Consider the following 72,089-nt stretch of genomic DNA (forward strand, 5'->3'; position numbering starts at 1 on the left):
GCGCCCTCTTCATCACCGCTGCCATGCCTCTGCCCATCTCCAACTCCATGTTGGATTGTAACTTGTCCCACATCTCTATGTACTCCATCACCATGTTTGAGTAATTTATTAGTTCTTGGGGGAATAAGATGAACTCTCGTTTGTGCTAGTACCGATTGTCTTGCGCGATATGATATCCTTTGTACATGTTTATGTTAGTAGTCTTCTTGATGTTGGGTGAAGTCGACCATCCAATGTATGCCAATTTTGGACGGAAAGTTATTACTGTTGGCGAACTATGTGGTTGCGGAGGTGGGTGACGTGACAGGCCCCATCTCCCTTCGTAGTGGATCGTTGCAGCAGGGGTAAAACGAAGACCACTTTGGCTGCGTCAACAGGGACATGTTTCCCCTTAATCACCATTTGATATCCGGAGTGAGCAAGAACGATGGTGGCGTATGTGGTACGGTGCTGCCGCGCGTATGCACGTATCTGTACCGGCTCCGCCCACAAAGAGAAACATGTAAAGTGGCTTAGTATTCGTAGAACGAACATGTAGTGATGATTCTGAATACCTCGAGAACGCCCTTATTACTCAAGCACCGCCCCCTTTTATTTTACCTGTTGTTTTATTTCTGTTTTTACCTTCGTGTAGTTGTTTAGTTAAAACAACCCTTATTATCGTTTCCGCTAGCAACTGACGAATAGACTATTTTCATATAACAATCTGGGTGTGAATGTAGCCACGTAAGTGACGGCGTAGCGGCGGGATTGGCAGTTACCTGTGCACCACCGCTCCCTGTGGGATCAAGATGCTCTACTTACCGCGAATTGCAATAGCCATGTGTCCTTGCAGGTTATCAAGCTTTCCCAGCGTCGTTGCCAGGGAGTAAAAGCGCTCGGTTACCTTCCCGTGAAGTTTCGCTGACTGATGATCATGGTTTTTTACCCTTCTCATTGGAGGGGGTTTTCCACGATAAAATCTTATGTCCTTTGTGTTGATTTGATCTCCCTTGTTTTCTATTGCCTGTTGTATCTCTAGCATTGGTGTTCGGACGAGTGGTTTTGTTGCAACTTGGCGACACAGAAAATTTGATATAACAAGGTAACAAGAATTTGCTGGAATTTTTGAAAAAAAAAAAACTGGCAACGGGGTTTCTAACGAAGAGACTTTTTTTGAGGGAAAGCAAAGCTTTATAACTTAACGGTGTTCAGGTAAATCACCCTGAACACAAGCAGCCACCTGGGCTGGTACATCGGACCTCCACTCCTCGTAGTGGTTTGGTTCAAACAAGCGGCCAATATTGATAAGTTCATGTGCAACAGAATTGGCAGAACGCCTACACACCGAAATAACAAACTTAGAAAACCACAACTTAAGCTGATATTTGGTGTCCTCTATCACCGCTGCGTACGTCGAGTAATCCACCTTCTGTATGTCCAACGCTCCATGAAACCACTGCTGGATGCCATCCGTTCAAACGTATTGTTGTGTGATCTATGCCAGACAGAAGAAACAATCTGCAGTGTTCTGCAAGTAGGTAAACAGTACTTCGCGGCACTGTGTCTGTCATGGCTCCTACCTCGAGGTGGAAATGAACAATATACTCCGTATGTGGGTGGAACGGCAGCTCCATGGTGAGGTAAACTATTTTTTCAGCATTCCAGAGTCCAACTCGAGAGCAAGCATTACACTTCGTCACTGCGCCCCCCTGGCTTGATCACCTCGACCAGAGATCAACAATTGACATGCGAATCAAAGGCATGCTTGTCCACGATAGCTGCTGCCGTGACACCAACACACAAATTCATTTCCTGGCCCCCCGCAAAAATAAAAATAAATAAAAATCCTTGCCGACGGTGCCGCCGTACAGCAACGGAACACGGATCGGAGGACCTGGGCGGCGGGCGCACACACACGTACTGGTCTCCTGGATCAACCGTGGAAAAAGAATGTCTCGCGGCACCATATGACAACCACCACCAACCCAGATCTCGGCCGCGCGCAAACGTGGAACCCTAGCTTGCACAATCCGTAGCGACGCTTTAATCAGCCGGAAATCCGTGCCGCCGCTGATCGCTGAAGTCAAATCCAGCAGCAAGTACAGCCCCAAGCATACGGCGATCACGCATGAAAAATGAAAATAATGTGCGAAGGCTGCAGTTTTGCTCCAGGGAACAAAGTACGTCGGGACTACATATATCCACCTAAACACATACAAACACGCTAAACAAACAGTTCCACCTGTTCAACTCAAGAAGTCGGGATTACATCTCTGACTCTGGAAGCAAAAGCGCGGATTAGCTACGCCTTTGGCGTCTTCTTGCTAGGCCGTAGTACGAGTAAATACAATCTACAGTTAGATCTTTCTAGTGGAGTAAACTGTACAGGAGAGTAAGCACCCGGCAGGTTAACATCGGGGCAACTGAACTATATTTTGCCTCCCCTTTTTCTTGATAACACAGGCGAAGGATGGCTGTTCGAAGTGCCCTGATCTGGTCTTGTAAGTCTTAATGCAATAGAATTCACATGCTTCGACTGTAGCAGCAATATACCGTGTGAATAAACAGCAGCCGACAAACATGAGATATGGCCGCAAGACTCAGCTTGAACAAGCAGGCCTGCTATAGCACCTGCTTTGCCATCTGTAAACTACAAGCGGTAAGTAGGGGGGAGATAGGTGCTGTACTTACAAGCACCCAAAATCTACAGGTATGAAATTAAGCCTTCTCTCTCAGATGTGCTCAACTGCAAGACTGTAGCAACTGGCAGGAAGTTCAGAAAATTAAGTAGAAATGAGATAACGTACCTTTTCTTGGCAAATCCTCGACAGTGCTTCCACATGAAAATTTTGTAGCTCCTCAAGGACTTTAACCTCCAAGCCTCTGATATCTTCACCCTGAAAAGGTCCAATACGTGCATCAGAAGAATAGAAGGACATCACACGAGTCATCTCTGTATATTGTGTTATGTGGTTCAAGGTAAGCTTCTAGCAGAAAGAAATACTGTGCATAAAATAAAGATGAGATGTATCCAGCTTTCAGAGAGGACACTTGTTACAACGGTAAAAATATAATAGGATCACCTTCAATCTAGACATTGCGTTTTCCAACTCTTTGCAGCGCCTTCTTTCAAAATTGTATGCAGCTTTGGCTTCTTCCAAAGTACTGATGCCATCCCATTTCCAATTATCTGAAGCTTCCATATCACTTAGGATTCTACCAGTATCAGTCTTCGATGAATGAAAGCCGTTTTGCTTTGATTTAAATTCGAACAAATCATCCTGAGAGCTTTCTTTCTTTATCTTTGAAACAAGGGCCCACATGTTTTCCAGTTCATTTTCCAAATCATGCTCATGGCACTTTGCATCATCAATTATCTTCAGAAGCTCATTTTCCCTTCGGGCCTTTTGCGATAATGTGTCTTCTAAGGCAGCCTCTCGCTGGCAACTAGCAACCAACTCTTTCTGCATCTCCTCAACCAAAATTCCATTATCTTGATCACGGCGTTTTGTGTCATTGCCCCTTGTGACTGATGCAGTAAGCTCTTTGGCTGCAGTAAAGTCTGCAGCCAGCTTTGCATTTTCGTAAGAAAGCCTGGTAACTTCTTCTGCCAGATTTTTTAGTTCGACTGCAGCGGCAGCTGCCAATTCTTTAGCATAGTACGATTCTTCAGCCAGCTTTTGACTCTGAATTTCTAGCCCATCTTTCTCTTCCGTCAGCCTCAGCTTGTCTTGCTTCAAATTCTCAATTTCTGCAGCCTGCAGCGCTGGTTTTTAGGTTTGAAGTGACAGACTAACTGGATGCAGGTAAATTTAGGGGGATGTGATGCTTACCTGCATGAGCACTTGAGATTTTAATGGCGACACCTTATTTTCTTCCGCTGTTCTAGAGGGAATGTTCTCATGACTTGAGAATTCATCTGCCTGATCCTTAGGATAACTTCTTGACGTTGATGGTTCACTAAACTGCGTATCGGCCACATTATTCTCACTCTTAGAGGCCTTCAACAAATTACTGATTTGTCGCTTCAATTGTGCAACTGTTTCTTGGAGTTCTGCATTTTCTGATACCTACTTGAACAAGAACATTAGACTGATATGTGGGAGATGAAAAATAACTGTTCTCCCGCCCTTTCTCACCTTTGTTTGTAGCTGATCTTGAAGAATTTTATTATCTGCAGACATGATCTGCAGAGACAACACATCCAAAGCAGTAATTAGTATAGGATAAATATCAACCAAAGAAACAAAGATTAGCTGACAAAGTGGCATTGAACAAACCTCCAGTTCACATGTCATCTCACTCAATTGCGTGCTCAACCTTGAAAAGGTCTGAAAAAATCACATTACACAAACATTTCAATCATTAACATAGGAATCCAAAACACTATAGCATATGACTCATTGACCAAATAAGTAACGCGACCAAGAAAGTTAAGGTAGACCTAATTAACGAAAACAAAAGAAGAATGCTCAAATGAAAATTTGTAGAAATTTGCATGTAAGGCAACATAAGACAAATTCAAACTTTCCAGTTTAGCATTACTTGAGAACTATTACCTGGGTCATTTCAGTCCTAATAGCTGGGTCATCAGTAGTTTCCAGTGATTGCATTATGCGCTGTTCTAACACATGTATATGTGATTTCTTTTCACTGATTTCATTTTTCAATCTCTCAATTTGGTCCTGCAGAAAAAGAGGAATGGGAATGCTCAGATAAGTATATCTTTTAAATAAATAGCTGAGCTAAAGAAGATATCACATAAATATGCCCAGCTAGCTCAGAAAGGATTATAGATATATTTACCTGAAATTGTGAATCATCAGGGCTGTTGGCTGCTTGCTCTAATAACCTTTTGAGTGAGCTTGTAGAAAATGCGACTTCCCCAGCCAGCATCTTGACCTGCTCTTGGAGAAGATCTATTTGATCCACAATAGTTGTTCCACTCTATACATGTAATGTGTCAGTTGATTCAGTTCGAGTCCAAACCACTGAATATAGCAAAAACACGATAAAACAAAAGACAATATGAGTCAATCTGCCATATTAGCTAAGCCATGGGATGTGTGCTGCTCTAGCCAGAAGAGGTAGCCAGGCAAGGAACATAGGCCACAGACGACCCTCGCAGTTCAGAGCCAAAAGTACACTTTTTTTAACTAAAATCCGTTATAGCTGAGTCCACTTGTCAACAGCTTTAATCTGGAATCACATTACCCTATATATGTAACAACCATCTTTGTGTGAATGCTCTCCGCAAGCCACTGTTCTTCAGCAAGCAGCAATCCAGAACTAGAAGGTTTTGTTATTAATTAACATGGAAGGTTTCCAGCATATTTCACAGCATAGTTTGTGCCAACCAAGAGAAGGGAAGGCATGAATTTGGAAGTGTGCATCATGGTAGAATGAGAGCAACAGGTGAAAATGTAAAAAGTTGGAAAACAGACTCACCGGCAGAGGGTGCCGTACTATGGGTGCGGCACTAAACAAATCACCAGCTTGAGTCCTCTCCAGAAAAGAATCACCGAGTGCTGAATCGTCTGCTTTCCTAGTCACAGATTTCCTTCGACCATCCTTCAGGTCAAGCAATAGGTGCTTTTGTTGTGATGATCTGGAGAAGGAAGGCGAGCCGCTAGCAGTGCTATCACTATCGGCACTAGGTGATAGCCCAGATAATTGCTCTGACTTCTGCATAAGTAACATATATCAATGGGTAATTCAGATAACTTATATTACTAACTCAAATAGCTTGTAAAACTAAGCTACTACTCCCTCCGTTCCATATTAGTTGTCGCTCAAACGGATGTATCTAGCACTGAAATATGTCTACATACATCCATTTCAGCGACAACTAATATGGAACGGAGGGAGTACAAGCTACAAAAACAAAATAACTCACAAAGCTATATGAAACACCAACGAAGATAGCTGAACAATTAGAGAGCATCAAACAAATGGTGACAGACGAGGCCTGAGTGTTCCATGTGTATATAAAAAAGAGGGGCGCATAAGTGGAACTACACGTCTTAAAAATCAGGTAGAAGATGGGGCTGATATTTATGATCTCAACCACCAAAACCAAGTACTTTGTTGGAAGTGTATATGCGGATTGCGTAGCCCTTTGCATCAGTTCGTACTTTTAATTGCGTTGACTAGTGCATGAAGCTTAACATGGTATCAGAGGCTAAGGTCTTCAGTTCAAGTCCCGCCTTTCGTGATTTATCCAAGAAATTGTTCTTGCCCCCCCCCCCCCTGTGTCCACGTGTAGGCCTCTTGAGCCATACCTCTGAGTCTATTCACGTGTTGAGTTCCCGCGTCACACATGAGGGGGGGTGTTGAAGTGTGTATGTGTTGGCTGGTGCATGAAGCTTAACATACTTTACTACCAATGTATAGAAGCCTGCAAGCAAGCAACTCCTAGCTGTACTTCATTCCTTCTTTATTTGAACTGAAACTATTGTACTGCATTCCTATCTTGCAAGAGATATTTAGAAGAAAAAAAAAGTAAATGCAATTGGAGGAGAGCACATTTAGAATAAAATGAACTACAAGACTCCAGTAAAACCACCTAATGTGTTCCTTAAATTATATCCTTTTTGAATGACCAGGAAAGCTAAATTGCCTACTGTAAGCATGCAACCCTTTACCAGGAGAGAACAAAAAAATAAAAATCGGTGGTGCCAATACAAAATTTAACATAGAAACTGAGAAACACAAACTACATAATCCATAGCACGAAATCACCTTTAGTTTGAACCAACCAAGCATTCCACGTTTGCGATTCCTTCTATCAAATCTAGCAGGCTCGTCAGAATTGTTAGAATCAAGTTTTGCTTCAATCGAAAACTCTGAATCAAGGCTAATATCATCATCCTCTATGGAGTACTCCCGCTTACGATCAGGTAAATAAGCAAGCTGCAAAAAGAAACCGAATAAGAACAATAGGCATACTCCAATGCACGAAACAGGGTAAATCATCAGGAAAAATAATGCATTTTTAACTACAAGAAACAATGTTTTATTCTAAAAAATACAACCATAATATGCTGTTGAAAACGTAATGCAGAGCAATTTTCATGTTCCATTCGATTTTTACTTGAGCATTTCAGCTACATATAGCTACTTAGTCATTCAGTTAGATATACTGCCCAGAAGAGTATGTTTTGATTGCATATTGCCGGGATCCAATGCACTAAGCTCTCGTACAAAATGGGATTAGTAGGTGTACCCACATCTGTAGAAGTGAAAAACTTTTAGAAAAAGAACTCCTTAATATAAAACAGTATTGAAGAACCCTATCAACAAGTAGGTTACATAAAAATTACAAAGGTTTCACATGAACAAAGGCACAGCCGAAAAGTAGAAGCTGCAAACAAAGTAAGAATTTTGTATGATAGGTAAAAAATTTCAAGATGAACAACTCCATTTGTCCTTTCTTAATCAAATTAATCCAGATAGGTAAAACATCATCCATCTGTTGGAGAACTCTAGAGCACTTGTAATTTTATGCCATGCCAACAATTGCATCATCACAGAGTAACCTCACATGATACACATAAGTGTGAACAAAAGCTGCAACCATGTAGCAATTTAACTGCAACGTCGAGGAAAGTGAGATAAAATAACATCCTAGAAAAAATGGAAGCTTCAACATCCTCCTCCTTAATTCGATCCACAAAAACAACAAAATAGAGGAAGTACCTACCCTCCTCTTCCACACTTGCACTATCGGCTAAATACACTTGCATTATTACTCTCAGTTTATGTCTTAACTTTTGTTATAAGGCTCTTTACAAAATTTATGTTAAGTTAGATTAATAGACTAAGATGTTGCAACCAAACAAAGAAGAAAGAGAGCTTGAGCTTTAGAAACCTCATCTTCCCCAAATGAATGCCGTCGGCGGAGGCTAGCCTGTCCTGAAACTTTTGAGGATATTGAACTTTTGGTTGATACCAGTATCAGTTTTGTTAACCTCTGAATTCTACCCATCAATGCTGCTTTTGCTTCCTCTTCCTGTTCTAACCTTGACTGGAGTTTGACTTGGCCAGCCTCAAGCTATCACACAAAGAGAATATCAGTAATAAATTAATCATCATGGATAAAAATATGGCCCAAGTAATCATGTTCGGAAGGAACAGGTCGGGTTTAATCTACAGTTATGCCATCTGAAAGAAAAGTATCTCAATATGCATGGAGTACAGGCACACTTAGTGGAAGAAAAGTTAGTCTTGCAGTGACGATTTTGTTCGTGTTAAGAAGGGAAACAGAACAAATGGACAATAGTTAAGTACGTACCTTATTAGGTGCTGAAAAACATGTTAAAAAATACCTGAAGTTTTAGATTAACAAGATCCTCCTGATCCGTGGGAAGAATGTACCCATTTCCCATCATTCCACGTCTCAGTTGTTGCAGCTCTTCTTTCAAGCATGTTATCTCCTTTTGATACTTCTTTATCAAGGACTTCTCATCAATTATCTGGAAAGAAAATTTATCATCAGTAACAAGCATCTTCCTTACAATATGGATTCAAGACTGATTGATTCTTACCTTATTTTGAGAAGCTTTCAACTCGACATGCTTGCTCCTGTGGGCAAATTTTAATGTATTATGTGTTTCTTCGGTGTTGCTGGAAGCAGGGGTAACTGTGCAAATAAGCTGTGACGAAGATAAGGGTGAGAATATATCAACATAAGTTACTTGCACTTATGAGTCCACATATATACATGGAAAGGTTCCCAAAGCCAAGGTGAAAAATAAGTAAATAAATAAAGGATCTTCTTAAGATAGAAAGCACAAGTGTACTGTACAAAGAAACACTCACAGAAATGCGCCCATGCCCACTCAGAGAGTACTGAAGTAAGCGTGTGAGCTTTGAATCTCTATAGGGAATATGGGTGGCCTTACCATCTGTAAGTTTAGCAATAACCTGCGAGAAAATGTCATCGACAATTTACCATGGGAAGAACTAAATAAACGTACAAAAATGTGATCGTTTCCCTAGTATCCCTTCATACTAGTAATTCATATTTGGGGTTAAGCACCATGAGGATCCAGGTTAGTATCAGCTATGGAGACATGCATGTAAAAATTGTCTTATTAGTGCTACAAGCAACTACCACAAGTTAAACCTAGCAGATTTGGCACACCATGAGAAGAACTAAATAAGCGAATAAAATGTGATCATTTCCCTAGTACCCCTTCCAACTAGTCATTTATATTTGAGGTTAAGCGTCATGTGATCCAGGTTGTAGCGATCAGCTATGAGCAACTACAGCAAGTTAATCCTAGCATATATGGGACAACTCGATGAAATGTGTTACAGAGTTAATATTGTACTCCCTCCGTTCCTAAATATTTGTCTTTCTAGAGATTTCAACAAGTGACTACATACAGAGCAAAATGAGTGAATCTGCACCCTAAAATATGTCTACATACATCCGTATGTGGTAGTCCATTTGAAATCTCTAAAAAGACATATTTAGGAACGGAGGGACTATATATTTGTCCATAATATCACAAAGGAAGACAAATCAGCAGCAGCGCAGGTTGCAGGATACTTACAGTTCCAAGAGTGAGCAGGCTTTTGTTTATGTATGAACCTTCTTTACGACGTAATCCAGTTGTTTCAGTCTTGGAACTCTCAGAGCCAGCCAGATCAATTAAGTTCTGACAAAATTATAAGGATTAAAACAATAAGAGCATGTAGGAATAAATTCTACCAAGATGACAATCAGTAAGGTGCTTGAAATGGTATGAAAACTATAAGCATACTCGAGGAGAGGAATTACCAATTGGCACAATCTGACTTCTTCCTCTTCAGTTTCACCAGAGGGGCTGCTCTCAATGGTCTGCAGGTGTGTAACACTGTAAGTTTAACAATTCTACCTGAGCTGAAACTATATTAACTGACTACATCAAACAACTTCCCAATGGAAGAAACAGCAGAGTTTACGATTCAGTGAACATGGAACAGTTAACATAATTTTGCAGACTCAGCAAGCACTAAATATTTGGCAGTACACTGGATGCAAACACTGTCAGAGTGTCCGCCAACAGATGTGTGCATGAGAGATAGAGAGACAGAGAGAGAGAGAGGTGGGAGGGATGAGAGAGAATACCAATGTGAAGATAGTATGGCTCCGACTACTGACAAGATTGAAGTTGTTGGATCCAACATGTCTGTGCTCTGCAGACGCAACGGCATCAGTAATTCAGTGCAAGGTTAATGTAATTCTTTTTTTTCAAAAAGGTTAATGTAATTCAATTTCAAGGTGTAAATAAAAATAATGAATTGCCAAAGCATCGCATGCACCCACACACAGAAGTTACAGAAGGTCAAAGACGGAGATACACACATAGTACACGGATTCACCAGCAAAGCCAGTTATACTGTAGGTTTAAATTTTAGCACAAGAAATCACAAAGACAAACATGGAGATGAAGCAGTCTCCACGGAACTGAGGAAATCTTCCTTGGATACGATTGGTGATAATCTGGGAAAAGGAGTGGATGTTATCTAGATAAAACAAATACCTTCTCCAGATGCTATCAGAGAGAGTGCGTGTGCAGGTGATAAAACGACCTCTTCTTTAATCCCTTCCACATAGGTTCCCTAAATGAATAGAAAGAACGAGGGTACAATTATTAGTGGCTAATAAGGAAGTATAATCTAGTATAGATCAACATTTATTGACAGGAGACTCGTCAGAGAAATGAGAAAAGGGAACAAAATAGATCAACACACAATGTGAAATAAGAACTCATAAGTGATAAGTATGCAACAATTCATATTGAGAAACGAATATAAGATTCCATCTAGTTTAGATTGTCGTGCTGTATAGTATTAACGGACATTATCCAATGACCAGGTACCTGTGCATCTTCTCGAATTCTGAGATTCTGTCCTGTCGGATCAAGTAAATCATTTATAACCTGCAAATGACAAAATCAAAAGCATGAACAACTACTAAACATATTAATGAGTGATTTTGGAAAAAGTTTACTCCAGATTACTATTTTGCCACCATTTTAAGCTTGTTTTCTAAGTAAGCCTTACTGCATCAGGTTTATCATAATCAGGAGTGCATGGCATGGGACTCCTGGTCTTATATCTTGACATATACAGATAAGAAACAAACTGGTTCCTATGAGGTAGCAAATCTATGTATTTAAATCTCCAATGCATAGTGGATAATTCATCTTTGTGTTGCAAATCAGCAGCAAACAAATGCATTGCTTGAAAGATATGTCACCTCATTGTAAATTTCGAGATATGACACTCGCAGAAGAAACTCTCGTCCAGGTGTCTGAGGTCAAGAAAATAAATAATGATGTCATTCGAGCCCGATCTTTTTTACAGTTTACAGACAGAAACATATAAATAAATTACATCTTGAATAATGCTGAACACATCCTTCACTGCCAATGGGATAATTCCAGGCGATTTTTGCTCTCCCTGCAATAAAGGTAATCCAAGTGTACCGTGAAAAAGAATTCAGTATTGCTGCTGATAAAAACAAATTCCACATGCTTATGTGTGTAGGTCAAGTAAACTGTGGTAGGCATTACTCATAGGAGAGAAAAGAGGACAATACACAATAGCTATATATGTTAAACCGTAAAGCTATGTCTTCTGCTGAAGAAACATGTACGTAGAAGCACACCGCTAGACGTGTTAGAAAAATTAAGATAACAAATGCACACACATAACAATTAGAGGATGCACAAACTTACATGCATTGTATGAGTTTTCCCGCTACTAGTGACACCATATGCAAAAACAGTTCCTGAAAGAAACAGAGCAATATTTTGGTAATTGAACAAATCTCAGAAGGTAAAAGTACAACACTATATACAAGAGAAAGAAGGCAAGACTAGCAATGACCAATTATTTAAGTGAGTACGTCCTAATTAAAGGTAGAGGAACGGTTGGCTTCTTTTTCAGGGGAAAGAGAGTAGAGGTACCACTGGAAATCCGAGATTCTGACAATTATGTAATATTGATTGTAACAAAGAAGCATGTGAGACCCGAGACCAGATATGTCCGATCACAACAAAGTTGGCACTGCAAAGGTGGATATAAACGTGGTATGGAGGTTCCCTCAAAGGCATTATGAAAAGTAATGCAGATCCATCCAGTATGCATCCCTGTGTCAGATTTTTTATTGTATGTTGCCCAAATCTACCTTACTACCAAATATTTATCCTACTAAAGATATTAATAGGGGTATAACGGTGGTTCCTGGTCCACTAAATTTACATTTAGTATTGAACATAATTCACTCTAAAAATTAGAAACAATAAGAGTTGAAATATACCATTGATTCCTTCCATGGCACCACTTACAACATGCTGAGCAGCAACATCATATACACGGCGAGTTGTAGTAGCTGGACCAAAAACTTTATCTGCAAAATTGAACAAATTGAACAAATGGAAACAAAGAAGATGTAGATTTCAGCAAACTACGCAAACCTGGCAGATGTCACAAATTGTAAAGTATGAAGTTATGATCACTGATATTAGCTTTGTTTTTAAGGGTGTGCTTGGTTCATGCCATAGTATGCCCTACCAAAATTTGCCACCCATTGGCAAGCCAAAATATTGGCTAGAGATTCCTTGACCCTTTGTTGGCCAAAAGATTGGCAAGATTTGTGAAGAGAATGCGAGGAGAGTTGGTAAGATTTCATAGGCAACCAACCAAATAAGAGCCAAAATATCATAGGCTGCCAAAATTTTGGTACGGCATGTTTTGGCACCAACCACCAACCAAGCATAACCCTACGATACGAGCTTGCTCGGATGGCTAGCTCTGGAGTTGTGTAGGCAACCCAGCTGTTTCGGCCCTTGGGTCAAGAACTAGGCATCGCACATTTTCCAGGTACTTTCACACATGCACATTTAGTGCGATAATGCCTACCTGCGGTCTGGAGGCTACGTGGCATCTATAAATTTCCTGGTGCGGATAGCAGAGCGGCATGTGGATGTGTGTGTGTGTGCTGTGTACGAGTGGTGTGCCTTGTACCTCTCAGAAAAATGTTAACTGTCCTTTTGGTGTAACAGCACCTCAGATTCAAAACAATAGCACATTAATCTTTACCATGTGTTTGCTACTTCACTAACAAGCACACATTCTCATCACAATCTTGAGCTTGCATGATATAAAGCAAGCTTGACAAAGGTGAGACATCCCATAGAGCTGGAACTGACTTCAACGGTCTATTACTAGAATATATCAACATTCTCACCACAAAAGTGGCATATCCATTACATTTACACCTCGATGGCCCAACAGAGCATTTAGTCATCAAACAATTTTACCCTCATTTCACAAAGAAAACCCCGAATATGGTAATCCCTTCTGTTTCATGTGAGGACATTTCCTTAACATCACCGATTCCACAATCTACATTGTAATACAGTATGTAATATTAACTGAAATGGGCTGAAAATCACTCACCAAAAGCATAGGCGATACTCGGGTTGTACTCATTACGCACCATGTTGTCACCATCAGCATACCAAGCCACCTCGTCCCCCTTGTTGATCTCTCTAGGACTACACACCAACAAATACAAACAATTTTGAAACACATAAGCACAAAACCCAGAACCTCACGTCCTCAGGAGCAGAAAGCTAGCAAATCAGCAGCGCACCTGAGGGGGCGGAAGCGGACGGTGACCATGATGTTCTCTTTGGCATTGGACGCGTCCACCGCCGCGGCGGACGGCGCCCTCCCGGTCGCTCGCGAGGAAACCGACGAAGGCGTGGTTGGCCGCGCGGAGGCGGTAGAGGAAGGCGTGGTGGGCCGCGCGGAGGTAGGGGTGGCGGGGCGCGCGAAGGCGGCGGAGGGAGTGGTGGGGCGGCCACCGGAGGAAGACGACGGGGTGGTGGGCCGCGCGGAGGAGGCTGGGGTGGACGCGCGGCCTCCCGACGAGGTCCTCGTCGCTGGAGGCGCCGCGGGCGCCGCCACCGCGGACGAGCGGCGGGATCGGAAAGGGGAAATGCTGGAGCGCGTCGATTTCGACGACGACGACATTGTCGCAGAGCTCAGGTTGGAGCGGGGGCCCAGGGTGGGGGGCTTAGGGTTTTGGTGGGGAGCAGGCGAGCACGAGCGCGACCTCGTGGGGATGGAGGGGAGGCTCGTGGGCTTTGCTTTGGTGTGTCGTCGCCGTCTTCCTCAGGGGAGCTTTGCCAGCTTGGGTCGCCGTGGCCTCGTTTGTCGATTTGGTCGTGCCGCCTTTTTGGCACTTTGGTCTAAAGCTCCGAAATTTTCTGGGGGCTTTGGGGTTAAGACCACCGATGGTGTGCTTACCGGCGGCTATTATCTGGATCACACAGTCTAGACACTATTTTCTTTCTCTTGTGGTCCTAAATGTTTTCTTTAATAACAGAAAGACTTTGTTCATTACATCGTCTATAAGGAGGGTTACAATATCATTCAAAGGCTCCTCAAACCAATCATAGGTTGTAAACAATCTAGCCAATCTAGCAAGCTTATGAGTGACCTTGTCCACTTTTCTATTACAATGTTCAAAAGTAATGAGTGGGAAGTCACAAAACATATAATAATGAATTATAAAAACCGATTGTCACCGTTCCCGCATAACATCTTTTGTTTCTTCATGGTGTTAATGACATCCAAAATATCTAACTTGATAACAAGGCATTTACAATCTAGCCTTTGCACAAGGGATAATTTGAACCTCAGTGCCAATGCTTCATCTATCAGGACATCCGTGCACACATTTATTCTCATATTTCCCTGGCAAAAAAATTTACCTTTCTTATCTCTCAATATTGCACACTAGTCGAACCCCTTAGAAGGTCTTGATTGAACGATGCATCAGCGTTAAGTTTTACAAAACCCATGAAATTGATAAGAGCGACTCAGCATAGTCAACAACTCCCCCCCCCCCCCGGTTGTCTTCTTCTCTTCTCCTTCCCTTACATATGAACCTTGTTTGATAGCAGGGTTCACCCTGCCCCCACGATGAGAGAGGTTGAGCACGGGTTAGGAGAAGGGTGTTAGAATGATGGGTGTCAGGAAGCATAGACACGATGGCATGGAGGGGGTGAATGCATTGTTGCATGGGGGAAGGCGGGCGAGGAGGTCAAGACAAGGGCGGCGGAGAGATGTGGAGTGTGCGACTTCTGGCAAGAAAAATGACAGGTGGAGAAGAAAAGGATGGACATACATGACCGAGATGGTGTAGTCCCACCTATCAAGGAATATATCGTAGCACATGTGGATAGAATGGAGAACATGTATGAAAATTTACATGTATGATCTAAAAAAAGTGCCAAAATTTACAATCCCCCCTCCACAACCCTCAAGCCTTTTGGGGGAAACTCCAACGCGCCGACGCATTTGGTCTGCGCGTGTCCATTTTGCTTAAAACGAACGAAAACGCCAGCCCAACGCGCCAACCCAAACCCAAATCCTGTCCGTTGCGTGTCCGTGTGGACGCATTTCAGGCCCAAAATTTGCACCGGATTTGCGTTCACATGGACACAAGACGGACATGCCGCGCGTCCACTCGGTGTCCACCTCGGGCAGGCGTGTCGACCGCCCGGCCACCATCACTATCACATTGAATGCGACCCACCCACCTCGGGCCCACATGGTAGCCAGTGGAAGCATCAGGAGTCCACACACTTTTTAAATGACAAGCGTGCAGGGGGGGCGGCCTCATCCACTTCCTCTTCCTCCCATCCACATCTGGCCACGCTTGCCCCCTCACCGACAGACAGGAACCCTACCCATGGTTGGCTTCTTTGGCAAAGGCAAGGGCAAGGCCAAGTACAACGTCGAGGCCAGCTCATCATGCGGTCCGCGCGAGGTAGACGCTTGTGCCAATGGAGGGAAGGGCCCGTCAGCAACGAGACAAGCTGTACATCCCGATGCACCATGCGCGCTACCACTGGGAGTACGACGTCCTGTTATCGTGGCCGGACATCAACTTCCCCCGCGACTGGCACCTCGACCCCCACTACATTCCGGTGCCAGCCGTGCCACAGTCACCGCATGCGCGTGCGGGGAAGATCCGCAAGCGGCGTGCTCTCCTGAGGCCGGTGCAGCGCCGCTACCCCGCGTACGCGCCAGACTCTCCCGACTAGGACGTCTGGTTCGCCTCCGAGCATGACGTGCGCCACCGCGGTGCCATCCAAATCGAGCCCAGCTTTGCACCACCACCCCTGGTGGTGGCGCAAGAGGACGAGGAGGCCGAGGCGGTGTACCTGGGCGCATTGGAGGAGGCCTACCAGCACACCCTCGAGGAGTCCAAGAGAGAGGAGGATGCCCGCTGGACTGGCCTGGAGGAGGCGCTCCAGCTCTTGACTGCGGGGGATTACGTCTACCCTCCACCACCACCACCACCTCCACCATCGCAGCCCAAGCCTGATCCCACGTCGGCAGCACCCGTCGCCACGGAGAGGTACCAGTGGGACGGCGTCGTGCGAGAGTGGGTCAGCACACCACCCGTGTGGCTAGGTGCGACGGAGGCGCGGGAGGCAGCCTATATCGAGCAGTGGAAGGCCCGTGCGCTGGCGGAGGAGCATGCCGACGGGGAGCGACGCATGCAGCTGGAGCGCAAGGAGGACGAGCGCCGACAGCGGTGGGCACGGAAGAAGGAGCAGGAGGAGCACGTGCGCCGTGCAGCAGAGCAGCCGCAACAACAGACGCGGGAGCAGGCGACGCTGACGGCCTACTAGCAGGCCTTCCCATGGGCTGCGGCACCCGCGTTCCTCGACCTCATCGGCTCTGAGGACGAGGGCGACGCCTAGGGCTGCAGGCTGGGGTGGCTGTGAGGTTGCAGTTTTTAAAAAATAATGTTTAATTATGTTTGAAGTGGACTTTGGGCGGTGGTTTAATGTCTAATTATGTTTTATTAATTTGTATGTTTTAAATTTAAATATTACATACCTAGTCGGGTTTTTTCTAATGATGTGGACTAATATGTCTGTTGTGTTGGACGCACCGACCGACCCAAATTTAAAACCGGAAACGCGTGTTGCTCTTTTGAATGGACAAAAAGCAGACAAATCCAAGGACTGTTTGCGTCAGCGCGTTGGAGTTGTCCTTAGGTCGTGCGTTCTTGTATGTTGTCACGGGAATGGGTAAAAATAGCACCAGGAACCTCAAGGCAACTGACGCCTATTTCTCATTTCCAGAGGTACCAAGGGGTAAACAGAAACGGTTGGGTGATTTGGGCGGGAGGGAGCGGTGAGCGCGAGTATAGCCACCGGGAGGGAAAGTGACCGGACCCGGGACCTCCGCAGTGCGCACTCCTTGGGGTTTGTAGTTTTGGGCTTTGGCCCGTTATTCCGCTTGCGCCACAGAGCCTACCACTCCCGGCACGTGGCGAGCACGTGAGGCCGATCCGAGTTAATGCCGCGCCCGTCGTCGCAGGCCATCGCCACCACCACAGCACATACATACGCCCTTCTTAATTCATTCATTCACAGCACTGCTGCCCTGCTGATGTCTTATTACCCAGCGCTGTTCCCTTAATGAATGGTGGACGCCCACCCACCACCAACGGATCGGTCCAATCCATTCCAAGCCACCGGTAGGTACGCACGCACGGACTGTGGACCGGGTCCAGGCATACCGGCAGGCCCTCCATGGATCACTGCTCCAAAGATTCTGCCTACCCGTGGAGACAAAGACGGAGGAGCTCGCCAAATGGAAATCACTCCTGGTTTACGCCGGGAGGCAGCTCCTCAGAGGCGGTAGGGTCCAGGGGTTTATGTATTGCAGTATTGCAGATCTGATGTTTACTGCACCACCACCACCACACCCCACCGTGCTCGATGAGCCACATGACTAATAGAAAAATGACTGCACACCACAGCACTGCACAGGCAGGCGAAGCATCATGTGATAAACTTTCGAATGAAACGAAATTCTCATCGGAGCAGGTTCACATGAATGAATGGCTCAGATTTGTTTGGCGTGCCTGTACTATTTTTGCACTCGCGACCTCAATTGCCAAATCGAACAATTTGACCAAGTTGGAAAGGAAAATCTCTATCTTGTACATATATGATAATAAGATGGGAAAATGCCTCGTCCTGTAGTATGGTGACACCAAGCTGGAGAGGAACAATGGTGATTAAGTTGTGCCGTCCCCTGGTCCTGCGAGGGATCACAACAAAGTGAGGCCATTTTGGACACGACTGAGTGAGCCCTTTGTTTTATCGATGGGATCAAGTGGGTGAAAGGGCTGTGCCATGAATCAACAAAATGGGGAGTGGGAGGGGGTGTGCACCTTTTGGAAGTGTGTTTGGCTGCTTCAAGGGTTCTCTGGCTCACGCGCGGCGCTAATCATCCAATGAGAATCCCTGCAGGACAGCCACATAGATCAGTTTGAAGCACAAGGACGATAAGGTTATCTGTGTAAACTGAAGGGCGGCCCGCTCTTGGTAAACTGTGGACGAAATGCTGACACTGACCTCGGCAGGATCAAACTTTGCACCCAGGCTGCTCAGTTTAGCATGGGCCTCCGCATAGTCTTTAAAGAATGCTTCCTCGTCTGCTGCATATTTCTCTGCATATACCTGAAAGCGTTGTGTATTCTCATGCAGTCAGTTCAGGAATTATTTCGCTCTCATAGGATGCCGAGAACATACAGTTTGAGCATCAGACTCACCTTGAATGCTGGGTCCTCAAATAATGCAGCATCTGTAGGCAACACCAGAAGATCCTGATCTCTTTTCTCTTTTATCTCCTAAAGTATCGCTACCAGCTCAGATCTAACAAACCAGATGAATTGTCCAGGCATGTCAAGTATTGAACGGGGCACTTACCTTGAAGTAACTGTTATCAAACTTCAGCCATTCAGCTGTCCATGATTGTCCACCAGGTGCACCAGGACCATTTTTCTGTCAAAGCAAATAATGGAAGAACATTACTCACGCAGGCAATTCACTTGTACATCTACATGGAGCAAGTGCACACAACATTAATGTTTTGAAGCGGGTACTATAAGGACTGTGTGCACAGTTTTGCATATCTCAACTGACATATCAGATGTAAACAAAGGCTAAGGAACATCATGTAAAGTGTACAAATCTTGAAAATAAGCACAGCTAGTTCCCAGAGAGAGTTTAAGTATGCAAATTTTAAGCAGTGGTCAATATGATACTGCAATGTGCTATGCAATCGTTAACCTGGGAATTACAACATCCAAGGTAGCATATACATACACAAAAAAGTTAAGAACAGCATACAGTATATTTTGTTTCAGGTTTCCCCCAGCCACTCCGTTCAGGCCTAGACCTTCCAAGTGTATGTGCCCCAGACAAAGCAACGATTTCCTGCAGATACAGGGTACACACAGCTCAACAACGCCAGCTGAAACAGCATGGGCAAACAGGTGACACAGATCATTATTTACATGCCTTGTCATCAAGGCCCATTCTGTAGAATACCAGCCTCAGGTGGTCAGCAGGAGCACTCGGGCCAGCATCTAAAAAACATAAACAACACATAATTGAAGAATTAGCAATCATCGTATTAAATGTATTTATCAATAAACGGGTGGCTTTTTTATCTCCCAATTATTAATAACAACTCCGAGCTTTTGATGTGGTGATAGAATTATCCAGTAAGATTATGGAGATAACAAATACAGTTGGTTTATATGCAAAGCAGTCAGGAGATGTTTCACATCTTTGAAACATAATTACAAACTCAAAGATGAGAGAGAGAAGGATATACAACACGATGAACTGGAATGTGCATTGAACAAAATTCCTAACCAGGAAGCTTCCCCTCAGGTGGACACTGCTCAGGTCCTGTGACATCAACCCGTCCATATTTCATTGGAATCTTTGGGCCACCAGCTTCCTGGTGCCAGATTGAGAAAAGAAAGGAAATTAGGTTTGAATACAGTATTGACATATTAACTCTAACTTAGATATAATGGGGGAAAGGTCAGACCTCAATTGCTGTAGCACTTGCCAACTGGAATAAATCTGCATAAGTGATACTTGGGTATTTGTCCTTGATTGGTTGCATAAGCTTTAGAGCATTTACCAAACCTAAGGATACCGATCAGGACTTTTAGTTACTAGCTGTCCACATAGGAGGAACAAAGAAATGTACTGGTGAAAATCCAGGTAACTGTACCAGCATTGGCTCCATGCTTCAATTCAACATCAAATCTTAAACTTCCATTAGCTCCACCTCGTTCTGGCCAATCATTAATATTCTTGTCATATGTGCCAGAATCATGCCACCCCAAACGAACCTTTGATGCAGTAAAACAAATAAAAATTTAATAATTTTCGAATGGATATAGAAAATCGACATGTATTAGAATGATAAAACCAAAGCAAATCGTTGTGTGCCACTGCATTGCATTAAGTAGTTGCATCAAAATAAAAAGTTTCACTTCTCCAATTTTCGTTTTGAAAAGTTTCTGTGGACAATGCTTATTTGGATAGATGGCATCTATTGATGCCTTAAGCTTCTATGACTGACACCTGGGAACAAGATAGTTTCCGACAAGGATAAACTTCCTATGACCATGTGAAAGGAAAAATGCAAGAAAATGTGGTAGATAAGAAATTAAAGAAGAGTTCTGCATGTGGATTTCATAATGCTCTTGATTTGTGTAGTGTCGATGCATCAATTGCCACTGTGGCATAACGTTCATATCGAACAACAACAACAACAATAAAGCCTTTAGTCCCAAATAAGTTGGGGTAGGCTAGAGTTGAAACCCATAAGATCTCGAAACCAACTCATGGTTCTGGCACGTGGATAGCTAACTTCCACGCGCCCCTGTCCATGGCTAGTTCTTTGGTGATATTCCAGTCCTTCAGATCTCTCTTTACGGATTCCTCCCATGTCAAGTTTGGTCTACCCGACCTCTCTTGACATTACCAGCACGCTTTAGCCGTCCGCTATGCACTGGAGCTTTTGGAGGCCTGTGCTGAATATGCCCAAACCATCTCAGACGATGTTGGACAAGATTCTCTTCAATCAGTGCTACCGCAACTCTATCCCGTATATCATCATTCCGGACCCAATCCTTTCTTGTGTGGCCACACATTCATCTCCGCATGCGCATCTTCGCTACACCTAACTATTGAACATGTCGCCTTTTAGTCGGCCAACACTCAGCGCCATACAACATTGCGGGTCAAATCAACGTCCTATAGAACCTGCCTTTTAGCTTTTGTGGCACTATCTTGTCACAGAGAACCCTAGAAGCTTGGCGTCAATTAATTCATCCGGCTTTGATTCGATGGCTCACATCTTCATCGGTATCACCATCCTTCTGCAGCATTGACCCCAAATGTCGAAAGGTGTCCTTCTGAGGTACCATCTGCCCATCAAGGCTAACCTCCTCCTCCTTGTACCTAGTAGTACTGAAACCGTACCTCATGTACTCGGTTTTAGCTCTACTAAGCCTAAAACCTTTCGATTCCAAAGTTTGTCTCCATAGCTCTAACTTTCTATTAACACCCGTCCGACTATCATCGACTAGCGCCACATCACCCGCAAAGAGCATACCCCATGGGATATCATGTATATCCCTTGTGACCTCATCCATCACCAAAGGAAAAAGATAAGGGCTCAAAGCTAACCCTTGGTGCAGTCCTATTTTAATAGGGAAGTCATCAGTGTCACCATCACTTGTTCGAACACTTGTCACAACATTAACGTACATGTCCTTGATGAGGGCATTGTACTTTGTTGGGGCTTTGTGTTTCTCCAAGACCCACCACATGACATTCCGCGGACAATTTCCTTTAAATTACTGCGTTTGATGGCTATGTAAGTAAAGTATTCTCATATCTTTATTAGTCAAAATGTCAAATCTCTTCACACATTTCATACTATTACAGGACAACACAAATATATCAAGTATAATCGTAATTTTGTCAATAAACTACACCCCATGCATCACAGAGAGGAGCATATTAAGATCCATAGTGAACAAATGGAGCGACACGCACTAATGGACACCAGAGCCTGGCACAAATAACACAAGAAAATAACTTGACACAAAGTCTAATTCAGAAAAGTTGCTGAAGTTTGTCAGGGTAAATGACTGATACTACCAATGGGGATAGATGAGCCTTTTCGAGACAGGCAAACTGCCTAACAAAGCACTTTACGATGTTAAATGGCAGATTCGCAGCACTGCTCTAAGGATCAAATTCACCTTATTCTCCTGATTGACGAGGCTGATTCAAGGCATAAATTTCCTAGTAGCCTAAAAGCGTGGCATCGTCGTGTCGCTATGCGGTACCATACCAGGATGGGGTGGCAGTGGGTTGTGTTGAGCAGCTCCCTGATGTCCTCGCGCGCGGCCTTCAGTTGTGCCGCGTCCGACGCCGCTGCCATGCACCTCACCGATCGCCCCCTCCCCACCGACTTGGCCTTCTGCGATCACACACATAACCAAACACAAGTCAGCAACGAGAACATTTGGGTTCAAACCCTGGGCCACCCGAACCTAATCGACACCGACCTGGGAGGGCCGAGAGGACGCGGCGCGGAGGCTGACGAGGCGGAGAGCCGGGGAGGACGAGGATGAGGAGCGGAAGAAGGCAGAGCTGGATGGCCCGGCGCGGCGGCCGGCCGGCAAGGGGCCGGATGAAGCGGCGGCGCGGAGGGTGGCGGCTGCGGCGAGACGCTCGGCCATGCTGGTGGGTTGGTGAGAGTAGACCAGACCGTGGCCCTTTGGAGTGAGGGAGGAGCTGCGGCTGGTTGACTGCTTTGAGAGGGAGGGCCAGCTCAGCACGGCTCCTGGGTTTTGAGGGGGTTTTCCTCGGCTCTTGCGGTTGGTGTCGCGGGCTCGGGGTCGGGGAAGAGGTTGGTTGGTCGGAGTGGAGGGGTGTCATGATCTTGAACACTAGAACAGCTAATTTTCAGAGAATTTCAGTAACTGGACCCGAATTGGAGGGAAAAGCTAGCTAGGGTTCTATCACCAAGAAAAGGAAAGTGGACCGATGTCAGCGTCCCAAATACAGGTGTCCCCTGCGAAAAAAAAAATACAGGTGCAGCCCAGGACAAGAGCAGCGTTGACGAGGCGGCAACAAGTCAGCTACAGGCGACCAATCAGGGGAGAGAGCGTGTCATCGCCAGGCCACCTAGGATCAAGCATCCGAGTCGCCGGTTCGTGGGCCCTGAATGGATGAATGCTATATAAGCAAGCTCCAGCGAAGGAAAGGATATCCTGGCTGGGATCACGGCAAACGGCACGGCTGGCACTTTTGTTTCCTTTACTTCTTACTTTCTTTCCAAGAGAACTCCTCCGGAGGAAGTGTATCATGAGTTAGAGACTATAATCCCCAATCCAACGAGTGAATAGATCAGGCACCTAACATCATGGTATCAGATAAGCCACCTACCACCCTTTCCTCGCCGCCGCCTACTACCCTTCCCCCGCCGCCGCCGCCATCAACTCTGTCACGCTGGACACGCGCCGCCAGAAGCAGGCGCGGGAGCATCTCATCGCCACCATGGATCCGGAGCTGCGCGCCTACCTCGATCGTCTGGATTCCAACACCAACGACCGCGCCGCCGCGACCAACGCCAAATACGACTCCATCATCGAGCGCCTCGACGCACAGACCGCGAGGATCGACTCGTTGGCCGCCTGGAAGCCGTAGCTCGAGGCTAGGTTCGCGAAACTGGAGCTCTCTGTTGCGGCCCTACAAGCCGCCTCAACGGTGACCGCTCCATCAAGTGGATCCCTGCCGCCCGCATCTCCTTCTGCGGCCGCGAGCGACAACCACAGGCAATCAGGCCACGGCGCACCGCTACACACCGGGGGGACTCCGTCGGTGACCCCTGAGTCACCGGCGTCTCCCCTGGTCACGGGTACGGCTGTGATCCCGTCTCAATTTCCATCTCCGCTGTCATCACAAGTGCTCGCATCACTCGGGCAAGCACCACCGCCGATGACTTTCCCGGTCTTCGTCGGAGAGAACCCATAACTCTAGAAAACACTGTGCGAACAGTATTTCAGATGTTCACGGTGCACGACTCCTATTGGGTTCCAATGGCGATCCTGAATTTTTGGGTGCCGCCGCGATTTGGTTGCAGTCAGTGCAGCTCAAAATCGCCGGCCTCAGTTGGGAATCCTTCACAGCGCTACTGTGCACGCGGTTCGGCCGTGATAAACACTAGTTGCTTATCAGACAATTTTACTCTATTCATCAGACTAGTTCAGTAGCTGATTTTATAGAAAGATTTGAAACACTGATGAATCATATGATTTCATACTCTAAACTGACACACCATTACTTCTTTCTTACACGCTTCATCGAGGGTCTGCGTGCGGACATTCGGGCGGTCGTGCTCATTCAGAGACCACCCGATCTCGATACAGCTTGTTCTCTGGCACTGCTCGAAGAGGAAGTTGCGATGGTGAAGTGTTCGGGCGCACTCAAAACATGCGAGCCCCACCGGCGCGTGCCTCTCTGCCAAGCACGCTGCTCCCAACCACCAGTACAACGCGAACAACAGTCCCACCTAGTGGCGCTGAAGATCGTCGCGGCACTGAAGTAGCAAGAGCAAATTCAGACAGTTCCAAGATCTCTGCACTTCGCACTTTCAGGCATGCCCGTGGGCTTTGTTTTAAGTGTGGAGAACGCTGGGGTAAGGATCACACCTGCCCAGCCACTGTCCAGATGCATGTGGTCGAAGAACTCCTGGCCTTATTTGCTACAGAAGAAACGTCCGGGGATGCCCAACAGGAGCATGCTGACACAGATGATGGTAACCTATGCACGATATCGAAACATGCAGTGGATGGATCTGCCGGCCCAGAGGTGATGCAATTACATGCTTGGATTCAGGGGCAAGAAGTCTCACTGTTGGTGGATTCTGGAAGCTCCTCATCTTTTGTTGATCATCGCCTGGCCACCAAGTTGCAGGGAGTCTGTAAACTGAACAAAACCTGCAGGGTCAAAGTGGCGGATGGCGCAGTACTAGTCTGCAACAGTTTCATTCCTAATTGTTCCTGGACATCACAAGGGCATGAGTTTGTTACTGACTTCAAATTGATTTCTCTGGGTGCATAAGACGCCATCTTGAGCATGGACTAGCTGAAGAAGCACAACCCTATGCATATCGATTGGGAGGAGCAGCACATGATAGTCAACACAGACCGAGGAGTAGTGGAACTTCAGGCAGTGTCTAACAGTCAACATCAGTGCTCTGCTATTTCATATCAAGAGCTCCTATCAGCATGCAAACAAGGCTCGGTAGCTTATGTGGTTCACTTGAATGTAGTGAGCGAAACTGGTGCATCAGAGGAAGCGATACCGGTGGAAATCCTCAGAGTATTGGAGCAGTATACGGATGTCTTTGAAGCACCCAAGGGACTACCTCCAAGGCGTGCTTGTGATCATAGGATCCCACTCATGGAGGGGGCTCAACCTGTTAACATGCGACCGTATTGCCACAAACCGGAGCTCAAGAACGAAATTGAGCGTCAGGTCAAGGAACTGCTGGATGCCGGTGTCATCAAAGAGAGCACCAGCCCCTTTTCCTCACCAGCACTGCTCGTTAAAAAGAAAGATGGCACATGGAGATTGTGTGTGGACTATAGATGCTTGAACGCCATGACAATTGTCAGCAAGTACCCAGTGCCCATTATCGATGAACTCCTCGACGAATTGGCAGGCGCCAAAATGGTTCTCTAAGTTGGATCTGCGCGCAGGCTACCACCAAATACGGCTGTCAGAAGGAGAGGAGTACAAAACGGCATTCACCACACACTCTGGTCATTGGGAGTTCCTCGTCTTGTCATTTGGATTAGCAGTTGGACCTTCCACGTTCATCGGAGATATCAACTGCACATTGCAACCTCTGTTGAGAGTATGTGTCATTCTGTTTTTTGACGACATCTTAGTCTTCAGTAAGACTCTGGCTCAGCATGTGGAAGACTTGAGACAAGTGATGTAGTTGCTACGACGATACCAGTGGCACGTGAAGCAGTCCAAGTGTGCTTTCGGGCAGCGCCGGATTGCCTACCTGGGGCATGTGATCGATGAACATGGTGTCTCCACAGACCCAAGCAAAATTGAAACTATCAAGACCTGGCCCACCCCACGCAACAACAAAGAAGTGTGAAGTTTCCTAGGATTGGCCGATTACTACTGAAAGTTTGTCAGGCATTTCGTCATCATCGCTAGACCTCTTTTCAATCTACTCAAGAAGAACCACCCGTTTGTCTGGACGACAGAAACTGCCAAGGCATTCACACTCCTACAGCAAAGCCTCATATAAGCACCAGTTTTGCAACTACCTGACTTCACCAAGCAGTTTGTCATTGACACGGATGCGTGTGATTACGGCGTGGGGGCAGTATTGCAACAAGGCGGGCACCCAATCGCTTACATGAGCAAGCCGCTCGCTTCTAAACACAGAGGTCTATCGACGTATGAAAAAGAATGCTTGGCCATCCTCATGGCAGTGGAGCAATGGCAGCCATATCTGCAGCATGATGAGTTCTTGATCCGCACGGATCAGCGCAGTTTGATTCACCTTGACGACCAACGTCTATCTACGGTATGGCAGAAAAAGGCTTTCACCAAGTTGCTCGGGCTACGATACAAGATTTCCTATAGGCAAGGCACCACAAACAATGCAGCAGATGCGCTGTCCAGGCGCAGTCATGCTCAGGAAAGCGCTTTAGCCGTCTCGATCAGTCAATCGGCTTGGATAGACAATGTCAGAGCAAGCTACAGCGACAACAATCATGCCAAGCAGCTCCTTGAACAGTTCTCCAAGCAAGAGGATCCCAAAGGGTGTTTCTCTGTTTCGGAGGGGCTGTTATACTTCAGAAACAGATTGTGGCTCGGTGGCTCCCCTACTATCCAACAGAAAGTTCTCCGCGCTTTCCATGACAGTACAGTCGATGGTCACTCAGGCTTCCCTGTGACCTACAGGCGTTTGCGGCGGCTGTTTGCCTGGCCCAAAATGAAATAGATCATCAAGCAATATGTTCAGAGTTGTGTAATCTGCCAGCAAGCAAAACCAGAGCGGGTCAAATACCCGGGTCTGCTCGAACCAATTCCTCTGCCTAAGGGTGCTTCGCAAGTTGTTACTATGGATTTCATAGATGGTCTTCCGCAATAGGGCAAAGCAAACTGCATTCTGGCCGTTGTGGACAAATTCACACGGTATGCTCATTTTTTTGCCACTCCAACACCCATTCACAAGCTCCATGGGCTACCCAAAGCCATCGTCTCAGATCGGGATCCAGTCTTTACTAGTAAGTTTTGGCGTGAGCTTTTCTGCATCATCGGCTCAGATCTCAACATGAGGACACCGTACCATCCTCGGACAGACGGTCAGTCAGAACAGGTGAACCAATGCCTTGAGATACATCTCCGATGTTTCATCCACGCATGCCCAAATCACTGGAGCCAGTTCCTCTCTCTCTCTCTCGCGGAATTCTGGTACAACTCCAGTTACCATTCTGCCCTGGACATGTCACCCTTCCATGCACTATATGGGCATGAACCCAGGCATTGGGGAATCGAAGCAGCATCAACTTGCACAATCCCAGCCCTGAAGGACTGGCTGGAGGAGAGAAAAACAATGCAGCAGGTCCTAAAGCAGCATCTGCACTGGCTGAAGGACTGAACTAATTATCATGAACATAGTCTAAATTGTTTTTGCAAATTATGTTGTAGATCAATAGCTCATGCTGCAGCTCCCTGCTTTAATACGTTCCTAGAGAAAGGCTAAGTTGAAAGATATTGTAAGCAATTATGCGGACTAGGTCCGTAGTCTGAGGATTGTCCTCACTGCTGCACAGAAGGCTTATGTCCTTGATGCACCTCTCGATGTGCCAACCCCTATAGTGTCGTTTGTGGATGTTGTGAATGTCTGGCAGGCACGTTCTGATGACTACTCGATAGTTAAGTGCGCCATACTTTACGGCTTAGAAATCAGGGGCCCAAAGACGTTTTGAATGCCACAGAGCATATGAGATGTTCCAAGAGCTGAAATTGGTATTTCAGGTTCATGCCCGTGTTGAGAGGTATAAGACCTCTGACAAGTTCTTTGCCTGCAAGATGGAGGAGAACAACTCAGTTAGTGAGCATGTGCTCTAAGTGTATGGGTGCTACAATCACTTGAATCAAGTGGGAGTTCATCTTCCAGATAAGACAATGGTTGACAAAGTTTTCCAGTCACTGCCACCAAGCCATAAGGGTTTTGTGATGAACTATAATATGCAAGGGATGGAGAAAACGATCCCCGAGCTATTCGCAATGCTTAAAGGCCGCAGAGGTAGAAATCAAGAAAGAGCATCAAGTGTTGATGGTCAATAAGGCCACCAGTTTCAAGAAGGGTAAGGGAAAGAAAGGAACTTCAAGAAGAATGGCAAGACAGTTGCCGCTCCCGTGAAGAAACCCAAGGCCGGACCCAAACCAGGGACTGAGTGCTTCTATTGCAAGGGGAGGGGTCACTAGAAGCGGAACTGCCCCAAGTACTTGGCAGATAAGAAGGATGGCAACGTTAAATGTAGGTATATTTGATATACATGTTATTGATGTGTACCTAACTAGTGCTTGTAGTAGCGTCTGGGTATTTGATACGTCTCCAACGTATCTATAATTTTTTATTGTTCCATGCTATATTATATTCTGTTTTGGATGTTAATGGGCTTTATTATACACTTTTATATAATTTTTGGGACTAACCTATTAACCGGAGGCCCAACCCAAATTGCTGTTTTTTGCCTATTTTAGTGTTTCGAAGGAAAAGAATATCAAACGGAGTTCAAACGGAATGAAACCTTCGGGAACGTGATTTTCGGAACAAACTTGATCCAGAGGACTTGGAGTCTACATAAAGCAATCAACGAGGAAGGCACGAGGCAGGGGGGCGCGCCTACCCCCCTGGGCGCGCCCTCCACCCTCGTGGGCCCCTCGTTGCTCCACCGACGTACTTCTTCCTCCTATATATACCTACGTACCCCCAAACCATCATATATGGAGCCAAAACCCTATTTCCACCGCCGCAACCTTCTGTACCCGTGAGATCCCATCTTGGGGCCTTTTCCGGCGCTCCGCCAGAGGGGGCATTGATCACGGAGGGCTTCTACATCAACACCATAGCCTCTCCGATGATGTGTGAGTAGTTTACCTCAGACCTTCGGGTCCATAGTTATTAGCTAGATGGCTTCTTCTCTCTCTTTGGATTTGAATACAAACTTCTCCTCGATCTTCTTGGAGATCTATTCGATGTAATCTTCTTTTGCGGTGTGTTTGTCGAGATCCGATGAATTGTGGGTTTATGATCAAGATTATCTATGAACAATATTTGAATCTCCTCTGAATTCTTTTATGTATGATTGGTTATCTTTGCAAGTCTCTTCGAATTATCAGTTTGGTTTGGCCTACTAGATTGATCTTTCTTGCAATGGGAGAAGTGCTTAGCTTTGGGTTCAATCTTGCGGTGCTCGATCCCAGTGACAGAAAGGGAAACGACACGTATTGTATTGTTGCCATCGAGGATAAAAAGATGGGGTTTATATCATATTGCATGAGTTTATCCATCTACATCATGTCATCTTACTTAAAGCATTACTCTGTTCTTATGAACTTAATACTGTAGATGCATGCTGGATAGCGGTCGATGTGTGGAGTAATAGTAGTAGATGCAGAATCGTTTCGGTCTACTTGTCACGGACGTGATGCCTATATACATGATCATACCTAGATATTCTCATAACTATGCTCAATTCTATCAATTGCTCGACAGTAATTCGTTTACCCATTGTAATACTTATGCTATCTTGAGAGAAGCCACTAGTGAAACCTATGGCCCCCGGGTCTATCTTCCATCATATTAATCTCCCGACAACAAGCTATTTCTGGCGCCGTTTATTTTGCTTTCTTTATTTTTACTCTTTATCATAAAAATACCAAAAATATTATCTTATCATATCTATCAGATCTCACTCTCGTAAGTGACCGTGAAGGGATTGACAACCCTTTTATTGCGTTGGTTGCGAGGTTCTTATTTGTTTGTGTAGGTACGTGGGACTCGAGCGTGGTCTTCTACTGGATTGATACCTTGGTTCTCAAAAACTGAGGGAAATACTTACGCTACTTTACTGCATCACCCTTTCCTCTTCAAGGGTAAACCAACGCGGTGCTCAAGAGGTAGCAAGAAGGATTTCTGGCGGCGTTGCCGGGGAGTCTACGCACAAGTCAAGACATACCAAGTACCCATCACAAACTCTTATCCCTCGCACTACATTATTTCCCATTTGCCTCTCCCCCACTTCACCCTTGTCGTTTTATTCGCCCTCTCTTTTCCGTTCGCCTTTTTTCCGCTTGTTTCTTGTTTTCTTGTGTGTTGGATTGCTTGCTTGTCACGATGACTCAAGATAATACTAAATTGTGTGACTTTGCCAATACCAACAACAATGATTTTCTTAGCACTCCGATTGCTCCTCTTACCGATGCTGAATCTTGTGAAATTAATGCTGCTTTGTTGAATCTTGTCATGAAAGATCAATTCGCCGGCCTTCCTAGTGAAGATGCCGCTACCCATCTAGCTTCGTTGATTTGTGTGATATGCAAAAGAAGAAAGATGTGGACAATGATATTGTTAAATTGAAGCTATTTTCTTTTTCGCTTAGAGATCGTGCTAAAGCTTGGTTTTCGTCTTTGCCTAAAAATAGTACTAATTCTTGGAATAAGTGCAAAGATGCTTTTATCTCTAAGTATTTTCCTCCCGCTAAAATCATCTCTCTTAGAAACGTATCATGAATTTTAAGCAACTTGATCATGAACATGTTGCACAAGCTTTGGAGAGGATGAAATTAATGATACGTAATTGCCCTACACATGGTTTGAATCTTTGGATGATTATACAAATTTTTTATGCCGGATTGAATTTTGCTTCTAGAAATCTTTTAGATTCGGCCGCGGGAGGCACTTTTATGGAAATCACTTTAGGAGAAGCTACTAAACTCCTAGATAATATTATGGTTAATTATTCTCAATGGCACACTGAAAGATCTACTAGTAAAAAGGTGCATGCGATAGAAGAAATTAATGTTTTGAGTGGAAAGATGGATGAACTTATGAAATTATTTGCTAATAAGACCGTTTCTTCTGATCCTAATGATGTGCCTTTGTCTACCTTGATTGAGAATAATAATGAATCTATGGATGTGAATTTTGTTGGTAGGAATAATTTTGGTAACAACGCGTATAGAGGAAACTTTAATCCTAGGTCGTTCCCTAGTAATCCCTCTAATAATTATGGTAATTCCTACAACAATTCTTTTGGAAATTTTAATAAGATGCCCTCTGAATTTGAGACTAGTGTTAAGGAGTTTATGAATTCGCAAAAGAATTTCAATGCTTTGCTTGAAGAAAAATTGCTTAAGGTTGATGAATTGGCTAGGAACATTGATAGAATTTCTCTTGATGTTGATTCTTTGAAACTTAGATCTATTCCACCTAAGCATGATATCAATGAGTCTCTCAAAGCCATGAGAATTTCCATTGATGAGTGCAAAGAAAGAACCGCTAGGATGCGTGCTAAGAAAGATTGCTTTGTGAAAGCGTGTTCTTCTAGTTTCTATGAAAATAAAGATGAATATCTAAAAGTTATTGATGTGTCTCCTATTAAATCTTTGTTTTGCAATATGAATCTTGATAATGATGGGACTGGAGATGAGTCACCTTTACCTAGAAGGCGTCCCAAAAATTCGGAGTTTTTAGATCTTGATGCAAAAATTGGTAAAAGTGGGAAGAGGTCAAAACTTTAGATATTAATGAACCCACTATTTTGGATTTCAAGGAATTTAATTATGATAATTGATCTTTGATATATTGTATTTCCTTGTTGCAATCTGTGCTAAATTCTCCTCATGCTTATAGTCAAAATAAAGCTTTTACTAAACATATCGTTGATGCTTTGATGCAATCTTATGAAGAAAAACTTGAGTTGGAAGTTTCTATCCCTAGAAAACTTTATGATGAGTGGGAACCTACTATTAAAATTAGAATTAAAGATCATGAATGCTATGCTTTGTGTGATTTGGGTGCTAGTGTTTCCACGATTCCAAAAACCTTATGTGATTTGCTAGGATTCCGTGAATTTGATGATTGTTCTTTAAACTTGCACCTTGCGGATTCCACTATTAAGAAACCTATGGGAAGAATTAATGATGTTCTTATTGTTGCAAATAGGAACTATGTGCCCGTAGATTTCATTGTTCTTGACATAGATTGCAATCCTTCATGTCCTATTATTATTGGTAGACCTTTACTTAGAACGATTGGTGCAGTTATTGATATGAAGGAAGGGAATATTATATTCCAATTTCCATTAAGGAAAGGTATGGAACACTTTCCTAGATAGAAAATAAAATTACCATATGAATCTATTATGAGAGCTACTTATGGATTGCCCACCAAAGATGGCAATACCTAGATCTATCCTTGCTTTTATGCCTAGCTAGGGGCGTTAAACGATAGCGCTTGTTGGGAGGCAATCCAATTTTATTTTAGTTTTTTGCTTTTTGCTTCTGTTTAGGAATAAATATTTGATCTAGCCTCTGGTTAGATTTGTTTTTATGTTTTAATTAGTGTTTGTGCCAAGTTAAACCTATAGGATCTTCTTGGATGATAGTTATTTGATCTTGCTGAAAATTCCAGAAACTTTCCGTTCACGAAAACAATTGTTTAAAATCACCAGAACGTGATAAAATACTAATTCCAATTGCAGTAGATCAATAAACAAATTGTCTAGGTCTTCCTATTTTGTTAGAATTGTTTGAGTTCCAGAAGTCTGCGTTAGTTACAGATTACTACAAACTGTTCTGTTTTTGACAGATTCTGTTTTTCGTGTGTTGTTTGCTTATTTTGATGAATCTATGGCTAGTAAAAGAGTTTATAAACCATAGAGAAGTTGGAATACATTAGGTTTAACACCAATATAAATAAATAATGAGTTCAATACAGTACCTTGAAGTGGTGTTTTGTTTTCTTTCGCTAACGGAGCTCATGAGATTTTCTGTTGAGTTTTGTGTTGTGAAGTTTTCAAGTTTTGGGTAAAGATTTGATGGATTATGGAACAAGGAGTGGCAAGAGCCTAAGCTTGGGGATTCCCATGGCACCCCAAGGTAATCTAAGGACACCAAAAAGCCAAAGCTTGGGGGTGCCCCGGAAGGCATCCCCTCTTTCGTCTTCGTCTATCGGTAACTTTACTTGGAGCTATATATTTATTCACCACATGATATGTGTTTTGCTTGGAGCGTCTTGTATGATTTGAGTCTTTGCTTTTTAGTTTACCACAATCATCCTTGCTGTACACACCTTTTGAGAGAGACACACATGATTCGGAATTTATTAGAATACTCTATGTGCTTCACTTATATCTTTTGAGCTATATAGTTTTTGCTCAAGTGCTTCACTTATATCTTTTAGAGCACGGTGGTGGATTTGTTTTATAGAAACTTTTGTTCCCTCATGCTTCACTTATATTATTTTGAGAGTCCTACAAAACAGCATGGTAATTTGCTTTAATCATAAAAATTGGTCCTAATATGATAGGCATCCAATATTAGTAATTTTTTTTCTTATGAGTGTGTTGAATACTATGAGAAGTTTGATGCTTGATAATTGTTTGAGATATGAAGATGGTGATATTAGAGTCATGCTAGTTGAGTGGTTATGAATTTGAGAAATACTTGTGTTAAAGTTTGTGATTCCCGTAGCATGCACGTATGGTGAACCGTTATGTGATGAAGTCGGAGCATGATTTATTTATTGATTGTCTTCCTTATGAGTGGCGGTCGGGGACGAGCGATGGTCTTTTCCTACCAATCTATCCCCCTAGGAGCATGCGCGTAATACTTTGTTTCGATAACTAATAGATTTTTGCAACAAGTATATGAGTTCTTTATGACTAATGTTGAGTCCATGGATTATACGCACTCTCACCCTTCCACCATTGCTAGCCTCTCTAGTATCGCGCAACTTTCGCCGGTACCATAGACCCACCATATACCTTCCTCAAAAGAGCCACCATACCTATCTACCATGGCATTTCCATAGCCATTCCGAGATATATTGCCATGCAACTTACCATCATTTCGTTCACTATGACACGCTTCATCATTGTCATAATTGCTTTGCGTGATCATGTAGTTGACATCGTATTTGTGGCAAAGCCACCGTTCATGATTCTTTCATACATGTCACTCTTGATTCATTGCATATCCCGGTACACCGCCAGAGGCATTCACATAGAGTCATATTTTGTTCTAAGTATTGAGTTGTAATTCTTGAGTTGTAAGTAAATAAAAGTGTGATGATCATCATTATTAGAGCATTGTCCCAAGTGAGGAAAGGATTATGGAGACTATGATTCCCCCACAAGTCGGGATGAGACTCCGGACAAAAAAAAGAAAGGCCATATATAAAAAAAGAGAAGGCCAAAAAAATGAGAGAAAAAGAGAGAAGGGACAATGCTACTATCCTTTTTCCACACTTGGGCTTCAAAGTAGCACCATGATCTTCATGGTAGAGAGTCTCCTATGATATCACTTTCATATACTAGTGGGAATTTTTCATTATAGAACTTGGCTTGTATATTCCAATGATGGGCTTCCTCAAAATGCCCTAGGTCTTCATGAGCAAGTGAGTTGGATGCACACCCACTTAGTTTCTTTTGTTGAGCTTTCACATACTTATAGCTCTAGTGCATCCGTTGCATGGCAATCCCTACTCACTCGCATTGATATCTATTAATGGGCATCTCCATAGACTATCTTCTCCTTTTTTGTCTTCTCCACAACCACCATTCTATTCCACATATAGTGGTATGTCCATGGCTCACGCTCATGTATTGCGTGAAGATTGAAAAAGTTTGAGAACACCAAAAGTATGAAACAATTGCTTGGCTTGTCATCGGGGTTGTGCATGATTTAAATATTTTGTGTGGTGAAGATAGAGCATAGCCAGACTATATGATTTTGTAGGGATAAATTTCTTTGGCCATGTTATTTTGAGAAGACATAATTGCTTAGTTAGTATGCTTGAAGTATTATTATTTTTATGTCAATATTAAACTTTTATCTTGAATCTTTCGGATCTGAATATTCATACCACAAATAAGAGAATTACATTGAAAATTATGCTAAGTAGCATTCCACATCAAAAATTATGTTTTTTTTATCATTTACCTACTCGAGGACGAGCGGGAATTAAGCTTGGGGATGCTTGATACGTCTCCAACATATCTATAATTTTTGATTGTTCCATGCTATATTATATTCTGTTTTGGATGTTTAATGGGCTTTATTATACACTTTTATATTATTTTTGGGACTAACCTATTAACTGGAGGCCCAGCCCAAATTGCTGTTTTTTGCCTATTTTAGTGTTTTGAAGGAAAAGAATATCAAACGGAGTCCAAACGGAATGAAACCTTCGGGAACGTGATTTTCGGAACAAACGTGATCCAGAGGACTTGGAGTCTACGTACAGTAATCAACGAGGAAGGCACGAGGCAGGGGGCGCGCCCTCCACCCTCGTGGGCCCCTCGTTGCTCCACCGACGTACTTCTTCCTCCTATATATACCTACGTACCCCCAAACCATCATATACGGAGCCAAAACCCTATTTCCACTGCCGCAACCTTCTATACCCGTGAGATCCCATCTTGGGGCCTTTTCCGGCGCTCCACCGGAGGGGGCATTGATCACGGAGGGCTTCTACATCAACACCATAGCCTCTCCGATGATGTGTGAGTAGTTTACCTCAGACCTTCGGGTCCATAGTTATTAGCTAGATGGCTTCTTCTCTCTCTTTGGATCTGAATACAAACTTCTCCTCGATCTTCTTGGAGATCTATTCGATGTAATCTTCTTTTGTGGTGTGTTTGTCGAGATCCGATGAATTGTGGGTTTATGATCAAGATTATCTATGAACAATATTTGAATCTCCTCTGAATTCTTTTATGTATGATTGGTTATCTTTGCAAGTCTCTTCGAATTATCAGTTTGGTTTGGCCTACTAGATTGATCTTTCTTGCAATGGGAGAAGTGCTTAGCTTTGGGTTCAATCTTGCGGTGCTCGATCCCAGTGACAGAAAGGGAAACGACACGTATTGTATTGTTGCCATCGAGGATAAAAAGGTGGGGTTTATACCATATTGCATGAGTTTATCCCTCTACATCATGTCATCTTACTTAAAGCATTACTCTGTTCTTATGAACTTAATATTGTAGATGCATGCTGGATAGCGGTTGATGTGTGGAGTAATAGTAGTAGATGCAGAATCGTTTCGGTCTACTTGTCACGGACGTGATGCCTATATACATGATCATACCTAGATATTCTCATAACTATGCTCAATTCTATCAATTGCTCGACAGTAATTCGTTTACCCATCGTAATACTTATGCTATCTTGAGAGAAGCCACTAGTGAAACCTATGGCCCCCAGGTCTCACTCTCGTAAGTGACCGTGAAGGGATTGACAACCCCTTTATCGCGTTGGTTGTGAGGTTCCTATTTGTTTGTGTAGGTGCGTGGGACTCGAGCGTGGTCTCCTACTGGATCGATACCTTGGTTCTCAAAAACTGAGGGAAATACTTATGCTACTTTACTGCATCACCCTTTCCTCTTCAAGGGAAAACCAACGCAGTGCTCAAGAGGTAGCAGTATTTTATACCGATTCAATTGCTAATATTAGTAACTCGACGCAGGAGCTGCAGAGTAAAGGAGACTAGCTGAGGGCGAGGTGACGATGAGTGTTGGATGTGTCTCCAAGGTAGATATGATCACCATCGGCACGCTCGTAATACCTTCGGGATTACTATTAAACCTAAATAATGGTTATTTGCTGTCTGCGTTGAGCATAAAACACTATATCTAGATCTTGTTTATTGCGAGTGTTGGGAATCGTTGCATGGAAAACAAGAAAAATTCTACGCACACGCAATGATCTATCCATGGGATGCATAGCAACAAGGGAGGGGAGTATGTCTACGTACCCTCATAGACCGTAAGCAGAAACGTTTCACAACATGGTTGATGTAGTCGAACTTCTTCGCGCTTCAACCGATCAAGTACCGAACGCACGACACCTCCGCGTTCTGCACACATTCATCTCGGTGATGTCCCTCACCTTCTTGATCCAGCAAGATGTCGAGGTAGTAGATGGGTTCCGTCAGCACGACGGCGTGGTGATGGTGATGTGATCTCCGCAGTGCTTCGCCTAAGCACTACGAAAATATGACCGGGGGAGTAAACGGTGGAGGGGGGCGCCGCACACGGCTAACAATTGATCTGTTGTGTGCTAGGCGTCCCCCTCCCACTTATATATAGGTGGTAGGGAGGGAGGAGCAGCCAAAGGAGGTGCCCAAGTAGGAGGAATCCTACTTGGGGTCCCTCCCAAGCCGCGCCCCCCTTTCCTTATTTGGAGTGCGGGGAAAGGCAGGGGAGAGTGCCCCCCCCCTTTTCCTTTCCCCCATGAGAGGGAAAGGCAGGAGGGGCTAACCCTCCCCCTTTTCCTTACCTAGGGCTGGCCAAACAATGGAGGGGGCGCACCAGCCCCCTTGTGGGCTGGTCTGTCCCCTCCTTTGGCCCATAAGGCCCATATCTTGCCGGGGGGTGCCCGGAACCCCTTCCGGTGACCTGATTCCTTCCCGGTACGTCCCGAAACACTTCCGGTGTCCAAATACCATCGTCCTATATATCAATATTTACCTCTTGACCATTTCGAGACTCCTCATCATGTCTGTGATCTCATCCGGCACTTCGAACAACATTCGGTCACCAAAACATATAACTCATATAACACTATATCGTCAACGAACGTTAAGCGCGGGACCCTACAGGTTCGAGAACTATGTAGACATGACCGAGACACCTCTCCGGTCAATAACCAATAGCGGAACTGGATGCCCATATTGGCTCCTACATATTCGACGAAGATCTTTAATGGTCAAACCGTTATGACAACATACGTAATTCCCTTTGTCCATCGGTATGTTACTTGCCCGAGATTCGATCTTCGGTATCTTCATACCTAGTTCAATCTCGTTACCGGTAAGTCTCTTTACTCGTTCCGTAATACATCACCTCGTGACTAACTCCTTAGTCGTTTGCTTGCAAGCTTATGATGTGTATTACCGAGAGGGCCCAGAGATACCTCTCCGATACTTAGAGTGACAAATACTAATCTCGATCTATGCCAACTCAACAAACACCTTCGGAGATAACTGTAGAGCATCTTTATGAGCACTCAGTTACGTTGTAATGTTTAATAGCACACAAGGTATTCCTCTGGTATCCGGGAGTTGCATAATCTCATAGTCGAAGGAATATGTATTTGACATGAAGAATGCAATAGCAATAAACTGAACGATCAATATGCTAAGCTAACGTATGGGTCTTGTTCATCACATCATTCTCCTAATGGTGTGATCCTGTTATCAAATGACAACACATGTCTATGGTTAGGAAACCTTAACCATCTCTGATTAACGAGCTAGTCTAGTAGAGGCTTACCAGGGACATGGTATTTGTTTGTGTATTCGTACATGTATCTAAGTTTCCGATCAATACAATTCTGGCATGAATAATAAACCTTTATCATGATTTAGGAAATATAATAATAACCATTTTATTATTGCCTCTAGGGCATATTGAGGGAGTCCTGGACTAAGGGGTCCTCGGGCGTCTGGGCTGTTAGCCATGGGCCGGACTGATGGGCTGTGAAGATACAAAGACCGAAGACTCTACCCGTGTCCGGATGGGACTCTCCTTGGCGTGGAAGGCAAGCTTGGCGACCAAATATGAAGATTCCCTTCTCTGTAACTGACTTTATGTAACCCTAGATCCCTCCGGTGTCTATATAAACCGGAAGGCTAGGTCCGTAGAGGCCAACAATCATAATCATGGTCATACAGGCTAGACTTCTAGGGTTTTAGCCATTACGATCTCGTGGTAGATCAACTCTTGTAATACTCATATTCATCAAGATCAATCAAGCAGGAAGTAGGGTATTACCTCCATAGAGAGGGCCCGAACCTGGGTAAACATTGTGTCCCCCGTCTCCTGTTACCATCGACCTTAGATGCACAGTTAGGGACCCCCTACCCAAGATCCGCCGGTTTTGACACCGACATTGGTGCTTTCATTGAGAGTTCCACTGTGCCGTCCTCAAAAGGTTTGATGGCCCCTTCAATCATCTACAACAATGCTGTCCAAGGGGAAGTCTTCCTCCCCGGGCAGATCTTCGTGTTCGGCGGCTTCACACTACGTGCCAACTTGCTTGGCCATCTGGAGCAGATCGATAGCTACGCCCCTGGCCGTCAGGTCAGATTCGGGAGCTTGAACTACGTCGCAGATATCCTCGGAGACTTGATCTTAGACAGCTTCGAGACCACGGCAGTCGCTCCCCGTCACCACGATGAACATGACTTAAATCTGTCATCGGACCATACCCAGGAGATAGCACCTGTAACTGCTCTGGCCTTAGATCCGGAGCAGATCGCGCCATCCGAAGACAGGAAGCTCAACCCCGCCACGGAGGCCGCGGTCCCAGCGGCGTCAGAGCCGCACACAGACCCAACCTCGAGTGGAATCTGTGTCACCGGAGCCTCGGACTCGTTTCCGGCTATAGGTTCCGAACCATGTGCGTCCACGTGCGTCGAGCTCGATCAGTCTTCGATCGCCGAATTCAGCTCCGCGGACATTTTCCGGCACTCGCCTTTGGGCGACGTGTTAAACTCGTTAAAAGCACTATCCTTAGCGGGGGGCTCGCAGCCGAATTATATCCGGTTCGGACGGGAGGCTAATGATGGAGAACTTCGCTTCCCACCCACCGCCCACTTAATAGCCACTATCGAAGATTTAACCGACATGCTCAATTACGGCTCCGAAGACATCGACGGTATGGACGACGATGCCGGTGAGGAGCAGGGCCAAAACTCGCCGTTTACCGGACGCTGGACGGCCACCTCCTCTTACAACGTGTACATGGTGGATACACCTAAAAGAACTAACGACGATGACAAAGAAGATCCAGTCAAGGATAAACCTCCTGAGACACAGCCAAAGCGCCGGCGTCAGCGGCGCCGCTCTAAGTCACGTCGTGGAAAAGACAGCAATACCGGCACGGGAGAAAACAATACTCCGGGCGATGCCGAAGATAATGAAGACCCCGTTGAGATAACTTCCGAACAGGAGGAACGGGAAAACGGGCAAGTTAGCCCTGATGAACAGGCCATAAACGACGACTCGGAGGACAGTAATTATCTTCCACTCTCCGAGGATGAGGTGAGCCTCGGTAACGAGGATTTTATCATGCCTGAGGAACCTCTCGAGCAGGAGCGCTTTAAGCGCCGCCTAATAGCCACCGCAAGAAGCCTGAAAAAGAAGTAGCAGCAGCTTCAAGCTGACCAAGATCTGCCCAATGATAGATGGACTGATGTCCTAGCAGCCGAAGAATACAGCCTCAAGCGCCCAGCTAAAAGTTACCCGAAGCACAAATTGCTACCTCAGTTCGATGATGAGGCGCCGGAGCCCATACCATCATCGCACAATGCGGCTAACCGACCACCATGCGGTCGGGACAAAGCGACAACTCAAGCCGAACACCAGCCCGCCCCACCTCACCGTAAAGGCAGAGATAAAACAGCTCGGGGTTATACATATGATCTTCGGCAGGACCTGGACTGTAGTGCAGGACATACCAGATCGATCTTCGGATCCCGAGGACGTGCCCCGACATGCGGCGACGACTATCTATTCGGACGAGACAAGCCTAGTCACGCCCGGGCCGAAAACCGCAGACAGACTCCATCGGAGCTACGTCACAATGTGGCCCAATATAGAGGCGCCGCACACCCTCTTTGCTTCATAGACGAAGTAATGGAGCACGGATTTCCAGAAGGGTTTAAACCCATGAATATCGAATCATATGATGGAACAACTGATCCCGCGGTATGGATCGAGGATTTCCTTCTCCATATCCACATGGCCCGCGGAGATGACCTTCATGCCATCAAATACCTCCCACTAAAACTCAAAGGGCCAGCTCGGCACTGGTTAAACAGTCTGCCTAAAAACTCTATTGGCAGATGGGAGGATTTGGAAGACGCCTTCCGCGACAACTTCCAAGGTACATATGTCCGGCCACCAGATGCCGATGACTTAAGTCACATCGTCCAGCAGCCCGGAGAGTCAGCCAGGAAGCTCTAGACTAGGTTCTTAGTTAAAAAGAACCAAATCGTCGACTGTCCGGACGCGGAAGCCTAGCGGCCTTCAAACACAGCGTTCGGGATGAGTGGCTCGCCCGCCACCTCGGTCAAGAAAAACCAAAATCCATGTCAGCCCTTACCGCTATGATGACCCGCTTTTGCGCGGGAGAAGACAGCTGGCTCGCTCGTAGAAGCAACAACGCCAGCGATCCGAGCACTTCCGAAGTCCGAGACGGCAACGGTAAGCCACGACGCAGTAAAAACAAAACTCGCAATGATAATGAAGGAACGCACGACACAGTGGCCAACGCCGGATTCAGCGGCCCCAAATCCGGTCAACGGAAAAAGCCATTCAAGGCAAACAGAGACGGACCATCCAATTTAGACAAGATATTGGATCGGCCCTGCCAGATTCATGGCAACACCGATAAACCAGCTAATCACACCAACAGAAGCTGTTGGGACTTCAAACAGGCCGACAAGCTTAATGCCAAACACAAGGGGAAGAGGCCGCCCGGTGATAGCGACGACGAAGAGACTCACCAACCAAACACTGGGGGTCAGAAGCAGTTTCCCCCCGAGGTAAAAACAGTGAACATGGTATACATGACACACACCTCCACAAGGGAGCATAAGAAGCGCTCCCTCTAGACAGAGGATCATACTACGGCTACTTCAGCCAAAGTACAAAACGGCCTTATTAAGCCGCATACCTTGTCGGCCATTAAGCCGCCAGTCTCCATTCAACAGGACCGACCAATTTTGGAGCGGGACTAGCAGTTCGGCTTCCGCCGTCCGCCTCATTTACTTGCGAAATATGTACCGCACATACATAACTATGCACTTAAAATACCCTGGGCATCGGCGAAAGCACAATATGGGCGGGCCTACAAGTACTCCCATAACCTCCTTCTTTTTTCTTTTCTAACTACTCTTTCTTTTTCATTATCCTTCACCACAAGTGGCTCAAAGGCTGGTCATCTCACGGACTCTATCGGAGTTCGGGTTCGTACATTCACCTAAAGGCTACTCCTGTTAAGGAGCCCCTACACCGAGGATAGGCGGGGCAGACGTGTGACAGGAGGTCCAAAACAACTTTTTGTAGACCGCGCTCTCTATTTTGCGAGCCTGTAAAGTGCCTTTTTCCTCAGCCGTCGACCACTGGCATGTCAAATAGCCGGGGTTGTGGCGTTATTATCTATAAAATGACGATTGGCATATCACTCAGGTTCCAGTGAACATAATCCGTATCCAGTATTCACTTTTCTCTAAAGAACTGAATTTTGCTCCTTTGGTTGTTTCACACACGCACCCCGACATAACCTACCAGGGGCTCGATGTGGGAACAAAAATGAGTTGCCAACAAGTCCGAACAGCTTTATAGCATACTTCGGCGTCGCAAGTTTGGCCTTATATGCATCAGCTCCGAATCATGTCTTGGGTCAATAGTTGGGTTGCCCGGCTCCTGTGCTTACTACCTTACGTTCCGCTCTATCGGCTAGGGTAGTGAAGGGAGAACTACTGCGATTGTGTTTTTGGTTCATCTGGTCAAACACCTTAGTAGAGAAAGCCAAAAACTGACTGTCATGATGCGGCAAGAGCTGGTCAACCACTTGATGACTTATCGGAATCTTTCGCGATCCCCTCCGTATTACATGAAGGACCTTTCTTCAGGTCATACATGTAACACACCATATTGGGGTAACCGCGTACATACCAGGGTCTATATCGTAGACCCACCGTAAAACTTCTATGGCTAAGTGAAAGTGTTAACGCCTATAGCCCGATTGCCTAGTTCGCCGCATTGACACCTCCTTCATGGACCAAGATGTTGGGTTAAGAGCGATCAAGTGCTTTTCCGAACACCCCCGTATTTCCTACGAGGGGGCTGAAGCCGACGACTGGAAAACATTCAGATTATACAAAAACGGCCGCACAGGAGGAACCAAAGCTTTTAAGCGATACTAAAATGATAAATAGCCTTATTATATCATAATATTGTCTTTTACAATTTCAATACATTTCACTCTAATATCATATCTTTCGAGCACTGACCCTCTATCAAGCGGGCATCCTCTAAGACATCCTCGAAATAATGCTCTGGTGCATGGTGGTCCTTGCCCTTGGGTGGACTCTTCGCTGCAATGTCGGTGGCCTTCATCTTCGCCCAGTATGTCTTGACACGGGCAAAGGCCATCCGTGCACCTTCAATGCACGACGATCGCTTAACGGCGTCGACACGCGACACCGCATCAACATGCCGCTGCACCAAACCGAAATAACTATCCGGAATTGGCTCGGTCGGCCACAGCCGGACCACGACGTCCTTCATGGCAGATCCGAATATCTTGTGGAGCTCTGCCCATTGGGCCATCTGTTCGTTCAGCAACAACGGACACTTCGGCATGCTAAACTGCGACCAGAACAGCTTTTCTGTTGCACGTCCTTCTTGCACTTGGGAAAACTGCGTCGCATCAGAGACACTCTTCGACAAGTCCAACAATGCGCCTGGAGAACTCCACACTTGATTAAGCGGGGCATAATTCGGATCACCAACTTAGTTTGTAACAAAAAGGGCTTACCAGCCGCGATCTCCCCAGCTTGCCGGACCTCCTCCCGGGCCGCTCTAGACTCGGACCGTGCTTCTTTCGCCTCTCGTAAGGCCTTGTCAAGATCAGCCGTTCTGGCTTTATTGTCCTTCTCGAGAAATTCGCAGTGGCTAGCGGCCTCCTTTAGCTCAAGCACCATCATGGATATTTTCTCCTCGTACTGGCGCCGAGCACCCTGTTCGGCCTTTAACTCAATAGATGCCTTTTCGGCAGCCGCATTATTAATTCGGGCCTGCTCCTTGGCCCGGGCTAGCTCAGCCCGAAGGATCTCAACTGCTGCGGGACCATCTGCATTCATGCATATCTCATTATACAATAATTAGCGTCATGCTTATAATGACTACCCCAAAAACATACCTTGTGCCTCGTCAAGCCGTCTGTTGATAAGCGTGATGTCAGCATCCGCCTCATCAATCTTCCGTTGCAGATCCGCAACCTCTATAGTCCGGGCAGTAGCCAGGGAGGTAACAACCTGTGTTCCAATTAATCAGATTATTTCCTGGGCATATCTTTTTGATCCTCTGATTGCCACCCTTGGGAAACCAATTAGAGTCTCAGGGGCTACTATCTATACACAGGTGCATTTTGTGAATAAAACACAATCAACAATATTACAGTACAAACCTCGAAGCCTCTTAGCAGGCTCGTAAAGGCTTCATTCAATCCGCTTTTCGCGAACATAACCTTTTCAACCATCGTACCCATCAAGGTACGATGTTCCTCTGAGACGGACGCCTGTCGTAGCATGTTCGTCAATATATCCGGCGCTTCTGGATCTCTGGAAGCTGCTGTAGGAGTACGGCCTCCCTTCGAAGGGATCCGTTTATTCGTCCCTAGAGTCGTCTCCGGCTGTAAACCGGACAGTCCAGGGCCTTTATTGTTGGCCCCCGGACCCTGGGCTACCGAAGCATCACCTTCGGGTACTGTCTTCATCATCCCTCGTAGCACTCGTTGATCAGGAGAGACCCTCCGGAACGACACCTCAAAGTCGTCCACCCTATGGAGCGAGGAGGCCGATGGAGGCGTCTCGCTTTCCATCATCTCCGGGAGAAGATCCCCCGAGGAAGAGGATTGCTGAAGAAGACTGTGTGCCGAGCTGAGAAAACATATATTGTAGATGTTACCTCTGTAACAGGAAAGGGATGGGATATGTTTCAAACACCCTTGTTCACTTACGATTTGGCTAAAGGCTTGTTCTCACTGTGGGACTGTGCGACGACATCGTCCCCCAAGCCCGAGCCGCCCGACAGGGGCATCTTGCCTCGCTTAGGAGCCTTTTCCTCCCAACCTTCGGAGGCGGCCCTTTTCTTGCTATGGGGAGAGGGGATATTGGCTTCTCCTTCACTTTTGTCTTCGGGCGATGGAATTTTGATCTCCCTGGACACAGTATCTGGAATACCTTCGGAGTGGAGGCCACCTTTGGTACTCCCGCTCTCCGCCTTGTCCTCCTTCACCGACATCTGGTATGGTGCCGGGGCCAGCATCCTTGTTAGTACGGGATCCGCTGAGTCTTCGGGAAGGGGGGCCGAACACCTAATTCGCTCCGCTTTCTTTTTCCAGCCCTGGAAGAAGATAGTTTGCTCAGTATCGCATTACGACATACATAGCTAAAAATTGTTCGGGAGTCGAGCGCTTATCGAGGTATCCGAATGGTTGCAGTCGAGGCCGATGTCCTCGATGGTGTCCGGCCACTGTTTTCGTTTCCCAAAAACAACTTCCACATTCCTTTGTGCGTAGTGCCGAAGAAATGTTGGAGGGTCCGTGGTCCTTCCGGATTAAACTCCCACATACGGAGAGGCCGTCGCTGGCACGGTAGGGCCCGACGGACCAACATTACTTGAATCAAGTTGATAAGATCGATGTCCTTCTCAAGGAGGCTCCGGATGCGGCTCTGTAGAGTTTGCACTTCGTCAATTGATCCCCAGTCCAGCCCCTTATTAATCCATGACGCAAGCTGTAACGGAGGGCCAGATCAGAACACAGGTATAGCTGCCCACTTGGTACCGCGGGGCTCAATGACGTAAAACCACTCTCGCGGCCATTGGTTGGGAGTTTTGGTGAAGGAGCCTTTTGGCCAGAGAGCATTGGTAAGCTTGCTCACTGTAGCATTGCCGCACTCCGCTTGTTCCCCGTCGACTACCTTTGGCTTCACACTAAAGGTCTTGAGCCATAAGCCGAAGTGTGGGGGAATACGGAGAAAAGCCTCGCACATGATAATGAACGCCGAGACGTGGAGGAAAGAATCTGGGGCTAGATTGTGAAAATCTAGTCCATAATAAAACATGAGCCCTCGGACGAAGGGATGAAGAGTGAATCCTAGCCCTCGGAGGAAGTGGGAGATGAATACAACCCTCTCGCTAGGTCCGGGAGTAGGAATAACCTTTCCTCGAGTAGGAAGCCTGTGGGGGATCTCCGCGGTCAGGTATCTGGCCGCGCGGAGCTTCGCAATGTCCTCCTCTGTAACAGAGGAAGCCACCCATCGGCCCTGTGGGCTGGGTCCGGACATGATTGGGAAGCTTGAAGCAATGATGCCGAACTTTGGGTGCTAGTACTCGAGGTTGGAAGGGCTGAGGAAGGGGTTGGCGTAGAAAGAGACGGCCCTTGGCTCCTTTATAAAGGCAACGAATATCGAACGCCCCCTCCTAAGCCTGAAAACCTGCCTATTGCTGGGGAATCATCCCAATGGGACGGTTGGGTTACCCACGCCCGTATTGATGAGAATCCCGCAATAAGGGGACACGATCTCTGCTTCGACAAGACGTGACAATAAAAACCGCGCCTCAAAACGTGGAACAGCAGGACAAGAAACAGTTCGAAATAATGATTGGTCAGACGTGATGTCACATTGCAAAAAGTTGTCAGCGGATTGGATTCGTGAAATATTATACTCTCTGCGGTTATGTGTGTGGTACTTGTGTTGCAGATCCGAACACGTTTGTTGCGTCCAAAGACTATCTTGGAGTATTCGGAAAGGGGAACCCGCCTTGCAATGCCGAAGACAATCTGCGCGCCGGACACCTCGTCATTGAAGCCTGGTTCAGGGGCTACTGAGGGAGTCCTGGACTAAGGGGTCCTCGGGCGTCCGGCCTGTTAACCATGGGCCGGACTGATGGGCTGTGAAGATACAAAGACCGAAGACTCTACCCGTGTCCGGATGGGACTCTCCTTGGCGTGGAAGGCAAGCTTGGCGACCAAATATGAAGATTCCCTTCTCTGTAACCGACTTTATGTAACCCTAGATCCCTTCGGTGTCTATATAAACCGGAAGGCTAGGTCCGTAGAGGCCAACAATCATAATCATGGTCATACAGGCTAGACTTCTAGGGTTTTAGCCATTACGATCTCGTGGTAGATCAACTCTTGTAATACTCATATTCATCAAGATCAATCAAGCAGGAAGTAGGGTATTACCTCCATAGAGAGGGCCCAAACCTGGGTAAACATTGTGTCCCCCGTCTCCTGTTACCATCAACCTTAGACGCACAGTTCGGGACCCCCTACCCGAGATCCGCCGGTTTTGACACCGACACATATTTCCATCTGTCTCCCACTTGCACTAGATTTAATAATCTAGTTCACATCGCCATGTGATTAACAACCACAGAGTTTACTAGAGTCAATAATCTAGTTCACATAGCCATGTCATTAATACCCATAGTTCACATCAACATGTGACCAACACCCAAAGAGGTTACTAGAGTCCTAGAGTCAATAATCTAGTTCACATCGCCATGTGATTAACACTCAAAGAGTACTAAGGTGCGATCATGTTTTGCTTGTGAGAGAGGTTTAGTCAACAGGTCTGTCACATTCACATCCGTATGAATTTTGCAAATTCCCATGTCTACAATGCTCCGCATGGAGCTACTCTAGCTAATTGCTCCCACTTTCAATATGTATCCAGATCGAGACTTAGAGTCATCCGGATTGGTGTCAAAGCTTGCATCGACGTAGCTCTTTACGACGAACTCTTTATCACCTCCATAACCGAGAAACATTTCCTTAGTCCTCTTTAGGTACCTAAGGATAATTTTGACCGTTGTCCAGTGATCTACTATTGGATCACTATTGTACCCTCTTGCCAAACTCATGGCAAGGCACACAACAGGTCTGGTACACAACATGGCATACTTTATAGAACCTATGCCTGAGGCATAGGGAATGACTTTCATTCTCTCTCTATCTTCTGTCGTGGTCGGGCTTTGAGTCTTACTCAACTTTGCACCTTGTAACACAAGCAAGAACCCTTTCTTTGACTGATCCATTTTGAACTTCTTCAAAACTTTATCAAGGTCTGTGCTTTGTGGAAGTCCTATCAAGCGTCTTTATCCATCTCTATAGATCCTGATGCCCAATATATAAGCAGCTTCACCGAGGTCTTTCATTGAAAAATTCTTACTCAAGTATCCTTTTATGCTATCCAAAAATTCTATATCATTTCCGATCAACAATATGTCATCCACATATAATATCAGAAATGCTACAGAGCTCCCACTCACTTTCTTGTAAATACAGGCTTCACCATAAGTCTGTATAAAACCATATGCTTTGATCACCTCATCAAAGCATATATTCCAACTCCGAGATGCTTGCACCAGTCCATAGATGGACCGCTGGAGTTTGCACACTTTGTTAGCACCTTTAGGATCGACAAAACCTTCTGGTTGCATCATATACAACTCTTCTTTAAGAAATCCATTAAGGAATTCAGTTTTGACATCCATTTGCCGGATTTCATAATTATGAAATGCGGCAATTGCTAACATGATTTGTACCGACTTAAGCATCGCTACGTGTGAGAAGGTTTCATCATAGTCAACTCATTGAACTTGTCAAAAACATTTTGCGACAAGTCAAGCTTTGTAGACAGTAACATTACCATCAACGTCAATCTTCTTCTTGAAGATCCATTTACTATCTATGGCTTGCCGATAATCGGGCATGTCCACCAAAGTCCACACTTTGTTCTCATACATGGATCCTATCTCAGATTTCATGGCCTCAAGCCATCTGTCGAAATCTGGGCTTATCATAGTTTCTTCATAGTTCGTAGGTTCACCATGGTCTAGTAACATGACTTCTAGGACAGGATTACTGTACCACTCTAGTGCGGAACGTGCTCTGTTCGACCTACAAGGTCCAGTAGTAACTTGATATGAAGTTTCATGATCATCATTAGCTTCCTCTCTAGTTGGTGTAGGCATCACGGGAACGGATTTCTTTGATGTACTACTTTCCAATTTGAGAGAAGGTACAATTACCTCATCAAGTTCTACTTTCCTGCCACTCACTTCTTTTGAGAGATACTCCTTCTCTAGAAAGGATCCATTCTTGGCAACAAAGATCTTGCCTTCGGATCTATGGTAGAAGGTGTACCCAATTGTTTCCTTAGGGTATCCTATGAAGATGCACTTCTTTGATTTGGGTTCGAGCTTATCAGACTGAAGCCTTTTGACATAAGTGTCGGAACCCCGAACTGTAAGAAACGATAGCTTAGGTTTCTTGCCAAACCACAGTTCATACGGTGTCGTCTCAACGGATTTAGATGGTGCCCTATTTAACGTGAATGCGGCTGTCTCTAATGCATAACCCCAAAACGATAGTCGTAAATTGGTAAGAGACATCATAGAACGTACCATATCTAATAAAGTACGATTATGACATTCGGACACACCATTACGCTGTGGTGTTCCGGGTGGCGTGAGTAGTGAAACAATTCCACATTGTTTTAAATGAAGGCCAAACTCGTAACTCAAATATTCGCCTCCACGATCAGATCGTACAAAATTTATTTTCTTGTTACGGTGGTTCTCCACTTCACTCTGAAATTCTTTGAACTTTTCAAATGTTTTAGATTTGTGTTTCATTAAGTAGATACCCATACCTACTCAAATCATGTGTGAAGGTTAGAAAATAACGATACCCGCCGCATGCCTCAACACTCATCGGACCGCATACATCGGTATGTATTATTTCCAATAAGTCGTTAGCTCGCTCCATTGTTCTGGAGAATGGAGTTTTAGTCATCTTGCCCATGAGGCATGGTTCGCAAGAATCAAATGATTCATAGTCAAGTGATTCCAAAAGTCCACCTGCATGGAGTTTTCATGCACTTTACACCAATATGACCTAAATGGCAGTGCCACAAGTATGTTGCACTATCATTATAAACTTTGCATCTTTTGGCATCAATATGATGAATATGTGTATCACTATGATCGAGATTCAGTAAACCATTTACATTGGGTGTATGACGATAGAAGGTTCTATTCATGTAAACAGAACAATAATTATTCTCTGACTTAAATGAATAACCGTATTGCAATAAACATGATCAAATCAATTCATGCTCAACGTAAACACCAAATAACATTTATTTATGTTCAACACTAATCCCGAAGTTAGAGGGAGTGTGCGATGGTGATCGTATCAACCTTGGAATCATTTCCAACACACGTCATCACCTCGCCCTTAACTAGTCTATGTTTATTCTGCAACTCCTGTTTCGAGTTACTAATCTTAGCAACTGAATTAGTATCAAATACCCAGGGGCTACTACGAATACTAGTAAGGTACACATTAATAACATGTATATCAAATATACCTTTGTTCACTTTTCCATCCTTCTTATCCGCCAAGTATTTGGGGCAGTTCCGCTTCTAGTGGCCATTCCCTTTGGAATAGAGGCACTCAGTTTCAGGCTTGGGTCTAGCTTTGGGTTTCTTCCCGGTAGTGGCAACTTGCTTGCCATTCTTCTTGAAGTTCCCTTTCTTGCCCTTTTTCTTGAAACTAGTGGTCTTGTTTAACCATCAACACTTGATGTTCTTTCTTGATTTCTACCTTCGCCGATTTGATCATCGCGAAGAGCTCGGGAATCGTTTTCATCATCCCTTGCATATTATAGTTCATCATGAAGTTCTAGTAGCTTGGTGATAGTGACTAGAGAACTCTGTCAATCACTATCTTATCTGGAAGATTAACTCCCACTTGATTCAAGCAATTGTAGTACCCAGACATTCTGAGCACATGCTCACTGGCTGAGCTATTCTCCTCCATCTTGTAGGCAAAGTAGAGGTCTCATACCTCTCGACACGGGCATGAGTATGAAATACCAATTTCAGCTCTTGGAACATCTCATATGCTCTGTGGCATTCAAAACATTTTTGAAGTCCCGGTTCTAAGCCGTAAAGCATGGTGCATTAAACTATTAAGTAGTCATCATATCGAGCTTGTCAAACGTTCATAATGTCTGCATCTGCTCCTGCAATAGGTCTGTCACCTAGCGGTGCATCAAGGACATAATTCTTCTGTGCAGCAATGAGGATAATCCTCAGATCACAGACCCAGTTCGTATCATTGCTACTATCATCTTTCAACTTAGTTTTCTGTAGGAACATATCAAAAATATGGGAGCTATATCGCGAGCTATTGATCTACAACATAGATATGCAAAACTGTAAGACTAAGTTCATGATAAATTAAGTTCAATTAATCAAATTACTAATGAGCTCCCACTTAAATAAACATCCCTCAAGTCATCTAAGTGATACGTGATCCAAATCAACTAACCCATGTCTGATCATCACGTGAGATGGGGTAGCCATCAATGGTGAACATCTCTATGTTGATCATATCTACTATATGATTCACGTTCGACCTTTCGGTCTCCAGTGTTCCGAGGCCATGTCTGTACATGCTAGGCTCGTCAAGTTTAACCCAAGTATTCCACATGTGCAAAACTGTCTTACACCCGTTGTATGTGAACGTAGAGTCTATCACACCCGATCATCACGTGGTGTCTCAACACGAAGAACTGTAGCAATGGTGCATACTCAGGGAGAACACTTTTATCTTGAAATTTAGTCAAGGGATCATCTTATAATGCTACTGCTGTACTAAGAAAAATAAGATGCATAAAAGATAAACATCACATTCAATCAAAATATGTGACATGATATGGCCATCATCATCTCGTGCTTTTGATCTCCATCTCCAAAGCATCATCATGATCTCCATCGTCACCGGCTCGACACCTTGATCTCCATCGTTGCGTCGTGGTCGTCTCGCCAACTATTGCCTCTACAACTATCGCTAATGCATAGTGATAAAGTAAAGCAATTACATGGCGTTTGCATTTCATACAATAAAGAGACAACCATAAGGCTCCTGCCGGTTGCTGATAACTTACAAAACATGATCACCTCATACAATAACTTTTATCACGTCATGTCTTGACCATATCACATAACAATATGCCTTGCAAAAACAAGTTAGACGTCCTCTACTTTGTTGTTGCAAGTTTTACATGGCTGCTATGGGCTTCTAGCAAGAATCGTTCTTACCTACGGCAAAAACCACAACAGTGATTCGTCAAGTTTGCTGTTTTAACCTTCTTCGAGGGCCGGCCACAGTCAAATTTGATTCAACTAAAGTAGGACAAACAAACACCCGCCAGCCACCTTTATGCAAAACTAGTTGCATGTCAGTCGGTGGCACCGGTCTCATGGTGGACATGTAAGGTTGGTCCGGGCCGCTTCATCCGACAATACCGCCAAATCAAAATAAGACATTGGTGGTAAGCAGTATGACTATCACCGCCCACAACTCTTTGTGTTCTACTCATGCATATCATCTACGCATAGAACTGGCTCATGATGCCACTGTTGGGAACTGTTGCATGGAAAACAAAAAAAATTCTACGCACACGCAATGATCTATCCATGGAGATGCATAGCAGCGAGGGGGAGAGTGTGTCTACGTACCCTTGTAGACCGTAAGCAGAAGTGTTTCACAATGTGGTTGATGTAGTTGAACTTCTTCGCGCTTCAACCAATCAAGTACCGAACGCACGACCCCTCCGCGTTCTACACACGTTCAGCTCGGTGACGTCCCTCGCCTTCTTGATCCAGCAAGACGTCAAGGTAGTAGATGAGTTCCGTCAGCACGACGGCGTGGTGACGGTGATGGTGATGTGATCTCCGCAGGGCTTCGCCTAAGCACTACGAAAATATGTCCGGGGGTGTAAACGGTGGAGGGGGGCGCCGCACACGGCTAACAATTGATCTGTTGTGTGCTAGGCGTCCCCCTCCCACTTATATATAGGTGGTAGGGAGGGAGGAGCAGCCAAAGGAGGTGCCCAAGTAGGAGGAATCCTACTTGGGGTCCCTCCCAAGCCGCGCCCCCCTTTCCTTATTTGGAGTGCGGGGAAAGGCAGGGGAGGGTGGCGCCCCCCTTTCCTTTCTCCCATGAGAGGGAAAGGCAGGAGGGGCTAACCCTCCCCCTTTTCCTTCCCTAGGGCTGGCCAAACAAGGGAGGGGGCGCACCAGCCCCCTTGTGGGCTGGTCTGTCCCCTCCTTTGGCCCATAAGGCCCATATCTTGCCGGGGGGTGCCCGGAACCCCTTGCGGTGACCTGATTCCTTCCCAGTACGTCCCAAAACACTTCCTTGTCCAAATACAATCATCCTATATATCAATCTTTACCTCTTGACCATTTCAAGACTCCTCATCATGTCCTTGATCTCGTCCGGCACTTCGAACAACATTCGGTCACCAAAACATATAACTCATATAACACTATATCTTCAACGAACGTTAAGCGTGCAACCCTACGGGTTCGAGAACTATGTAGACATGACTGAGACACTTCTCTGGTCAATAACCAGTAGCGGAACCTGGATGCCCATATTGGCTCCTACATATTGTATGAAGATCTTTATCAGTCAAACCGTTATGACAACATACGTAATTCCCTTTGTCCATCGGTATGTTACTTGCCCGAGATTCGATCTTCGGTATCTTCATACCTAGTTCAATCTCGTTACCAGCAAGTCTCTTTACTCGTACCGTAATACATCACCTCATGACTAACTCCTTAGTCGTTTGCTTGCAAGCTTATGATGTGTATTACCGAGAGGGCCCATACCTCTTCGATACTCGGAGTGACAAATCCTAATCTCGATCTATGCCAACTCAACAAACACCTTTGGAGATACCTGTAGAGCATCTTTATGAGCACTCAGTTATGTTGTGACGTTTGATAGCACACAAGGTATTCCTCTGGTATCCCGGAGTTGCATAATCTCATAGTCGAAGGAATATGTATTTGACATGAAGAATGCAATAGCAATAAACTGAATGATCAATATGCTAAGCTAACGGATGAGTATTGTTCATCACGTCATTCTCCTAATGGTGTGATCCTGTTATCAAATGACAACACATGTCTATGGTTAGGAAACCTTAACCATCTTTGATCAACGAGCTAGTCTAGTAGAGGCTTACTAGTGACATGGTATTTGTTTATGTATTCACACATGTATCTAAGTTTCCGATCAATACAATTCTAGCATGAATAATAAACCTTTATCATGATTTAGGAAATATAATAATAACCATTTTATTATTGCCTCCAGGGAATATTTCCATCAGTGAGATGGTTATTCATTTAAGTTAGACAATAATGGTTGTTCTATTTATATGAGTAATATCTTTTATGGTCATGCACCCCTTGTGAATGGTTTATTCTTGTTGAATCACAATCGTAGTAATACACATATCCATAATATTGATGCCAAAAGATGCAAAGTTAATGATGATAGTACCACATACTTGTGGCACTATCGCTTAGGTCATATTGGTATAAAGCGCATGAAGAAACTCCATGTTGATGGACTTTTGGAATCACTTGATTATGAATCATTTGATACATGCGAACCATGACTCATGGGCAAGATGACTAAAACCCCATTTTCCGGAACAATGGAGCGGGCAAGTGACTTATTGGAAATAAGGCATACCAATGTATGTTGTCTGATGAGTGTTGAAGCATGCGGTGGATATCGTTATTTTCTTACCTTCACAAATGATTTGAGTAGATATGTGTATATTTACTTAATGAAACACAAGTCGGAAACATTTGAAAAAGTTCAAGGAATTTCAGAATGAAGTGGAGAATCATCGTAATAAGAAAATTAAATTTCTACGATCTGATCATTGAGGTGAATATTTGAGTTACAAGTTTGGTATGCATTTAAGACAATGTGGAATTGTTTCACCTCACGCAACCTGGAACACTGATGCGGCTTGAAACTACGTCGGTATTTTCCTAAAGAGGAAGGGATGATGCAGTACAACTACAATAGGTATTCCCCTCAGTTGTGAAACCAAGGTATCAATCCAATAGGAGAACCAAGCAACATTATGTAAACGGTACTTGCATACAAAGAACAAATACTTTGAACCCAACGCATAAGAGGGGTTGTCAATCCCTCCACGGTAAAAAGATAGATTAAATTGTGGTAGATTGGATAAATAGATTTGAATAAAACATGAAATAAAATAAGTAAATAAAGAGTACATCAAGGTATTTTTTGGGTTTTTGGAATAATAGATCTGAAAACAAATACCGTAAAAGATAGATCGGAAAGCAAATATGATAAAAGATAGACCCGGGGGCCGTAGATTTCACGAGTGGCTTCTCTCGAGAAAATAGTACACAGTGGGTAAACAAATTACTATTGGGAAATTGATAGAAGACCAAATATTTATGATGATATCCAAGGCAATGATCATGTATATAGGCATCACGTCCAAGATTAGTAAACTGAAACGATTCTGCATCTACTACTATTACTCCACATGTCGACCGCTATCCAGCATGCATCTAGTGTATTAAGTTCATGGAGAAATAGAGTAATGAAATAAGAATGATGACATGATGCAGACATGATCTATTCTGTAGGAATAGGCCCCATCTTTTTATCCTTAATAGCAACGATACATACATGCCTCGCTACCCTTCTGTCACTTGGTGAGACACCGTAAGATCGAACCCATCACAAAGTACCTCTTCCCATTGCAAAAAAATTAATCTAGTTGGCCTAACTAAACCAAAGAGTCGGCGAAGAAATACGAGGCTATAAATGATCACAGATATAATAGATCAAAGAAAACTCAAATAATATTCATGGATATAGATCTGATCATAAACTCGAACTTCATCGGATCCCAACAAACACACCACAAAAAGTCATTACATCAAATAGATCTCCAAGAGACCATTGTATTTAGAATTAGAAAGCGAGAAGAAGCCATCTAGCTACTGTCTACGGACCTGTAGGTCTATGGTGAACTACTCACGCATCATCGGAGAGGCACCAATGAGGGTGATGAACTCCTCCGTGATCGTGTTCCCCACTGGCGGAGTTCCAAAATAGGGCTCTAGATTGGATCTTGTGGTTCTGGAACTTGCGGTAGTTGGAATTGTGTTTCTTAGACTCCCCTAGGGTTTCTGGAATATTTGGGTATTTATAGAGCTGAGAGGCGGTGTAGGAGACCCCCGTGGGACCCACAACCCATCAGGGCGCGCCAGGGGCCTCTGGCATACCCTGGTGTCTTGTGGGCCCTGCAGGTCTCCCCCAGGTGCTTTCTTGGCTCCCAAGTTGTCTTCTGGTCCAAAACAAATCTCCAAAAAGTCTCGCTGTGTTTGGACTCAATTTGATAGGGATATTCGGTGAAGTAAAAAAGAAGCAAAAAACAACAACTGGCACTGGGCACTATGTCAACAGGTTAGTCCCAAAAAATGATGTAAAGTTGCGATGAAATGATTGTAAAACATCCAAGAATGATAATATAACAACATGGAAAAATAAAAAATTAAGATACGTTGGAGACGTATCAGCATCCCCAAGCTTAATTCCTGGTCGTCCTCGAGTAGGTAAATGATAAAAATAGAATTTTTGATGTGGAATGCTGCCTAACATGTTCATCACATATTCTTTTCTTCTGTAGCATGGACATTTGGACTTTTAAATGGTTCAAAGCGATAGTCAAGTTTCAACATGAAGACTTCAATGCTCAAGCATATCAACAAGCAACCATGTCTTTCAAAATATCAACACTAAAGCAAGTTATCCCTAGCCCATTATGCTCAATCATTGATCCATTCACGAAACACACTCGAATATTAGCTACATCCAATGCTCAAGTACAATCATAGTGCTCCCTAGTTGGTGCTTCATAAGAGAAGATGGAGACCCAAAAACTAAAACTTGCATAAAAGTAAATAGATAGGCCCTTCACAGAGGGAAGCAGAGATTTGTAGAGGTGCTAGAGCTCAAAGCTTAAATTGAGAGATTTTTTTGAGAGGCATGCTTTTCCTGTCAACGAAAACAACCGAGTAATTCCCAATACTTTCCATGCTAGATACATCATAGGCGGTTCCCAAACATAAAATAAAGTTTATTCCTTTTTCCACCATTCTTTCACAATCCATGGCTAGCCGTATCCACGGGTGCCTTCCATACCAAGACTTTCCAAGGAATTTATTATTTGACAATATAAAGTAAAAAAAATATCATTTCAGGATTGGGCATCCATATTACGCTGTATGCTCGTGCAATGACAAGTGAATAAACATTCATCTTGAGAATAACACATCTAGCATGGAAAAATATTGGCTTAATGAGCAGTACGAGCACACAAAAAGAAAATTCATTTTGAAAATTAGAGTTGGCACACACAAATTTACTTAGAACGGAACAAAAATACCGCATATAGGTAGGTATGGTAGACTCATATGGCAACACGGGGTTTAAGGATTTTGGATGCACAAGTAGTATTTCTACTTAGTACAAGTGGAGGCTAGCAAAAAGATTGAGAAGCAACCAACCAAGAAACGAAAATTCACATAAACGAGCATTAAGCATAACTAACACCGAATAATGCACCACAAGTAGGATGTAATTTCATTGCATAACTATTGACTTTCGTGGTTGCATAGGGAATCACAAACCTTAACACCAATATTCTTACTAAAGCATAATTACTCACTAACATGACTCACATATTACTATCATCAAGTTTATTTTGTCCAATGATCTTCATGAAAGTTTTTATTATATCCCTCTTGAATATCTATCACTTTGGGACTAATTTCATATTGTGCAATTGCTTTTGACAAGCTCAAACAAATTTAAGTGAAGAACATGAGTATAAAAAATTTCATCTCTCAAAATAATTTAAGTGAAGCATGAGAGAATTTCTTCAAAAAAAATAGTAACTCTCAAATAAATCTAAGTGAAGCATGAGAGAATTTCTTCAAAAATATTAAAGCACACTGTGCTCAAAAAGATATAAGTGAAGCACTAGAGCAATTCCATAGCTCAAAAAATTTAAGTGAAGCACATAGAGCAATTCTAACAAATCATAGCATAATCTTGGCTCTCTCGAATAGGTGTGTCCAGCAAGGATAGATGACACAAACTAAAATGGAAAACAAGCAAAGACTCATATAATACATGACACTCCAAGCAAAACTCATGATATGTGATGAATAAAAATATAGCTCCAAGTAAAATTACCAATGGTTGTTAGAAGAAAGAGGGGATACCTTCTGGGGCATCCCCAAGCTTAGTTGCTTGGTTCTCCTTGAATATTAACTTCGGGTGCCATGGGCATCCCCAAGCTTAGGCTCTTTTCACTCCTTATTCCTTCATCCATCGTGATCTCACCCAAAACATGAAAACTTCAATCACACAAAACTTAATAAAACCTTCGCGAGATCCGTTAGTATAATAAAGCAAATCACCACTCTAAGTACTGTTGCAAACCTATTCATATTTTATTATTGCATTATACCTATTGTATTCCAACTTTACTATGGCTTATACCCTCCAATACAATCCATAGATTCATCAAAATAAGCACACAATGCAACAAAAACCGAATCTGTCAAGAACATAACAGTCTGAAGTAATCTGGACTTTGTCCATACTTCTGTAACTCCAAAAATACTGGAAAATTAGGAAAACATAGGAAATTTGTATATCAATATTGTGTCCAAAAATCTGAATTTTATCGCGCTTATGTGAATTTTGAAAATTTTGCTACTGGGTGCAAAAGTTTCTGTCTTTCAACAAGATCAAATCAACTATCACCCAACATGATCCCAAAGGCTTTACTTGGCACTAACACTAATTAAAACATAAAACACAATCACAATAGTAGCATAATTGTGCAAACACTCAAGAACAGAAAGAAAAAGGTAAAAATAAATTTTATTCATTAGGTTGCCTCCCAACAAGCGCTATCGTTTTATGCCCCTAGCTAGGCATAATGCATAGATTCAAGTATTGTCATCCTTGGTTTTCAACTCCTCAATCACACAACAAGAATTCTTCAAAGATTTAGCATGCAAACTTTCAATGACGATACTTCTAGGAATAAGATTGAAGAATTCATTCTTGCAAATAGGGTCTTTTACTGCTTCAACAAAATTAGGGTGAATACTAATCATTTTAAGATCTTCCTTGTTGCTATTAGAAGTAGCACCCTTGTTCTTAGTAACTTGTATAGACTTGCTAATTTTTATGGGAGTTTTTTTCAATAGTTTTAACAGAAGAAAAGGCCGAGCTTAAGTTACTAAAAATTTCTTCCAACTTATCAATCCAAGAGGGACTTTCACTGGTAGAACGACGTGCTATACAAACAGTTTTTAACCCCTTTCCGCGACGGCGTTTGGAACCATCGCCAAGTGAGTATGGGCGATAGGGGGGTCCTTCCTACACGACCCAGAAACCGTCGGGGATAGGCCCTCCTGGCTCACTGGCTGGGGCAAAATGAGCTCGTGTGCGATCTGGCGGGGCATCGAAACCCAATTGTTTTCGTTCGTATGTACATCCCATACGGTGAATCCCAGAAAATCATTTCCGTTTGTATGTATATCACACACAGTTCTTTGTGTGGAAAGTTTGTGCAAGGTGGCCTAACGCAAACAGTTTGCTGCTGGAAGTCGTGTGTGATTGTTAGTTGATCGAACACGCCTACTTTCTAGAAACCGTGCGGGTTGTTTGAGTTCATCGCCCACGGTGCTGTATGAGTAACCGTCTGCAATAGAAAACCCCAATAAGCAGGGTAATTAGCCTATTATTGATAATCCATGTACTAATCAAATTGATATTTCTTATAAAACACACCAGATATTTCATATCTGTATAACATCAACCAGGATTTCGTAATTGAATTACATCAGATAGCTTTGGCACTCAGTTACGCCATTACACAACAGCACCAAGTTTCATATGCAACATCAAAAACCTTTGGAAAGTAGCATCATACATGGTAAATAGACAGATGAATCTCATCTAGGAAACTGCAGAAGCGGAAGGCAAATATTGAGCCTTCAGTGATGTTGAATGTCCTTGCAACTTTAGGCCAGTGGCTATGGATAATTTCCCACCCAACCTTCGTCCTCTTCAGCAAGACTTCAATATTGTACCGTGGGTGTTGAATGAATACCTTCCTCACCTCTTGACCATGCAGGTGGTTTGAGAGGTAATCATCGGTGAACTGCTTTGAAAAGTACTAAAAACAAAGATATGCATAAATCGTTGTTATAAATTTTGAAATGGCGCAAGGGGTAAAAACAAGGTAAAAGAGTTAGTACCATCCTATAGTTGAACAATGTATTCTTCATTGTGCAAACAAAGATCTTGCTATTATTCGTCGCAAGTTTCTTCGTCCTAACAATCTTTCTGAGTTTCTTGACTTGACTGATATTCATGGACATCTCATTTCCCCATAAGCAAAATGGGTCGAATAGTGGGTCTAAGCCTCTGACAGCAGGACCTACATGTGCAAGACCAAATTGTAAGAAACCTAAGTATTAGAATGATTCCTGCAACTGCACAATAATGTACTATTAGCCAAAGGGCCATGCTTGAACAAACCTCGATGGTAAACCGCAGTGTCTCCCATTGTTTCCCTGCAACATACATAAGGAAGATCTTGATCAGGTTAGCTGAGAGTTGCCATACTATCAGTAGAATATGTATTGAGTACAGCCAAATTTGATTTATTTCACATGCATAACAATACAAAATTGTACCCACAGCAAATGAAAATCAAATTGCAGAACTGAACCAAATAGTTAAATGGACAGCAGACCAAATGAACCAAAATAGTTAACTGAGCACGACATTGTAGAATAGAAACATGTACTAGAAGATAAGACAGTTAACAAGACAAAGAATGCTTGAGAACAGTACTACAAAATGTAGCAATTGTTGGACCAAAGTGTTAACTAAACATTACATTTCAGAGGACCAAACTGTTAACTGAACATCAGATTGCATATTAACATTACAAAGGACAAATCACTAGAAGGCACTGGCGGTGGCCTCGAGAAAACAACACGAACTATATTTTAAAGTATACAACCGCGTGGCGGTGTCGACGGTGGCCTCGAAGACGAGGTGTTCCTCCAAGATCTGACGGTTGGCACGCATGGCAGCCATAGAAACCTCGTGCGCGCGTGCGGCCACATGCTACTGAGCTCCATGTTATACTGCGTGCAAAATGACTGTGGGCGGCGCTTAATTGGAGGAGGGGAACCGTGATTTCGGCGGAAGGTGTAGCACCGTCGGTCGGGGCATGTGGGACGGGAAAGGAGGAGGATGGTGTGGGTGGGGTGTGGTTACCTGACCATATCGACGAGGCCGCACAGCAAGAAGAAAGGTCGATGGCGAGGATGCCGCGCAGCAAGAAGAAGGGTCGCCAGCGAGGAGGCGGCGCTGCAAGAAGAATGGTCACCGGCGAGGAGGCTGAGCTGCCAGTAAGCAGCAGTGAAGGTTTGAACTTGGAAAGCAAGGAGGAACAGTAGAAATGTGGCTTTTGGTGGGAGGGAGGGGGCGGGGAGATAGATATTTTCGCGGTGGCAAATTTTTTGCTCGGTACCGTGAGAAACTGGTGTGCAAGTGTGGTTCAAGCGGGGGCGGTGGACTGTAGACGACGAAGCTTCCTGCATAAGCCAGACAAGACGGTGCGCCAAGATATTTTATATCGCATCCCGCACGATTCTTTCTAGTAAACTCTTTGTGGTATACCTGATTTTTTCATTATGTTTTGAAAGACAAAATGGTGTTATGGAGAGAAAGGATGGTGTTTGAATTGCTAGAACAGTTACGTACATTTAACATGCAACTAGTACATGAGTGTCGTGTTTAAATTTGGAATTATTCTGGGTTCGTTTGAAACTTTTATGCATTAATTGAGTTTCTGGGCATTTAATGTGCATAATTCAAATTTGAACTACAAGCACATGCTCCAGTGCACCAGAGTTTGTTGAAAAATCACATGTGTGTCTTTGGGTGAATTTATAGGTCCCATGTAAGAAATGGGAATGAAATTCAAACATCTGGGCGTCGTGGCTCGGCCGGTAAGATTGAGATACTTGGTTTTTTAATTCCTGTAAATCCAAAACACGCCTGAAAATCATGAAACTTGGCATGGTCTCATGACATGGCACCAACATGCTGCAGTATTTTTTTTGGCCGAATTGGGACAAGCTTTGGTGTAAGCTTCTTGCAAACCGGAGCTTCCCTCAAGAAGGCTCGTGGTTCCGAGAGGGAACGTGTCACCTCCGTGTGCGAAACGACATACGTACAATGCCTTCTCCCGCCTTAATTTTTTTACACAGGCAGATTAGACCAAATAAAAGTATTGTGCTAAATTTTGGAATTATTCTAGGTTCGTTTGGCCTTTTTTATACATTAATTGAGTTTCTGGGCATTTAATGTGCATAATTCAAATTTGAACTACAAGCACATGCTCCAGTGCAGCAAAGTTGGTTGAAAAATCACATGTGTGTCTTTAGGTGAATTTCTAGGTCCCATGCAAGAAATGAGAATGAAATTCAAACATCTGGGCGTCGTGGCTAGGCCAGAAAGATTGAGAAACTTGGTTTTTTAATTCCTGTAAATCCAAAACACGCCTGAAAATCATGAAACTTGGCATGGTCTCATGACATGGCACCAACATGCTGCGGTAATTATTTTGGCCGAATTAGGACAAGCTTTGGTGTAAGCTTCTTGCAAACCGGAGCTTCCCTCAAGAAGGCTCGTGGTTCCAAGAGGGAACGTGTCACCTCCGTGTGCGAAACGACATACGTACACTGCCTTCTCCCGCCTTAATTTTTTTACATAGGCAGATTAGACAAAATAGAAGTATCCTGCTAAAATTTGGAATTATTCCGGGTTCGTTTGGCCTTTTTATACATTAATTGAGTTTCTGGGCATTTAATGTGCATAATTCAAATTTGAACTACAATCACATGCTCCAGTGCACCAAAGTTGGTTAAAAAAAATCACATGTGTGTCTTTGGGTGAATTTCTAGGTCTCATGCAAGAAATGAGAATGAAATTCAAACATTTGGGCGTCGTGGCTCAGCTGGAAAGATTGAGAAACTTGGTTTTTTAATTCCTATAAATCCAAAACACGCCTGAAAATCATGAAACCTGGCATGCTGTCATGACATGGTACCGACATGATGTGGTAATTTTCTGTCCGATTTGCGAAGGTGCACACATTAACAATCAACAAAGTCATTTTGGAACAAGTGCTATCACGTTACAAATCGGAAACACAAGTATTATTGAAACTGTGGGTGTTCTACTTACCAATTACGTGCCGCCACACATCCCCTTTTTTATTGGCTAGGAGGTGGCCTGTGGGGTAGCTATTTGAGTACGGGAGGCGTGCGATCAGACCCCTGCGCATGCTTATCGGGAGGAGAGCCCTTTGACCTCTACCCGCCGCGCACCTCCCTCCCAATGTCTCCATTAATAGCGCCCGAGCCCCTGTTCAACAACGTGGCTATATGTCTCACTGGACTGAGATTTAAGCGAGAAAAATGAAAATCTGAAAAGAAAGTTTTGCACGGATCTTGATGTAAGATCCGACAGAACTATATAGCATCGACTTCGACTTATAGCAAGCATGATGAATATAAGGACGATGAAAGTGGATAATAATTGTCTTACATATTTAGGAACATAATATAAAAAAGCCACATGCGACAACGCCTGAAATACACAAGGGCAAAAGAAGAAGGAAGACAACGATCTGGCTCGCTCATCTCTACTTTCTTGATGCGTTGTTGCAGGCCGCGGGAACTAGTCTCTGCGGCGAGCGGCGATGAGCTCTTTCTTGTCCTCAAGATGCTGCTTGAGAGCATCCACGGATTCCTCCACCAGCCTTCTACCCTCGATGCGCAGCATGGCATTCTCGTCCATAAGTTTCTCGATGATAATGCCGGTCCTCTTCGACAAGGCAGTGGTCTCCTCCTGCTGCTCCGCACTTCCGACGATCTTCGCCCTCAGCAGGTTGCGCTCGGCCAAGAGCTTCACATTGCTCTCATTTAGTTGCCTGATGACGCCGGTAGCCTGTTCAAAAGAGGCTTTCATGTCGTCCTGCAACCTGGCCCAGCCGGAGATCTGATCCATCTGGCTATGGACGATCGCATGCATGCGCCTGTAAGAGTCCTCGCCTGCCTGCGAGACATTTTCCCAGGGCGCCGTGGTGCCGGAGGACATCTCTGCTGCATTCGCGATGCGGCGGGGCATCTCTTCTGCTTCCGCGGTGCGGCCGGACCAGTCTGCTGCATCGACGGCGCGGCGGGACCTCCGTGCTGCTTCGACGGTGCAGCGAGGCCTCTGTGCTGCTACGGCCGCGTGGCGGGACATGCCGCCTGCGTTCGCGGTGAGGCGGGACATCTCTCGTGCTTCCGCTTCCATGCTCGCATCTCCCCGGTGGCAATCTCTCGACCCAGAACTCATGTTGGCCATGGCAAATGCAAGGGAACGATGATGAATGACTTTGTTTGTTTTAGTGGATGAGGAGTTGAGGAGGAATGTGCAGTCATCTTGAAGTAGTAGTATTTATAACCGAGTACTAATACACTCCAAAGTGGGAAACCATTTAGGTTTTGATCGGTGTGAACAGGTTTGCAATTTGGAATGTGACGGGACGCAGGCTCAAAATTTATTGACGGTTGTAAGTGCGGCACTATTCCCGGAAGGCGTAACGTGGGCACGCCTTCTCGGTCGCGTACGTGGCGTTTGCACCATAGGGTGCACCGCAATAGGCAATGCGCAGCACCGTGCGCGCTCGTTATTACCATCGCGCACACTTCTTTTAATTAGAATGTGTGTGCTCGTCTAGCGCATACACGTTGATCTATCTAATTGTTTCTGTTTGTTGTGGCTAATCGCAAACAGTTCATCCATGTGAAGTGTATGCCATCAATCACAGACACTTTGATCTGGCTGACCCGTTTCCGTTCTGTTGCCTAATCGCAAACAGTTAATCCTTCTGAGGCGTATGCCCTCAGTCGCACACACCTTTATCTAGCTGCCTGTTTCTGAAGGAAATATGCCCTAGAGGCAATAATAAAGTATTATATATTTCCTTATATCATGATAAATGTTTATTATTCATGCTAGAATTGTATTAACCGGAAACATAATACATGTCTGAATACATAGACAAACAGAGTGTCACTAGTATGCCTCTACTTGACTAGCTCGTTAATCAAAGATGGTTATGTTTCCTAGCCATAGACATGAGTTGTAATTTGATTAACGGGATCACCTCATTAGGAGAATGACGTGATTGACTTGACCCATTCCGTTAGCTTAGCACTCGATCGTTTAGTATGTTGCTATTGCTTTCTTCATGACTTATACATGTTCCTATGACTATGAGATTATGCAACTCCTGTTTACCGGAGGAACACTTTGTGTGCTACCAAACGTCACAATGTAAATGGGTGATTATAAAGGTGCTCTACAGGTGTCTCCAAAGGTACTTGTTGGGTTGGCGTATTTCGAGATTAGGATTTGTCACTCCGATTGTCGGAGAGGTATCTCTGGGCCCACTCGGTAATGCACATCACTATAAGCCTTGCAAGCATTGTGACTAATGAGTTAGTTGCGGGATGATGTATTACGGAACGAGTAAAGAGACTTGCCGGTAACGAGATTGAACTAGGTATCGAGATACCGACGATCGAATCTCGGGAAAGGTTCCGAGTGATTCGGGTATTTTTCGGAGTACCGGAGAGTTACGGGAATTCGTATTGGGCCTTAATGGGCCATACGGGAAAGGAGAGCAAGGCCCCAAAGGGTGGCCGCACCCCTCCCCATGGGCTAGTCCGAATTGGACTAGGGAGGGGGGGCGCCCCCTTCCTTCTTTCTCCTTCCCCTTCCCTTCTCCTACTCCCACAAGGAAAGGAGGAGTCCTACTCCCGGTGGGACTAGGACTCCCCCCTTGGGCGCGCCACCTCCCCTTGGCCGGCCCTCTCCTCCTTTCTCCTTTATATACGGGGGCAGGGGGGCACCTCTCGATACACAATTGGATATACGATATTTTAGCCGTGTGCGGTGCCCCCCTCCACCATATTACACCTCGATAATATCGTTGCGGAGCTTAGGCGAAGCCCTGCGTCGGTAGAACATCATCATCGTCACCACGCCGTCGTGCTGACGAAACTCTCCCTCAACACTCGGCTAGATCGGAGTTCGAGGGACATCATCGAGCTGAACGTGTGCTGAACTCGGAGGTGCCGTACGTTCGGTACTTGATCGGTCGGATAGTGAAGACGTACGACTACATCAACCGCGTTGTGATAACGCTTCCGCTTTCGGTCTACGAGGGTACGTGGACAACACTCTCCCCTCTCGTTGCTATGCATCACCATGATCTTGCGTGAGCGTAGGAATTTTTTTGAAATTACTATGTTCCCCAACAGTGGCATCCGAGCCAGGTTTTATGCGTTGATGCTATGCACGAGTAGAACACAAGTGAGTTGTGGGCGATATAAGTCATACTGCTTACCAGCATGTCACACTTTGGTTCAGCGGTATTGTGAGATGAAGCGGCCCGGACCGACATTACGCGTACGCTTACGCGTGACTGGTTTCACCGTTGGGAGCACTCGTTGCTTAAAGGTGACTGGCGGGTGTCTGTCTCTCTCACTTTAGTTGAACCGAGTGTGGCTACGCCCGGTCCTTGTGAAGGTTAAAACAGCACCAATTTGACAAACTATCATTGTGGTTTTGATGCGTAGGTAAGAACGGTTCTTGCTAAGCCCTTAGCAGCCACGTAAAACTTGCAACAACAAAGTAGAGGACGTCTAACTTGTTTTTGCAGGGCATGGTGTGATGTGATATGGTCAATACATGATGCTATATTTTATTGTATGAGATGATCATGTTTTGTAACCGAGTTATCGGCAACTGGCAGGAGCCATATGGTTGTCGCTTTATTGTATGCAATGCAATCGTCATGTAATTATTTTACTTTATCACTAAGCGGTAGCGATAGTCGTAAAAGCAATAAGTTGGCGAAACGATAACGATACTACGATGGAGATCAAGGTGTCGCGCCGGTGACGATGGTGATCATGACGGTGCTTTGGAGATGGAGATCACAAGCACGGTGCTTCGGAGATGGAGATCACAAGCACAAGATGATGATGGCCATATCATATCACTTATATTGATTGCATGTGATGTTAATCTTTTATACATCTTATCTTGCTTTGATTGACGGTAGCATTATAAGATGATCTCTCACTAAAATTTCAAGATAAAAGTGTTCTCCCTGAGTATGCAGCGTTGCGAAAGTTCTTCGTGCTGAGACACCACGTGATGATCGGGTGTGATAGGCTCTACGTTCAAATACAACGGGTGCAAAACAGTTGCACACGCGGAATACTCAGGTTAAACTTGACAAGCCTAGCATATGCAGATATGGCCTTGGAACACGGAGACCGAAAGGTCGAGCGTGAATCATATAGTAGATATGATCAACATGGTGATGTTCACCATTGAAACTACTCCATCTCACGTGATGATCGGACATGGTTTAGTTGATATGGATCACGTGATCACTTAGAGGATTAGAGGGATGTCTATCTAAGTGGGAGTTCTTAAGTAATATGATTAATTGAACTTAAATTTATCATGAACTTAGTCCTGATAGTATTTTGCAAATTATGTTATAGATCAATAGCTCGCGTTGTTGCTTCCCTGTGTTTATCTTTGATATGTTCCTAGAGAAAAAAAATTATGTTGAAAGATGTTAGTAGCAAAGATGCGGATTGGATCCGTGATCTGAGGATTATCCTCATTGCTGCATAGAAAAATTATGTCCTTGATGCACCGCTAAGTGACAGACCTATTGCAGGAGCAGATACAGACGTTATGAACGTTTGGCTAGCTCAATATGATGACTACTTGATAGTTTAGTGCACCATGCTTAACGGCTTAGAATCGGGACTTCAAAGACGTTTTGAACGTCATGGACCATATGAGATGTTCCAGGAGTTGAAGTTAATATTTCAAGCAAATACCCGAGTTGAGAGATATGAAGTCTCCAAAAAGTTCTATAGCTAAAAGATGGAGGAGAATCGCTCAACTAGTGAGCATGTGCTCAGATTGTCTGGGTACTACAATCGCTTGAATCAAGTGGGAGTTAATCTTCCAGATAAAATAGTGATTGACAGAATTCTCTAGTCACCATCACCAAGTTAGTAGAACTTCGTGATGAACTATAGTATGTAAGGGATGACGAAAGTAATTCCCGAGCTCTTCGCGATGCTGAAATCGACGAAGGTAGAAATCAAGAAAGAGCATCAAGTGTTGATGGTTAACAAGACCACTAGTTTCAAGAAAAGGGCAAAGGGATAGAAGGGGAACTTCAAAAAGAACGGCAAGCAAGTTGCTACTCAAGTGAAGAAGCCCAAGTCTGTACCTAAGCCTGAGACTAAGTGCTTCTACTGCAAAGGGACTGGTCACTGGAAGCGGAACTGCCCCAAGTATTTGGTGGATAAGAAGGATGGCAAAGTGAACAAAGGTATTTTGGATATACATGTTATTGATGTGTACTTACTAGTGTTTATAGCAACCCCTCGGTATTTGATACTAGTTTAGTTGCTAAGAGTAGTAACTCGAAACGGGAGTTGCAGAATAAACAGAGACTAGTAAAAAGGCGAGGTGACGATGTACGTTGGAAGTAGTTCCAAGATTGATATGATCATCATCGCACACTCCCTGTACTTTCGGGATTAGTGTTGAAACTAAATAAGTGTTATTTGGTGTTTGCGTTGAGCATGAATATGATTTGATCATGTTTATTGCAATACGGTTATTTATTTAAGTTAGAGAACAATTGTTGTTCTGTTTACATGAATAAAAACCTTCTATGGTCATACACACCAACGAAAATGATTTGTTGGATCTCGATCGTAGTGATACACATATTCATAATAATGAAGCCAAAAGATGCAAAGTTAATAATGATAGTGCAACTTATTTGCGGCACTGCCGTTTAGGTCATATTGGTGTAAAGCGCATGAAGAAACTCCATACTGATGGGATTTTGGAATCACTTGATTATGAATCACTTGATGCTTGCAAACCGTGCCTCATGGGCAAGATGACTAAAACGCCGTTCTCCGAAACTAGGGGGAGAGCAACAGATTTGTTGGAAATCATACATACAGATGTATGTGGTCCGATGAAAATTGAGGCTCGTAGCAGGTATCATTATTTTCTGACCTTCACAGATGATTTGAGCAGATATGGGTATATCTACTTAATGAAACAGAAGTGTGAAACATTTGAAAAGTTCATATAATTTCAGAGTGAAGCGGAAAATCATCATAACAAGAAAATAAAGTTTCTACGATCTGATCATGGAGAAGAGTATTTGAGTTACGAGTTTGGCCTTCAGTTAAAACAATGTGAAATAGTTTCACTACTCACGCCACCTGGAACACCACAGTGTAATGGTGTGTCCGAACATCGTAACCGTACTTTATTAGATATGGTGCGATATATGATGTCTCTTACCGATCTACCACTATCGTTTTTGGGGTTATGCATTAGAGACAGCTGCATTCACGTTAAATAGGGTACCATCTAAATCCGTTGAGACGACATCTTATGAACTGTGGTTTGGCAAGAAACCAAAGTTGTCGTTTCTTAAAGTTTGGGGTTGCGATGCTTATGTGAAAAAGTTTCATCCTGATAAGCTCAAACCCAAATCGGAGAAATGTGTCTTCATAGAATTCCCAAAGGAGACAGTTGGGTACACCTTCTATCACAGATCCGAAGGCAAGACATTCGTTGCTAAGAATGGATCCTTTCTAGAGAAGGAGTTTCTCTCGAAAGAAGTGAGTGGGAGGAAAGTAGAACTTGATGAGGTAACTGTACCTGCTCCCTTATTGGAAAGTAGATCATCACAGAAATCAGTTTCTGCGACACCTACACCAATTAGTGAGGAAGTTAATGATAATGATCATGAAACTTCAGATCAAGTTATTACTGAACCTCGTAGGTCAACTAGATCAAGATCCGCACCAGAGTGGTACGGTAATCCTGTTCTGGAGGTTATGTTACTAAACCATGACGAACCTACAAACTATGAAGAAGCGATGGTGAGCCCAGATTCCGCAAAATGGCTTGAAGCCATGAAATCTGAGATGAGATCCATGTATGAGAACAAAGTGTGGACTTTGGTTGACTTGCCCGATGATCGGCAAGCAATTGAGAATAAATGGATCGTCAAGAGGAAGACGGACGCTGATAGTAGTGTTACTATCTACAAAGCTAGAATTGTCGCAAAAAGGTTTTTCGACAAGTTCAAGGTGTTGACTACGATGAGAGTTTCTCACTCGTATCTATGCTTAAGTCTGTCTGAATCATGTTAGCAATTGCCGCATTTTATGAAATATGGCAAATGGATAAACAAAACTGCATTCCTTAATGGATTTATTAAAGAAGAGTTGTATATGATGCAACCAGAAGGTTTTGTCAATCCTAAAGGTGCTAACAAAATATGCAAGCTCCAGCGATCCATCTATGGACTGGTGCAAGTATCTCGGAGTTGGAATATACGCTTTGATAAGTTGATCAAAGGATATAGTTTTATATAGACTTGCGGTGAAGCCTGTATTTACAAGAAAGTCAGTGGGAGCACTACAACATTTCTGATAAGTATATGTGAATGACATATTGTTGATCGGAAATAATGTAGAATTATTCTGCAAAGCATAAAGGAGTGTTTGAAAGGAGTTTTTCAAAGAAAGACCTCGGTGAAGCTGCTTACATATTGAGCATCAAGATCTATAGAGATAGATCAAGACGCTTGATAAGTTTTTTCAATGAGTACATACCTTAACAAGATTTTGAAGTAGTTCAAAATGGAACAGTCAAAGAAAGAGTTCTTGCCTATGTTACAAGGTATGAAATTGAGTAAGACTCAAAGCCCAACCACGGCAGAAGATAGAAAGAGAATGAAAGTCATTTCCTATGCCTCGGCCATAGGTTCTATAAAGTATGCCATGCTGTGTACCAGATCTATTGTATACCCTACACTGATTTTGGCAAGGGAGTACAATAGTGATCTAGGAGTAGATCACTGGACAGCGGTCAAAATTATCCTTAGTGGAATAAGGATATGTTTCTCGATTATGGAAGTGACAAAAGGTTCGTCGTAAAGGGTTACGTCAATGCAAGTTTTGACACTAAATCTAGATGACTCTAAGTCTCGGTCTAGATACATATTGAAAGTGGGAGCAATTAGCTAGAGTAGCTCCGTGCAGAGCATTGTAGACATAGAAATTTGCAAAATACTTACGGATCTGAATGTGACAGACCCGTTGACTAAAATTATCTCACAATCAAAAATGATCACACCTTAGTACTCTTTGGGTGTTAATCACATAGCGATGTGAACTAGATTATTGACTCTAGTAAACCCTTTGAGTGTTGGTCACATAGAGATGTGAACTATGGGTGTTAATCACATGGTGATGTGAATTATTGATGTTAAACCACATGGCGATGTGAACTAGATTATTGACTCTAGTGCAAGTGGGAGACTGAAGGAAATATGCCCTAGAGGCAATAATAAAGTTTTATATATTTCCTTATATCATGATAAATGTTTATTATTCATGCTAGAATTGTATTAACCGGAAACATAATACATGTCTGAATACATAGACAAACAGAGTGTCACTAGTATGCCTCTACTTGACTAGCTCGTTAATCAAAGATGGTTATGTTTCCTAGCCATAGACATGAGTTGTCATTTGATTAACGGGATCACCTCATTAGGAGAATGACGTGATTGACTTGACCCATTCCGTTAGCTTAGCACTCGATCGTTTAGTATGTTGCTATTGCTTTCTTCATGACTTATACATGTTCCTATGACTATGAGATTATGCAACTCCCGTTTACCAAGGGAACACTTTGTGTGCTACCAAACGTCACAACGTAAATGGGTGATTATAAAGGTGCTCTACAGGTGTCTCCAAAGGTACTTGTTGGGTTGGCGTATTTCGAGATTAGGATTTGTCACTCCGATTGTCGGAGAGGTATCTCTGGGCCCACTCGGTAATGCACATCACTATAAGCCTTGCA

General features: G+C 44.2%; 2 protein-coding genes across 3 annotated transcripts; both read right to left on the bottom strand.

Moving 5' to 3' along the window:
• Window positions 1-2,118: 2,118 nt before the first annotated feature.
• Window positions 2,119-14,247, bottom strand: LOC109747801 (kinesin-like protein KIN-7E, chloroplastic). 2 transcript variants are annotated; one of them, XM_020306823.4, is made up of 25 exons: window positions 13,637-14,247; window positions 13,441-13,538; window positions 12,299-12,388; window positions 11,715-11,767; window positions 11,371-11,436; window positions 11,234-11,287; window positions 10,854-10,913; window positions 10,515-10,593; window positions 10,100-10,167; window positions 9,770-9,829; window positions 9,543-9,647; window positions 8,803-8,907; window positions 8,529-8,636; window positions 8,310-8,456; window positions 7,853-8,035; window positions 6,724-6,894; window positions 5,431-5,667; window positions 4,789-4,929; window positions 4,542-4,667; window positions 4,263-4,313; window positions 4,122-4,169; window positions 3,816-4,052; window positions 3,066-3,740; window positions 2,790-2,879; window positions 2,119-2,625 (listed from the first exon to the last, which is right to left on the bottom strand). In XM_020306823.4, exons 1-25 carry the CDS (start codon window positions 14,017-14,019, stop codon window positions 2,605-2,607), a joined length of 3,456 nt encoding a protein of 1,151 aa, XP_020162412.1. In that variant the 5' UTR covers window positions 14,020-14,247; the 3' UTR covers window positions 2,119-2,604. The 2 variants fall into 2 exon arrangements, with proteins under 2 accessions (XP_020162412.1, XP_040255065.1); XM_040399131.3 differs by having other exon boundaries at window positions 5,431-5,664; window positions 13,637-14,197.
• Window positions 14,248-17,863: 3,616 nt separating this feature from the next.
• Window positions 17,864-22,819, bottom strand: LOC109747802 (probable L-ascorbate peroxidase 7, chloroplastic). Its single transcript, XM_020306824.4, has 12 exons — window positions 22,472-22,819; window positions 22,255-22,383; window positions 20,116-20,236; window positions 19,927-20,027; window positions 19,746-19,833; window positions 19,386-19,453; window positions 19,215-19,301; window positions 18,792-18,866; window positions 18,635-18,712; window positions 18,438-18,542; window positions 18,254-18,326; window positions 17,864-18,120 (listed from the first exon to the last, which is right to left on the bottom strand). Exons 1-11 carry the CDS (start codon window positions 22,643-22,645, stop codon window positions 18,306-18,308), a joined length of 1,047 nt encoding a protein of 348 aa, XP_020162413.1. The 5' UTR covers window positions 22,646-22,819; the 3' UTR covers window positions 17,864-18,120; window positions 18,254-18,305.
• Between the last annotated feature and the right edge of the window lie 49,270 nt (window positions 22,820-72,089).

This window comes from Aegilops tauschii, chromosome 2 (assembly GCF_002575655.3).
Source record: "Aegilops tauschii subsp. strangulata cultivar AL8/78 chromosome 2, Aet v6.0, whole genome shotgun sequence".
Taxonomy (NCBI): Eukaryota; Viridiplantae; Streptophyta; class Magnoliopsida; order Poales; family Poaceae; genus Aegilops; species Aegilops tauschii.

What these genes read in the sequence shown, in the direction of transcription:
- LOC109747801 (XM_020306823.4), bottom strand. Translation starts at nt 14,019, where the DNA reads ATGTCGTCGTCGTCGAAATCGACGCGCTCCAGCATTTCCCCTTTCCGA. An exon ending in CTGATGATTCACAATTTCAG is followed by an intron (nt 4,668 to 4,788) that starts GTAAATATATCT and finishes CTTTTTCTGCAG; the next exon opens with GACCAAATTGAGAGATTGAA. An exon ending in AGATGACATGTGAACTGGAG is followed by an intron (nt 4,170 to 4,262) that starts GTTTGTTCAATG and finishes TTGTCTCTGCAG; the next exon opens with ATCATGTCTGCAGATAATAA.
- LOC109747802 (XM_020306824.4), bottom strand. Translation starts at nt 22,645, where the DNA reads ATGGCCGAGCGTCTCGCCGCAGCCGCCACCCTCCGCGCCGCCGCTTCA. An exon ending in CGTCCTCTCGGCCCTCCCAG is followed by an intron (nt 22,384 to 22,471) that starts GTCGGTGTCGAT and finishes GTGTGATCGCAG; the next exon opens with AAGGCCAAGTCGGTGGGGAG. An exon ending in CAAGTGCTACAGCAATTGAG is followed by an intron (nt 19,834 to 19,926) that starts GTCTGACCTTTC and finishes ATCTGGCACCAG; the next exon opens with GAAGCTGGTGGCCCAAAGAT.